The 60,093-nt window shown below is 46.4% G+C and overlaps 3 protein-coding genes across 3 annotated transcripts in view; all 3 read left to right on the top strand.

The window, feature by feature from the left end:
- Positions 1–6,704: 6,704 nt before the first annotated feature.
- On the top strand, positions 6,705–26,045 carry NECTIN4 (nectin cell adhesion molecule 4). The gene is made up of 9 exons (XM_044675487.1): positions 6,705–6,813; positions 18,724–19,083; positions 21,171–21,461; positions 21,916–22,036; positions 22,746–22,894; positions 23,393–23,546; positions 24,468–24,543; positions 25,301–25,375; positions 25,821–26,045. The coding sequence occupies exons 1-9, from the start codon at positions 6,705–6,707 to the stop codon at positions 26,043–26,045; spliced, it is 1,560 nt and encodes a 519-aa protein (XP_044531422.1).
- Positions 26,046–28,862: 2,817 nt separating this feature from the next.
- Positions 28,863–57,656, top strand: ARHGAP30 (Rho GTPase activating protein 30). Its single transcript, XM_044671955.1, has 15 exons — positions 28,863–28,959; positions 42,344–42,446; positions 42,948–43,092; positions 50,356–50,438; positions 50,652–50,759; positions 51,100–51,227; positions 52,091–52,262; positions 52,494–52,597; positions 52,677–52,754; positions 53,127–53,507; positions 54,688–54,962; positions 55,105–55,392; positions 55,540–55,577; positions 55,694–55,704; positions 56,174–57,656. The coding sequence occupies exons 1-15, from the start codon at positions 28,863–28,865 to the stop codon at positions 56,839–56,841; spliced, it is 2,679 nt and encodes an 892-aa protein (XP_044527890.1). The 3' UTR covers positions 56,842–57,656.
- Positions 57,657–59,777: 2,121 nt separating this feature from the next.
- USF1 (upstream transcription factor 1) overlaps positions 59,778–60,093 on the top strand; it is an 11,525-nt gene continuing 11,209 nt past the window's right edge. Inside the window, exon 1 of the mRNA XM_044675823.1 lies at positions 59,778–59,863. The gene's annotated coding sequence lies outside the window, so the exon portion shown is untranslated. The remainder of the gene's footprint in view (positions 59,864–60,093) is intronic.

Genomic DNA, 60,093 nt, shown 5'->3' with positions numbered 1-60,093 from the left:
CCCCCACCTTCCTCCCTTTGTACGTGTTGACCCCCACTCTCACTCCTCCTCCTCCTCTCGGCACTCCACCCATCCTCGTCCTTCCCTGACTCATGTAGCCGTCTCATTGACACAAACAGAAATGTCAGTACGATCCACTCCGACCGGTTTGGCTAAGGAAAAGGGCCTGTCTTGGGGACAGGGATGGATGCAAACACATGTGAAAGTTCAGACCTATGCAGAAACGTGCATACCTGGAGACTCCAACGAGCAGAGAGAGACACATCTAGAACTGACATGTATACGGCAGCTCGTGGGGGCCCGCAGAGACCCTGCACATGCCCGGATATACGTTTGTCCCCCCAGAACCGAGGCCACCGGCCCCCTCCAGGTTTTCTGTCCCATCTCCAGAGGATGTGGAGAAAGGAGAGTTCTAGGAATGGGGCTGAGATAGGGAAGGATGATGGAAGGATACTGTGAGAAGTAAAAGAGATTTGCCCAAGGGACAGGTCAGATAGTTCCTTGCTCCTCAAGAGCTCAGCCTTCTCCCACTTCCTCCCAATGCTACCCCTTCAGCTATCCCCTTCGTAGGGTATAAGAAGGGTTCAGAGAGTAGGCACAGTCAAATCTGGCCTCTGACACGTCTTAGTCGTGTGACCCTGGGTAAGTCACTTAACCCCATTTGCTGAGAGGGAGGGAGGGAGGAGGAAAAAGAGGTGGGGAGAGAAAGAGAGAGACAGAGACAGAGAGAAGCAGAGAGGGAAAGGGAGAGGGGAGAGAATAGGGATTGTCTCTTTCCAAGGTGTAGGTCCTCTAGGGGATAGCTCAGAGGATTCAGTTAGAGTTTGAAAAACCCTTAGATGTTTAGTCTAATGTCCTCGTTTCACAGGGGAAACTCAGGCAGAGAAAGGGTAAGTGACTTGTCCAAGATCACACAGTCACCAGGTAGTAGAGTAAGGATTTAAACTCGGGTCTTCTGACTCTAAATCTAATCTTTCTACTGTATCCCAGTGAAGGCAGACTTTTGCTGGAACAGATTGCAGAGAGAGGGAGAGAAATGAGAGGTTAGGTGGTCAGTCTCTGTTTGAAGAGAAACTATCAGAGAGTTCTGTAGGGGAATGAGAAGGAGAATTGCTCCCGCAAGTTGGTGTGAAAAAATAATCTAGGCTAAGTTCTATTCCCATCATGGATTTGCACCAGCCCTACAACGCTCCCAAAAGGCTTCAGCTGGACGCTTAGGAAAGGGGATCCCCTTTACCTCCACCCACCGGGGCCTTTTCCAACACCCCCTCACCTTCATTTCCCCTTCAAAGCTGCCCTTGATGTTCACTGTAGCCAGTAATATTTTCCCCCTATCTGGATCCTGCCCTCCCCCCCCCAGGTGTCCCAACTTCACAATGACTGCCCAGCCCTTCCCTTAAGGAGCCGAAGTGAGGGGCACTTTGAGCTGGTATGACTTTTCTGGGTGATCCAGAGATACTGTGGGGTGGAAAGGAAGTCGAGTTTCTACTTGGCACAGTGCCTGGCATATAGTAGGCACTTAAAACGTGCCAGTTGACTGCCTGTCTGCCTGCCTGGGGCTTCTAGGGGGAAGGGGAGAAAGTGGTAAGTGGACACAAGAGTTTTTGCTTATTCATCTGACTACCCACTTTCCCCAATGCCTCAGTTTACCTGTAGAGCTCCAGGCTGAGCAAAGGGAGTATCCCTGAGAAGAGAGGAAGCTCCACAGTGAGATAGGATCCACTGTGTAATAATTATAATCATTATAGAAGTTGTCCTCCCCCCCTCCCCCTGCCCCCTGGCCCAGCCCCACCCCAGGCTGCTTTGGATCTCAAAGTATCATCGGGGCGGGTCCTCTCCCTGTGGCACAGGTGGGATCTAAGACCTGAAGAGGGGAAGGGGCTCAGCCAAGGCGGAGGTGGAGAGAAACTGGGAGTCCTGGCACTCAGCCCAGCTCAGTCTAGCAGCTGCTCCCTGATCAGAGCAGAACTTGAGAAATAGGAAGCCTGAGAGATATGTGCATTCTTCTGCATTATCTTTGGGTCTGGCCATGATGGAACTAAGTCTTTCCTTGTGGATTTTCCCAAATTGGATCTCCCAGACCCCAAATGCTCTAATTCCAGTTTTCCATCCTGAACTTTTTCTTGGCTCCCTTCCCTCTCTCTAAATCTTTTCAATGGGACACCACTAAAGCTCTTTATGGCCTACTGGCCCACGCCACTAAAATGTCCAATCAAGAAAGTCCCTAAATGTTCAGTTCTTCACCAATCACTTGAAATTTTCCATCTTCCTGAATGCTTCACAAACCTCAGTGGACCTCGACAGACAACATCTCCTTCCCCAGCCCTGTCACGCTCTGGATCTGTCCAGTTGTGAAGTTGGAACACTTAAGCTGAAAATTTCTTCCTGGGGGTGAGGTGCAGAGTCAGGTACTCTGTCCACTTCCTTCTCTTCCTCTATCACCACCACTACTTGGAAAATGTTTACACAAGGAACAACGGAAATAACATTGAAGAAGAAAAAGAGAGGAGACTATCACAAGTACAACCTGAAAGGGGAGGTAGAGGAAGAGATTATGACAGCTACCAATTCTAGTAAGACTGGGGTTGAGTGGGGGTGAAGATGTTGGTCAAGGAATTACAGGAACCCCTTGAAAATTCTCCCCAAGCTCCCAGAAAACATGGATTATCAATCTTCAACATAGGAGGGACAGGTCAACGTTTAAGGTTTACTTCCTTAATAAATAAAACAATTTTTTTTTTCCAAGGGATCCATCTATCTGGCTTCAGACTCTTCCTAATTGAGAGACCTAGGGCAAGTCACTTAACCCCCATTGTCTAGCCCTTACCACTCTTCTGCCTTAGAACCAATACATAGTATTCTAAAACAGATGATAGTTCAAAAAAAGGGGGGATCCATCTTGGGCATAGATTACCCTAAAGGTCCCCATGAGGTATCATTGTAGGGTGATGTTCTCAGCAGCTCTCTGTACCCCAAGTCCTCTGCCTGACCCATGTCAAAGGTCCACTCCCAACTCTATAACCTGAATGTCAAAGGTAGATGAAGAGACCCCAGATGTCATAGCCTTCTTTGACCTCCCCAAAAGTGACAGGTCTTCTATTGATGTTCTTGATTAGGGATCTCAAAGCATTCATTGAGCAGAGATGATACAGTCTTTCTGGCCTCTTGAGATTATGTTAGGCTGGGGTTTTGATAAAAGAAATAGAGAGAGAAGGATGAAGAAGTTTAAAATTCCAGGGAAAAATTTATACCACTTCCAGATGGAGAAACGGAGGAACGAAGGAAGAGCATCTAGCTAGTCTCTGACTGGGGAGATGAAAACCCAGGAGCCATGACTCCATTGGGTAGGAGAAAGGGCATAGATGTGTGGAACTGAGGTAAGCATCAAAGTCTGGGACATAGTGTCTTAGGAAGCAGTACAACTGCTAGAACCCTCCCTTATTAGCCTTTCCCAGACTAACACACCTCACTGACCCTCCTTTACTGACCCCCTTCAGGACACTTGCTTTTTACTATAACCTTCCCCTCCACTGACTTTCATTCCTCATTGATCCTTCTTCCTTATCTTCCTTCATTGACTTTTAATTGACTTCATTAACATTAATTCCTTATCTTCTTCCTGGACAGACTCTTCCCTATCATCACCAACTCTTTGTGAATAACCTTCCTTTCTCCCTGGTCCTCCCGGATCATTTTTTCTTCTTATTGACTCTCCCTCACATACCCTCTTTTCTTACCCTTTATCTTCATTAATCCCCCTTTATGCTGACTCTTTCCTTCCTCACTGACCCCTTCAGTATATCTTGGCTCCTCACTAACTCACTTATCTATCTTTTCTTTCTCTCCTAGACAATAGAGTAGAAAAGTTTTCTTTTCCTTTTTTTTAAACTTTACCTTTCATTTTAGAATCAAAACTAGGTATTGGTTCCAAGGCAGAAGAGCAGTAAGGGCTAGGCAATGGGGGTTAAGTGACTTGCCCAGGGTCACACAGCTAGGAAGTGTCTGAGGTTAGATTTAAACCTAGGATCTTCCACCTCTAAGCCTGGCTCTCAACCCACTGAGCCATCCAGCTGTCCCCTTAAACGTTTTCTTTTTAAACGTTCTGATTCTCACTTCCCTGGTCTCTCTGTCTCTGCACCTTTCTTGGTATGTTTTACTATCAGAATTTTCTTTTTCTTTTTTTCCCTTTTTTCCCCTCCCTTTTCTCTTCCTTTCATGCTCTCTTAACAGATTCCTTCCATTTAAGGGATTTTCCAAGTCTTTCAGGGACATGTTATAGTTGGAACCACTGAGGCTGAGTGAGGAAGTGATCCTGAATTATTTGTGGCTCAACTGCTGAGTCTAAAGGGAGTACTTACTCTTTAGTACAGGTATCCCTTCCACATCACAATTTTCCCCATTGCAGTTTCGATATATTGAGGGTTGGCATAAGAAATTAAATGGGAATTCTGGGAGAGTTTTGAGGAAGCTGAAGCCAACATTCAAAGGCCAGCAGGTGACCCAGAAAAAAAAATAGGTTAGAAATTCAGAAATGCATGTTTAATCCAAAATTTACAATAAAGGTCTATAAATACCCCAAAAAAGAAAAAGTAAAACTTCAGACTTCTTTTCTGGTACAAAGGGAAGACCAAAAAATTTCACATGGATTTTCCAGATCACTGTTGCATGGTGACCCTAGCCCCAGCCATGTGGAAGGGATAATAACTGTTCTTTTCATGTGCTTGGACATCAGGGAAGAGGGGTGGTGGCTAAGGGATGGGAATGAAGAACATTTGTATTCCAGGGCCTCCTGGCCAGCTGGACTTGGCCCTTTCCTTCAGCCTGAGATGCTGCTATTGAATTGGGTGATTTTGATCAAATCACTTACCCTTTCTGACCTGTTTCCTCTTATGTAAATCAAGCAATACAACACTTTCTTCACAACCCCTCCCTTGAGTTGCAAGTATTATTATCACAACCATTTTATAAATAAAGAAAATGAGATTGAGAGAGAACCCTTGAATTAGAATTGGAAGTGACTTTGGAGATCATCTAGACCAACTCATTCATTTTACAGAGGAGAAAACTGAGACCCAAAGAGGGGGTAGTCACTTGTCCAAGTTCACACAGGTAGTAAATGGGCGGGTCTGGGATTTGAACCACTTCCTGTCTTAAATGACTTGCTCATGGTCATTTAGCTAGTAAATAAGTTTTTTTAATTGAAATTTTTTAATAACTTAATTTAGAACATTTTTCCATGGTTATATGATTCCTGTTCTTTCCCTCCACCGACCCCCCCTCCAGCTGAGGAGTAATTCCACTGGGTTTTACATATGTCGTAAAAAAGTTTTAGAATGGGATTTGAACTCATTTTTCCAAGCCAGTACCCTTTCCTCTCCATGATCTTCATCTCTAAGGTCCCTTTCAATTTAAAATCCTGTCATGCTTTAATCATTCTCTTTAATCCGTCACCTTTCCCTAAATCAGGCTTGGCTCAGCCTGAAGTGATAGAAAGAGCAATGGATTTGGAGTCCAAAATGTGGGTTTGAATTCAGGCTCTGTTACTATGTGTGACCTTGGGCAAGTCACCGCCTCTACGAGGCTCTTTCAAATGAGGGGATTGGACTAGATAATCTCTCCGGTCTCTTCCAGCTCTAAATCCTATGAGTCAAATAGTTCCCCAATGGGCGCTGCACCTATGAAGTCTGAGATTCCCACACCCCCCTTTTCCCCATGAGAGATGGGGAGCCCAGAGAGCCTGGGGATGTCTCCAGAAGCAGCAGGTCCCTGGCCTGCGGTGTGTAGCAATAGAGTTCCACTCAGCTCGTGTTCTCTCCACCCATCCCAGCCCTGCCTCTGGGCACCCTGGCTCTGTCCCCCTCCCTCTCCTTGGGGCCCATACCGCCGAGCACCCCCACGCTTCCCCACCACACACAGGGCTCAGGAAAGGCATCCCAGTCGTTCCTCCCCACCCCCCACCCCACCAACCCCACCCCAAATTGGCTCCCTATACCACTAGCTCCTATTAGCCAGCCCGGTCGTGGAGGCGGTGGCTTCAGTGGTTCCTGTGCCAGGCCCAGCCCCTCTAAGACGCACCTGTTCTGACCTGCTGAGCAGGTTCCCAAGTTTCTGCTGCCCGTCCGCCAGCCAGCCACGGCGTGGGAAGAGGCTCTGGGGGAGCTCCGAGCTCACAGTCACGGCTTCTGGGGGGGAGCTGCTGGGGACGGGGGAGGGTGTTGCCGGCCTGGGACAGGGGATCCCCTGGCAGGCCCCTCAGCTCCTAAAACAGCCCACCCAGTGGACACAGACCAGCAGCCGGGGGGCCTTCAGGTGGGGCTGGACAGCTGCCTTTGGGAGCCGCTGACTTTCTCTTTTCGGAAGCAGAGAGAGTGGGGTGGGGGAGTTCTCTTCCTTTGGCCCCCACCCCGGGGGGAGGCAGAGAACCCAGCTGACTCCCAAGGCCTGCCTACATGCCTGCTTTCAAGCCTACCCTCCTGTCCCAGGAAGTCAAGATGTGGCAGCAGAAGCCGTGGCCGGTGCTACTTCTTGTCGCCTCCTTCACAGGTAAGGCAGCCACCTGAATCGCCTTAGATCCTTGCCTCCCTGCCTCCTCTGCACCCCCAAACCGTTCTTTACCCTCAGTCTGTTCCTCCCTGGCCCAGAAAAGCCCGACCCTCCTTCCCTTCCCCACTCCCTGGATCCTATGTCAAGTCGCCGGTTCTGGCATGACGCAGAAAAGCCAAAAGCCGAGTCCTGTGGTCCGGCTTTCGGGTGGGTTGGGCTCCGCTATGGAGGATGGTGTTTTGTCTAAGGGAAGGCGGAGAAGGCAGGACAGTCAGTGGGTAGTGCCGACTCTGAGAGGCTCCCTTACCTCGCACTAGGATTCCTTTGCTCATCGAGGCTAGGCTGGCACAGGGCTAGGACTAGGGATTTCCAGTGGGACTGACTCAGGGGTGGGTAGAGTTCCTGGCATCCTGGAAGTAAATACAACTGCCTGGGCCTCTCTGCCCTGCGCAGAGGAACTGGGCCTGGGACGCCCCAGGGTATGGGTAGCAGGAGCCCAAGGGCAGGAGGATGCCAGGGAAGGGGGCTAGCCATAAGGAGCCCAGCAGCCTCCTTTGCCTCAGCCCCTCCCCTCATCAGGGCAGACTAACAGGTGCCTGAGTGGTTGTGGTGGGGGTTTAGGTGGGTGGGGCCCCCTCTGGGCAAGGTGTGGCGCTCCTGGGTTGGACCTGCAGGGGCTTTGGCTTCCTTGACCCACCTTCTCATCCAAGACCCTTTAATCCTGACTGTTGGAGGAGCAACCACTAAGGAGTTTGTCTATAGTTCTAAGGTTGGTGGTGGAGGGATGAAGGTAGGATGGGAGGGGTGGAGGGGAGGTAGAGGATCCGAGGATCCTAAATGAAACCTGGAAGAAACCTTAAAGATGTAGTCCAACCCCAGTGTCTTATAGTTGGGAAATGAGGTCCAGAGTAGGAGTGACTTGCCTAAGGCCACACCTGTATTGTTAGTGTCAGAATTCGAACCCAAGACTGTCCCAATCCAGTACAAGGACCCTCCTGAAAGTCCCCCCCCCCCACATCTGCTAACCACCCCACCTTGGCTTCAGTATTGTGGAGTTGCAAAGGGGATGGGGAGAGTAGATTCCCCAGGCTTAGGAAAGGTCATGGCAGGTCCAAATATTTACAAGTTTTCAATGGGATCTGAAGTGGGGGGAGACTCTCGGGCCTGGATCTCACTCTGGCCCAGAAAAGCCAGACCCTCCTTCCCTTCCCCACTCCCAGGATCCTATGTCAAGCCCTTGGTTCTGGTATGACAGAAAAGCCAAAAGCTGTGTCCTGCGGTCTGTTCATCCTCAGCTTCCAGGGCCCTGAGCTCCAGCTCCCAAAGCCTTCTCCGGCCAGACTCAGAGTTCCATCTCCCTGACAACGGCTTCTACTGGCCTCTCTAAGAGGTGGGGCCTAGGCCTTGGGGCTGGGGAGCCAGGCCGGCCCTTTCCTGTCCAGCCTATCCAACCCAGAAGTCTCAGAGAAGGAGCTTGAAGGGAATTTTAGAAATCGCTTTATAGACTGGGAAACCGAGGCGAAATGGAGGAAAAGTGAAATAATCTGAACAAGGCCTCAAAGCTAGTGAATGGCCAAGCTAACCCTGGAAGCCAAGAGAAGGAGAAGAGCCCAGGGAAGGGGAGATGGGCAAGGGTCTAACTCCTGGAGTTCCTGTCCAGAATCATTCAGGGAGGTTGTTCCGATGAACGAGGGCTCCCTTAGCATCACTCCTTCTAAACCAAGAGGCTCTCCATCTGGAGAAAGGAGTTCCATCCCCACAGTTAGATGACTGGACCTTCCTACAGCCATTGGGCTAGAGATCTGGACGGAGGGCAGGCTGTAACCCAGACCCTCTGGCCCTTTCCCTGAAGGAATGGTTTCCATTTCCCCTAAACTATCTGTCAGGTACCTAGTGCCAGCCTCCAAGGAAGGCTCCTTACAAAAGATGGCGGACTAGAAATTGGAAGTAAATCGGAATTCTTTTTCTAACTGGATGACCTCAAGCAGGTCACCTCACCCTTTGGCCTTGTTACTTCATCTGTGAAATGAGGGGGTTGGATGAGGTGCTCTCTGAGGTCCCTACCAGATCTAACATTGTGTGATTTTATAGTTCTCTCATCCTTTGTCTTCCTCTGACAGTCTGGAGGAGGTGAGCCAAGTGGGAGATTGGGGTATCTTAGGGAAGGACTATGGGGCTTTCCTTGGGTGGTTGGGTGGGCTCCTCAGGGAGCTTTTCCCATTTCCTTTTCAAGTGTGACTTTTGGGCTGGTACCCCTCTTCTTGGCTTGTCTGGTCCCCCTTCCCCACACTTGTGGCCCATTAGAGCATGGAGCCCCAGGGGCCTGGCCCCACCCACCTACTGGCAGGAGAGAAGCCCTGGGAGGAGAGGCGCCAGTAACACCACAGCCCTTTGTCTCTCCTTAATGGGATGAGTTTCCGGGTGAGGTCCCCTCCCAGCCTCCCCTCTCTCCACCCTGGGGCTGGGGGGGGGGGTGTAAGTGTATGTGTGTGTGGGGACAGATAGGGTTCTTTTTCCCTCATAGCATCCTGGCCCCTGACCCCACTGTTGACCATAGGGATATATGCTGAGGAGAGCAAGTAGAGGACTGTTGGATTGAGACCAAAGCTATGGGAGATTCAGCCTCCCCTGAGGCTTTGCTCAGTTTCCCTGACTGAAGCTAGTTTCCTAGAAAGGGGGGCCCACAACCCCTCTTTCTTTGCTTCTGTTCACATAAGTAAACAGGGGGTAAGGGGCCACTTTCTTTCCCACAGGGTTTACCCAAACCCAGAGAACAGAGATGGGAGGTTGATCTTCTGTTCAAGAAGGCAGGATCTTGGGGAGCTCTGGCACCCCCAATGTCTTCTGTAGAATTGAGCCCTTCCTGCCATAGTTGGTTTTTTTTTTTGAGGTCTCAGAGAGAGGGTGTACAGTAGTAGGAGGCAGAGTGTAATGGGAGGAGTACTGACTGGAATCTGAGATTGGGGTTCATCATTTACCAGTTGTTTAAACATGGGCAAGTCACCTCAATTCCCTTAATCTTCGTTTCCACATCTATCAGACAGGTGTGATCATCCTTCCACTACCCCCCCAGGGCTTTTATGGGGGAAAGTGCTTTGTAAGATGTTATTAGAGAGGCATTGGTCATTAAGGCTAAAGAAATAGGGGGGCTCACAAAAGGCTCATCCCAGTAATGGGCTTTCCAAGACATGGGAAGGTCCTTTTTGGGTCGGGGGTCCTGATTATCACACCCTACAGGCCCAAACCCCCTTCCTCCCCCCATAACTTGATATCACCATAGGTGAAGAGTGGAGCAAGGAACCCAGGCATCCTGACCTGGGGGAGCCACTCACTGTTCACCACAATACTGACTGAAGCCCAGGGAGAGGCAAAAGTGTTCCAAGCTGAGAGGATAACCCAGATCCAGACCTGGAACCCAGATTCTAGAATCCATTACCCAGAATCTCAAGCTGGAATTCCAAGGCCAGAATTGGCCTGTCATCCACCCTCAGGGTGGGGTGGCAGAGACTCTAGGGGTGGGGGCAGTATATGCTCTTTCCCTGAGAAGGGCTGGGCTAGATGATCTTTAAAGTCCCTTCCAAACCAGTAGCTGCTCCCTCTGGTCCCCTCCCTGGAATCGAGCTGGTTCTTGCGAGCTGGGAGCCGAGGGAAAAGGCAGAGGCAGAGTGGAGCAGGGCTGGCAGCTAGTAGGGCTGGCTTTGTGGGGAGTAGTGAGAGTGGGGAGGGAAGGGGAGGCTGTGACTGGCAGTTGTGGGGAGGGAGGAGGAAGATGGCTGAGGTTGGGAGCTTTGGAGTCCTGGGTCTCCCACCCACAGTGTGGCTGCTTGGGTGACTCAGCCAGGCTCAGACTCTGGCTCCGGGGGGTTTAGGGGACTTATCTACGCTGGGAGCTGTGTCTGGGCCAGAGTTGAGGCTGCCTTCAAACCCCCCAACGCCCCCCCCCAAGCACAGTCCATTGTTCTCCACTCCTTTTGTGCAGGCAAGCTCAGAGTGGCCCCCTCCTCATCATTAATCTGGCAATGGGCGTCATGCCCAGGCTGAGAGGTTCTCACTAAGCTGGGGGGCTTAGGGCAATCGGGATGGGAGTTGGATGGGAGTATGGGAAGGCAAAACAGGAGATGGGACTTTCCTGCTTCCCTCACTCAGCCGACAGCTTCTGGGACCCCATGTAATCTAGGTTATATTATGGGGGTGCATGGAGAATTGATAATAAGAGGCTTAACTGGGTTCTGTTCTTGACCTCGCTGAGTGACATCCCCCTCCTTCCCCCCTACACCTCACACACACACTCATTAACTGAGGAAGAAAGGATGTAAGCATTTATTAAGCTCTTACTATATGCCAAGCTCTGCACTAAGCACTTTTAAAAAGATTATCTCATTTGATCCTCACAAACAACCCTAGGAGGTAGGTGCTACTACTATGCCCACTTTAAAGTGGAGGAACATGAGGCAGAGAATAAGTTATTTGCCCAGGGTCATATAGCTAGAAAGTTTCATAGTCTAGATTTGAACTCGGGGCTTCTTAAGGCAGCTAGGCCGCCCAATGGATAGAGCACAGGACCTGGAGTCAGGAAGATCTGAGTTCAAATCTAGCCTCGGATACTTATTTATTAGTTGTGTAACCTCAGGCAAGTCACTTGTCTGCCTCAGTTTCCTCAACTATGAAATGGAGATAATAATAAGAGCACCTACCTCCCAAAATTGAGGATTGAATGAGATAAAATGATAATTTAGCACAATGCCTGACACAGCAGATAGTCAGCAAATGCTGGTTCCCTGGTCTCCTCCCCCCTTTCTAATTCTAGGCCCAACACTTTACCACTCTGCCTAGCTTAGACTAAGGAGGGAAAAGGGTTAACATCAGGGTATGAGCCCCTGGATGGAGTTGATCCCTCCCCCTCCCCCCAGACAGAATTCCCCCTTACTCACTGGAACCCGAGCTGGTTTTTCTAGTGATGGTGTCAGGGGCTGAGGCCCTAGCTTAGAATCCCCCTTGGAGGGGCCCACTTGTGAGACTTCAGGAATCTGGAGGACCTCCAGGGAGTAGCTAAGGAGGCCAGAAAATGGGATAGGCACCCCTACCAGAATGGGGGACCTCATGCTGTTGTGTGGGGATCTGGTGAAGATTCTTGCACCTGGAAGGAATTCCTGCACATTTCAGGGCTTCCCCGCCTCCCTCCACTCCCTCTAGGGCAAACCGTTCCTGGGGTTCACCTGGGAAGGGAAGGCTTGGACCTGAGTGGCCAGGGCATAGGAAAGGTGTCCTGGCAGCTCACTTTACCACCAGAGTTCAGAGTCAAAGCCAGTGATTTACAGAGACCAAGGAGACCAAGCCAGAGACATGCGGAAGCAAAGGGATAATAAAAATCAAAATATTTACTATGTGTGCAGTGTGTTCTGCAAGCCTGGCACAGCACTCAGACAGGCACACGAACACAGACGCAGACACTCGTGGAAACGTGGCCAGGAGCCCCCAGACTCTGAAAAAGACCCTTCTCCTTCCTCTAAACTGCAGGAGCTTAGCTAGAACCCAAGAGTCTGGGTAGGACCCCAGCCTGAAGATGTCATAAGAGAAAAGGTCTAGCATGAAAAGGATCCCCTAGTTCTGGAGGCCACCTGTCTTTCCTTCCCTGCCTCAGTTTCCCTCTGTGAGGCCATTGTTCAGAGATCTCACAAGGAGGAAAGCCCTGCCTTGGGGAGGGAGGGCCAAAAAGAAGATGAAGCAGAGACAGTGGATATGGGGGGGGGGTGCAGACTAGAAGTGGGTGGGGTGCTTGGAGGGCAGGGCCCTGAAGAGGCCCTTGGGGGCCAGGCTGAGCCCCGGGGGGAGGGGGACGGGGATCCCGTTTGGCCAGTTGGGCCTGTTCTATCCCTTGCGCAAGGTGGCTGCTGTGGTGGTGGCTGGCTTTAGGAGAGGCCTCTGAGTCACCCGTGGCTCCCCGGTCCTGACGACCTGGTGATCCCCATTCAGAGGAGGGGAGGGGAGGACCCAGGACCCACCAGTCAGAGTCTATCCAACCCAGAATGGAAACCCAGGAAGTGAGATGCCCGCAGCGCCCAGCATGTTCCTCCTGGCCGGTCCCCTCATGCCCTTGGGGTGACCTCTCAGACTGACTGCTAGTCTCCCTCTGGGTAATGATGTCATGGCCCTGATGCTGGCCGGAGCACTGAGTTGTGAGAGGTGGAGGAGGAGGAGAAGGAGGGAGATGGAGGAGATGGAGGAGACACCACACCCTTCTCAGGCTGGGAGCTAGGACTCCTGGTTTGTACTGCACCGCAGAAGGGAATTCTGAGGTTCTCTGGCCAGAACCCTGACTCCTAAGGCAGAGGCTGGGAAGCAGCTATGCCCCAGCCAAACTATACTACTTGCCCTTGAAATTCCGTCTTGATTTTTAGCTGCCTTTGCCCAGCCTGTGCCCATCTCCCTTCTCCACCCTCACCCCCCATTTGGAATTCTCTCCCTCCTCACTTTCATTTTTTGGGATTCGTAGAGCTTCCTTCAAAGCTCAACACAAATACCACCCCGCCTGGAGCCCTTTCTGGTGCCCCTCGGGCATTCGTGCCCCCTCAGCCCCCAAATAACATTAATTCTCCATGTCCATGTTTTTCCTCACCAGACTGTAAGCTCCTGGAGGCCAGGGATTGCTTCAGTTTTGTCCATCCTGCCTGGAGAGATGCTCGTGGAATGAAGGGATACCTGGGTGGAGGAGAGAGCTGACCAAGTTCAGATACTGAGGGTTCCTTGGGGTGAGGGGTCCAGTCCAAGAGAAGCCCAGACTCCTGACCCTCCTCCTCATTTGGGGATGGACAGCTTTGTCTTACAGAAGAGTCTTGAGCAGGGCCAGAGCAGGGGAGAAATCTTGGGGTAACCCATAGCCAACTGGTCAGTGCTGAGACAAGACCTGGAGACTGGGGGAGGGGGGGAGTATTGGACAGGAAGGGAGGGGTAGGAATAAGCATTTTCTCCTGACCAATGAGAATGGCTGGGGGATCCTCACTGTGGGGCTGGGATGGAGGGTCTCACAGCAGCAGAAATCTCATTGTCTTCAGGGCAGCTAAAACTCATGTCCACTTCTGAGCTTCCAGAGTGGGGCTCACACCCTTGTCTTCTTTGGCTCTTTTGGGGTGGGAGTAATTTCCCTCTCTTCAGAGTGTAACCCCAGTCCCAAAGCCCATTGGTACAGGACTCTCTCCACCAATAAGGTTACAAGAAAATTTTAGGTCTTGGTTTGAGGGCGCCCTGTGGAGGGAGGATTGGGGTTCCCTTTGTATCTGCATGAAATCCTGTGTTTTGAGAAGCTGAGGGAGAGGAAACCTCTGTTGGCCTAGGCAGTCCCCCCTTCCCAAGTTCTACCCCCCTGCCCATAGTGAGGCACTGAGGTAATTGGGTGGGAGTGGGAAGAAGCAGAGGGGGGAGGGTGGTTAGCTGGACTCCCAAGGTGAGCTGGGTGGGTCCAACTTAGGTGCAGGCGGCTCAGGGCCCTGGCATCTGGCCCTGCAGGTCTGTCCCGTCCTGTTCTGTCCCTCCCTGCTTTCAGCAGCATCCTCCCTGCCTTTGCTCCTCCCATCTGGGGCCAGAGGACCCCCTGGTTCTAATCCAGGCTCTGTCTAAGCAAGGTCCACCCTGGGGAGACTCTGTCAGGGGATAGGTACAGGGGCCAATTCTGACCTCTTCTTCCAGGTGACTGACCTATCTCCTTTCCTCTGGACCCTGGAGAGCTCCCTTTATGTGGGAATAAAAGGAAGGAGGGAGTGAGAATGAATGGATTGGCTGAGCCTGGTCTTCCTCATATCCCCTGATGTTACCATCCCAGGCTCCCTCCTTTCCCAATCCAATTTGTTTCTTGGCTTGTCTCTTTCTGCAGTCCTTCCCCTTCTTTCCTTATTTAATTCAAATATTAAAAAATAGATATTTCTACAAAGCTTTCTATAGGCAAAACATGTTTGCTAGTTGTTGGGGATTTTAAAAAATGACACAAGGAGTTTCAAATGTTCTCAAGGAGTTTGTAATCTAATAGTCCCCTTTGCCCCCTCTAATCCTTACTGATCTCTATCTCTATCATGGGCTCCCTTCTTCCCTCTTCCCTCTTAGTAATCATCTCTTAACTTTCCTCCTCTCTAGTGCCTCAGATTTTTCTTTCAAACTATTCTTCATCAGAAGCCTGTGGCCCTTCTTCCCCTTAACTCAGAGGATTTTGAAGTTGTCTCATACTCTTTCTTCTCCCTTATCCTCAGCATTTAATCAAGCCAATCCATTTCCCCTCTATGAAATGTCACACATCTATCCCATTCTTTCCATTCCCATTTCTACCACCTTAGTCCCAAGGGTCTTTTGCTTGGATTATTTTAACCACTGCCTCCAGGCCTCCTCACCCTCATCCCCGTCACTTAAACCCATTTTCTATCATGCTTTTGTCAAGTTAATCTTTCTAAAATCAAATGTTTTAAAGCAGTGATGGGCAAACTTTTTAAAGAGGAGGGCCAAAGGAAAAGAAATCGTCATCTGACAGTCTGTTTCTAAGGCAACTCTTTTAAAGTTTCATTGTATTGTATCCTGCTCATTGTATTTGTCAGATTAGGAATAATGTCCACGGCTGGATAGAACATTTCAGGGGGCCGTAGTTTGCCCATCACTGTTTTAAAGAATAGGCAGTATGGTATATTAGAAAAAGTGGAGTACCCATCAAAGGACCTGAATTTGAATCCTGCTTCAGATACTTATAAGCTGTGTACCCTGGAAAATGCACTTAACTATTGGTCTGCCTCAGTTTCCCCAATTTGTAAGCAAGCATAATAATAGCTAGCATTTACATATTACTTTAAAGTTTATAGAGTTTAACGAATAGTATCTCATTTGATCCTCACAACAACCTTGGGAGGTAGGTGCTATTACTATCCCAACTTTACTGATAAGGAAACTGGGGCAGGCAGAGGTTAAGGGACATGCCTAGGATCACACAACACAAGTAAGCATATAATGCAGAATTTGAACTCATGTCCTCCTGATTCTAGTATTCTATCAATTGTTAACACCTAGCACTTCCAACTTCACAGAGTGATTATGAGGAAAACATTTTGCAAATCTTAAAAGGCTACATAAATGTGAGTTATTGTTATAATTATTTACCTCATCAGGTAGTTGTTGAAAATGCTTTGCAAATACTGAAAGCAATAAATAAATGGTAGCTATTTATTATAGGTGTCCCAATGGATAGAGTGCTGCCCCTGAAGTCAGGAAGACTCATCTTCTTGAGTTTCAAATCTGACCTCAGACAATCACTAGCTGTGTGACCCTGGGCAAGTCAGTTAACCCTGTTTGCCTCATTTTCCTCATCTGTAAAATGAGTTGCAGAAGGAAATGGCAAACCACTCCAAAACCTTTCCCAAGAAAACCCCAAAAGTGATCGTAAAAAGTCGGACGTGACCAAAATGACTGGACAACAACAAAATAGTCATTTTATGGCTTATCTGATCAAAAGCCTACTGTGGCTCTTTTTCTTTCCATATCATGTGAACTGTTTTGTTTGGTTTCAGTACCTGCCTTCCACATATAATCTATCTCCACCCTCTCTATCAAACTATTTCCTACTACTCCCTATCACACGCCCTCAACTCTCGTCAAGCTGGTCTCATTGTCCCACGGATACACTATTCTTACTCAGGCGTCCTTCTCTCACTCTCCCTCTATTCCTGAGACAATGGCTTCCTCGGTCCTCACCCAGCCAAATTCTAGCCATCTCAACCCAAGTCTTGCCTATTTCGTGATTACTCTTGCCCAGAAGGATCTCCCCCTTTTATTGCCCCTCTAAGACTTAACATCTGTATGCCAGACACTATTCACTAATTACTTCATTGTGTCTGTGTCTTCTCTTCCCAATAAGATTTCAAGTGCCTTGAGGGCAAGGACTATGTCATATACATCTCTGGGCCTCAATATCCTCCTCTGTAAAATTAGGGGGTTGAACTAGATAATTGACTTCTCTATAATTCTATGATTCTGTCCTCCATAATGGCTACTCTGCACAGTGTCAAGGGACAGAGGTCACAACTTGGGACCCATTCATTGCTGCTTCTCTTTGGAATTCCACATGGAATGACCAGGTCCTCAGAAGCAGGTGGGGTACATCCCCGTCATGGCAGACCATTGGGTGAATTTCCAGGTCCCTCTTTCCCTTCCCATCCCAACCAGGCTCCATCTCACTCCTGTGTCTCTGATCCTGTTCTCATCTCCATCTTCAACCTTTGACCTCATTAACATCTCTGTTTTCTACCAGGACTTTTCCTGTCTGTGACAACTTGCTCATTCCTGCCTCTGTGACTTTGCCCAAGCCATCCTTCCTCCGTGGAACATCTGTTTCTCTCTACTAATCCACAGAATGGGATGATTTCTGAAGCCTTTTCCAGTTCTGATATTCTGTGATTCTGATCTGGATTCAAACTCCAGCTCAGCTAGGTACTACTTGTATGACCCAAAGACTGTGGAGTCAGAAGACCTGGGTTCAAATTCTACATTTAAGCAGTAGCTAGGTAGCATAGTGGATAGAGCACCAAACCTGGAGTCAGGAGGACCTGGGTTCAAATCTGACCTTAAACACTTCCTAGTTGAGTGACCCTGGCCATATAACTTAATATAAATTACCTAGCCCTTACTTCTACCTTAGAATCAATACTTAATATTGTTAAGGCAGAAGATAAGAGTTTTGTTTTTTTTAATCCCATCTCTGATGGTTACTACCAGTGTGATCTTGTGCAAGTCATTTAACAAGCCCAGGCCTCAGTTTCCCCATCTGTTAAATTAGGAGATTAGACCAGATAACCTCTCAGATCTCTTTCAGCTCTAGATTTATGATGTTTCTCCTAAATTTTGGACAAATCCCTGAACCTCTAAGATTCAGTTTCCCAGATGCACTAATTACTTCTTTCTAGATCTTGAAATTCAGCTTCTCCTAGAATTGAAGATTTAGAAATAGAAATTATTTCTAGATAATCTAATTCAATCACCTATTTTTATAGACTTGAGAGAGGTAAGGCCCAAAAGAGTTAAATGCCTTGTTGGAGGTAACAGGGGCAGTTAGAAGCAGAGCTAGGATTTGAATTCAGGTCCTATGACTCCAGATTTCATATATGCCATATTGCCATTCAACATCCATTTCTTTTTTTTTTTTTAAACCCTTAATTTCTGTGTATTAGTTCCTTGGTGGAAGAGTGGTAAGGGTAGGCAATGGGGGTCAAGTGACTTGCCCAAGGTCACACAGCTGGGCAGTGTCTGAGGCCAGACTTGAACCTAGGACCTCCCGTCTCTAGGCCTGGCTCTCAATCCACTGAGCTACCCAGCTGCCCCCATACATCCATTTCTTTTTTGTGGCCCCAGATAGGAACAGTCATCCCTTCAGAACACCAGAGAGCTAAACCTGGTATTACTCACCCATCTTTCTCCAGGAAGTTACCATTATTGACTCCCTCCCATGTCTCCATTTACTCATCTCCTGTGAGGTACAGAGAATTTAAGCAGGTTGTCCAAAGTCCTATAACTAAAAAGCACTTGAGGTAGGATTTGAACCCACATCTTCTTGACAAGTACAGACTAGGGCAGGGTAAGATCCAGAGCATTGATTCCCAAAGTGGGCGCCACCACCCCCTGGTGGGTGTGCTGCAGCAATCCAGGGGGGCGGTGATGGCCACAAGTGCATTTATCTTTCCTATTAATTGCTATTAAAATTTTTAAAAAAATAATTTCAAGGGGGCTAAGTAATATTTTTTCTGGAAAGGGGGTGGAAGGCCAAAAAAGTTTGGGAACCACTGATCCAGAGGAACTAAGTCATTTGCCAGTGATTACTCAGGGAGTAAATAGCAAGGCTAGGTCTTTGGACTCTCCGGTTCTTTGTATCATCTTCCCTTTCTTCCAGGGATACTTCAGTTATTAACTAGCTGTGTGTCAAGTCCCTTTATTTCTCTAAAATAAATCAGCTGTGAAATGGGCAATTATAAGATTTGAACTGTAGATCAGATGAAGTCAAGAAGAACCTCTGGATACAAATTATTGTGATTATTTTTGCAGGGCAGGTTTCTGTTTCTCCGCATGAGGCTACGCAGTTTTCATTCTTAGGAGAGTAGAGATCCCCTGACGGGCTTGTTAGCATCTCTCACCGTGGCTCTTCCTCCGTGTTTCTCCCTGCAGGTTTGTGCCAAGCTGGTAAGCTGGAGACATCACCTCTGGTTACCGTGGTCCTGGGTCAAGACGCAGAGCTGCCGTGTTTCTACAGGGGAGAGCCCGAAGAGCAGGTGAAGCAGGTGGCTTGGGCACGAGTGGAAGAAAAAAAGGGGCCGACAGAATTGGCATTGCTACATGACACGTATGGCCTGCACGTGGGCTCTTCCTACGAGGGACGGGTGGAGCGGCCGCCATCACCGCGAGATCCCAACGATGGTGCCATCCTCTTGCGGAATGCTGTGCAAGCTGATGAGGGTGACTATGAGTGCCGAGTCAGCACTTTCCCTTCTGGCAGTTTCCAGGCTGGGCTCCATCTCCGAGTGCTTGGTGAGTGGGTGGGTGCCAAAGTCTGGGAAAGGGAAAATGGAAGACGGGAGTCAGGGACCCGAGGATCGGGCAAAGGCTCCTAGAGAGAGATTAAAGCAGAATGTGAGATCAAAGGGACCTTAAAGATTTACTGGTTCAATTCCCTTGTTTAACAAAACAAAATGAATCTTAGAGAGATGAAGTGACTTATCCAAGAAGAACCATAACTAGAACTTCAGTCTGAATCCAAGTCTAGTGCTTCTAGAGAGAGAGCACAGAGTTATACTAGGAAAGGCAATGGATTGAGAATCAGAGGATAAGTCCCAGATTCAGCACTCATCTTTGTTCTTTAAGACCTATGTGATAATATCAGGCAAATCACTTCCTTTCTATGGATCTTGGTTTCCTCTACTGTAAAATGAGCTAACTAGGTTAGATAATGTCAAAATTTTCCTTTGGCTATCCTATAACTTAAGAAATTTAACTCCCTGAATCTCAGTTTCCTGACTTGTAAAATGGAGATAACATTAACATCAACGTGAGTTATTATTATTTTCCCAAGAAGAACTAAATTATGAAAGTCATAAAACAGCCAATTTGAGGGAATGGTTCAATTTCTTCCTTTTTTCTTTTTTAAAAAACCCTTACCTTTTGTCTCAGAATCAATATTGTGTATTGGTTCCAAGGAAGAAGAGTGATAAGAGCTAGGCAATGGGGGTTGTGAGTTGCCTAGAGTCAAACAACAAGGAAGTGTCTAAAGCGGTGATGGCAAACCTATGACATGCGTGTCAGCACTGACACCTGTATTTATTTTTGATGATATGTGGTCATACAAAGAAGAATGGGGCCACATGTCGAGGATGAAACATTTTCTGTAGTGTAGTGTAGATACTCTGTGCACTGTAGATGACAATTCTACCTATATTAATTTACCTATTTTGGTTTATTAAAGTTATATATTACAATTATACATTTTTGTTATTTAAACTATAAATATTGAGAAATTATGTTTTTTTTTTCTTGAAGTGACACACCACCCAAGTTACACTCAGTTTTTTTTTTTTAACATTTATTAATATTCATTTTTGACATGGTTACATGATTCATGCTCCACCTTTCCCCTTCAACCCCCCCCCCCGCGCCCCCCCCACCCTTGGCCGATGCGCGTTTCCACTAGTTTTGTCATGTGTCCTTGAACAAGACCAATTTCCAAATTGTTGGTAGTTGCTTTGGTGTGGTAGTTTCGAGTCTACACCCTCAGTCATGTCCACCCCGACCCATGCGTTCAAGCAGTTGTTTTTCTACACTCAGTTTTTTGGCAAATTTTGACACACCAAGCTCAAAAGGTTGCCCATCACTGGTCTAAAGTTAGATTTGAACCCAGGACCTCCCATCTTTAGGTCTGGCTCTCAATCCACTGAGACACCCAGCTGCCTAAGGGAGTGATATGTTTTCAAGCCAACAACTGAATGTAATTAATTTATAGCTTAAACAACCATTTACTCAGATGGTCCTGGGAAGGATACCCTAATAGACACCTTTCATTTGGTCTTGTCCAGTCACTCTCAGTCCTCTCCCATAAAGTACTATATTCTCTGCCTCCTCCCTACTTTATAGGGATGCTTCAGGAGTAGGTGAGATCATAAGTGTGCTGAGCTCTGGATTGCTTTGGAAAGAAGGTATTATATGTGTAGGAGAACCACACTGATCTGGAAGTCCCTTAGCTGGCAAGTAAAACCATCAGAAACATAGTCTGGCATCCAAAGGGAGGGTTAGAGAGCAAGACACAGATCGGGGAAGCAATGAAGAGGTGGGTAAGAGAAGATAAGAGGAGGAATTCAGAAACAGGTGGCAGACCGTTTCCCAGTAAAGACAAAATCAGAGCTGGGAATATATGGAACAACCAGGATGACTTGTTCCAAGGGAGCCTAGGATACATATCTGCTGGGCAGGGCAGAGCAGGGCAAGGCAGAGTCAAAGAATGTCAGGGACCAGGTGGGTTTTCTGTAGGGTGGAAGGTGGTGGGAGGGAGGCAGTGTATCAGAGACTGGCAACAGGGCCAAGTTTTTACTTAATAAGTTCTTTCCCTTTCCCTCCATCCCCCATAGTGCCCCCTCTGCCCACCCTGAACTTGGGCCCTGCCCTAGAAGAAGGCCAAGGTCGCACACTGGCAGCCTCCTGCACAGCTGAAGGCAGCCCTATGCCCAACGTGACCTGGGACACAGTGGTCAAGGGTTCGTCCACTAGACGCTTTTCTAGTCACCCAAGATCATCTTCAGTCACCTCAGAATTCTATCTAGTGCCAAGCCGGACTATGAATGGGCAGCCCATCACCTGTGTGGTGTCTCACCCTGGTCTGCCAGAGAGCAAAAGAATCACACACACCCTTCAGGTTGCCTGTGAGTCCCTCAGTACTGAGTGGGGTGAGGGATGAAGAGGCAGAAAAGGCACTGGGGGCACAAAGTGAATATGTCCAGGAGACCCTGAACCCGGTAAAGTTGAGGGGACCAGGGCCTGGGATAGACCCATCAGTCAGCATTTCCTGATGACTGGAAGAGGTAGGCTCTGTAGAACCCAAAAAAGTTTGAGACAAATCCCTGCCCTCAAGAAGTTTCCCATCCTGTTGGGAAAGCTGACCTGACCCAGAATGCAGGGCTTTACCAAATGTTCCCTCTGCAAATATCTCCCACTTAGAGTGGGCTGGAGGGTCAGGAGAGGCTTCGTGCCAAAGACGGGCCTTGAAGGATCCCCCAGCTTTGGAGAGGTGGGGAGGAGAGAGGTTAGGGGGGTGTCATGTGGGACAGAAGCTTCATTTTCTCACTTTCTCTCCTATGTTCTTCTCTGGCTCCATAGTTCTTGCTGAAGCCTCTGTATGGGGCCACGAAGACCCTGAGCTGTGGCATGTGGGTAGGGAAGGGGTGATGCTTAAGTGTTTGAGTGAGGGGCAGCCTCCACCCTCCTACAACTGGTCTCGGTGAGTGGAAACCCTGTCCTGGGCACAGTGGGAAAGGGATGAAAGGGGAGAGTCATGTCCCGGAGGGCGGGAGGCTCCTTCTCAGAGTTTCAGAGGCAGGCTGTAGGAGGGTTCCCCTGGCTCTTTTCCAGGGTCTGGTAGGGGAGGCAGCCCTCTCCCATGTGTTAGAGAAACCGTCCCTGGGCACACTGGGATAGGCATGTAAGCCTGTGCTCTCTGGGATGAGGTAGGCAGGCGCAGGAGTGGTTAAAGTGGCCTTGGGCCTGAGGATATGACCATCGAGCTTTCCATGCAGCATCATACATGTTGGAGCGTGTGCCCTTCCTATGTACAAATGAACGCAGGGGAGTGCGAGTTTTGCTTTGTGGGGCTTACTGACATGTGTGTGGCCCGCTGTGGGCTTGCCCTTTTGCAGGCTCCTGGGTGATGTGATGAGTGTGGGAGCGTGTGGGATGGCACGTGTGTAGCTCTCCCCTGGTGCAGGGTGGGGGTGCCCAGGTCAGGCTGGGCAGCAGGGGGGGAAGGGGCCTCTGCCCAGACCCGTGCCCAGACCTGCCCAGGGGAGGGAGGGGCACCGTGGGAACCGGCCGGCGGCTCTGGGTGACGTCACCGTGGGGGGGTGCAGGAGCTGCCTGGGCACGTCGGGCAGCAGCACTAGCAGCCTCGGCCTGGTCTGGCCGGCACCCATCAGCCTCCTCTGCCCTATCAGGCTGGATAGGCCTCTGCCCAGCGGGGTGCGAGTGGACGGAGGCACCCTGGGCTTCCCCCCACTGACTCCTGAGCACAGCGGCACCTACGTCTGCCACGTCAGCAATGAGGTCTCTTCTCGGAACAGCCAGGTCACCGTGGCTGTCACAGGTGAGTTGGGACTTGGGAAATTACAGGGCAGGGATGTGGGTAAAACCAGAGCAGGCGGGTGGCGCCATGGCAGAGGGAAGGTCGGAGACGGGTGAGGAAGCAGGATGGGGAATGACAAGAATCATCATCATCCATCCATGAGCATTTATTAAAGTCCTGGGAGCTCAGCCAGGGGCTCCATTCCCGCAGTATGTGCCCCCATTGGCCAGGCCTTCTTTATATATAAATGGCTGCTGTGTTCCAGCACTGTGCTGGGTGCTACCTTGGAATTTACATTCTAAGGACCTTAATTGGATTGTGGGGGAGTCATTCACCAGCCCCTCCCCAGCCCCTCCTTTCTTGTCCCCCCAAATTAGGCTGGAAGCCAGGCCAGAGGAGAGGTTCGGGACTTGGGGATGCAGCTGGGCTATGGGGATGGGGCAGCATTATTCATGGATGGGAGAGGCTGAGCTCCTCTGACCCCCCGTGATGGATAGTCCCCTCTCTGGCCCTCAGCAGACAACGAAGCCCCACCCGTCGATGTGGATGTGGTTTCGGCCTCCATGGTGGCCGTAGGAGTGATTGCTGCCCTGCTGCTTTGCCTTCTGGTCGTGGTGGTGGTGCTCATGTCCAGGTACCACCGACGCAAGGCCCAACAGATGACCCAGAAATAGTAAGTGCCGCAGGGAGAAGAGGGAAGAGGAGAATAAATGTCAGGGAAAGAGGCCAAACAGCAAGTGAGAGCAGAGAAGAAGATCCGAGGATCATAGACTCGGAGAGGAGAAAGCAAGGAGTTTGAGGGTTGAAGGACCTACAGGGGCAGAAGCTGGAATGGGAGAATGAGCATGCAGGAGGTTTGGGGAAATTAGAAGGAATGCCAGAAGGATAACAGCTGGGGATGGGAAGCCGAGGGGACCCTGTACAAAGAGCACAATCACACACAATTAATAGAAAGGCCTGAGACGTGTGCCAGCAGCTAGTCACCGATGGGCTTTCCCGTGAGCCTCAGAGCTTGCTGCAGCTTCCTCTACCTAGAAGGCTGCTCCTTCCTCCTCGCACCGCCCTCAACCACTGACCTCATTCTCTGTCTATTGAAATCCTCTGGCTCCACCACCTTCCTGATCCCCTTGGCTGGAAGGGCTCTTTCCCTCCTCTAAAATCTCAGGGTATTTTGTTTGTACCTGTCTCAGGCACTCCCTCTCCTATATGTATGCATGAGACCAAGACCTGGCTTATGTCCCCAGATCGTCTGCAAACTCCATGAGAATGAGACTCCTGGCCATTCCTCTGCACATAGCAGGCACTTAATAAATATTTGTGGAATGAATGAATGCATAACTGCTTGCATACTTCCAGACTGCTGAGCCTCTCCTTCCTACCCAGACACTGGAGTCATACAGAGTCACTCAAAGACCTACATTCTATCTCAGCCAGAAAGCCTCACCCACGGTGGCCAGGACTCCCACCTCCGCTGAGCCAGGCCAGGGTTCCCCTTGAATTCTGGGGGTTACCTCCCCTCCCCTCTCCTCCCGGGGAACCTCCTCCAGGGGTGAGTGTTCTGCCCCTAATGAAGGGTAATGTCTTCCTTGGCCAGTGAGGAGGAACTGACCTTGACCCGGGAGAATTCCATCCGCAGACTGCACTCCCACCACTCGGAACCACGGAACCAGGTGGGTGACAGGTGTCTTTGTATAGCTACACCTGGAACGTGCGTGTGCCTGAGTCAGCTTTGTGTGTGTGTGTGTGTTTGTCCTTCCCCAAGAGACAAGAGGTGAAAAGTCTTCCTCTCCTGGTTGTCTCATGAGGGGTTGGGGTATAAAGATGGAAGGAGCAAGGCTTAGGGGATCTGGTCTGGTGATGTGAGTTTTGCTGCTCCCTGTCGGCAGTGGTCCCAGGAAAGACTGAGATTCTATAACTTGGGACTTGGATTCTGATTATACAAGGGCTTTGGTATTCTTTGGAGGAGTGTGACCAAGGCAGATACCAGACCGATCCCTCTTGGGGGATGTGATCCTGTCTTCTCTGGACTGGGTGACTCTGGGCTGGTGAAGACTCTGAGAACTTAGTTAGCAAAGGATGGAGCTTCTTCTGGTGAGACTAGGCCAGAGCAAGAGCCACCCCATTCAGAGACTGAGACCCTGACGGCATTTTAAGTACAGCAGGAAGTTTCTGGCTGACTATCATCTTATTGGAAAGGGGGTGAAGTGGGGCAGAAAGGAAGGGGAAAGGGAAGGACAGGGTGGACTGGGGCGAAGGAGATCATATCAGAGAGGAGGCTGGTGGGAAGGATAATGGAGGGAAGAAGCCAGAAAGGGCAAAGACCTGAAGGGACAAGGTTGGAAGGGAGGAGGTAAGGGGGAAAGGTTGGGTTCAGAGAGGAGGCTGGAGCCCTTATTCTGACCCCTCCCCCTTGTCCGGGCCTTGCAGCCTGAGGAGAATGTAGGGCTTCGAGCTGAGGGCCACCCTGATAGTCTCAAGGACAACAGTAGCTGCTCTGTGATGGTGAGGCCCGGGCCCCACCTGTGTCCCTCTAACCTCTTCCCTGCCCCATCCCTCCTTAACTCTTCCCTCCTCCAGGTCAGCGTGGGTACCCTACAGCCTCCCTCCCTGCCCCACTGCATTCAGCCTCAGCCCCATCCTTGCCTCCAACTCAGACCCAAATATCTAGTTCCCCTTCAATCCCCTTGTCTTTCCCCCACTCCCAATCCACCAACATTAAATGAAAGGAGGTAGAGAAAGGGGTACTCCATGGCCTTAAACCCCAACTTAAGCCCCAGCTGCCTGACCTCTGAGCCCAACATTCCCTGGCCCTTCTCATCTCCCCAGGCCCTCACCCTTGACCTCTGACCCTCTCCTATCCTCCCTTCTGGCCCCATATCCTGACCCTTGACTTACCTACCATCCTATTGACCCCTGAGGTGACCTAGTTCTGGCACTGTGTCAACAGAGTGAAGAGCCCGAGGGCCGAAGTTACTCCACTCTGACCACAGTGAGGGAGATCGAGACCCAGACGGAGCTGCTGTCGCCAGGCTCCGGACGGACAGATGAGGAGGAAGATCCAGATGCTGGGATCAAGCAGGCCATGAACCACTTTGTTCAGGAGAACGGAACTCTTCGAGCCAAACCCACGGGCAATGGCATCTACATTAATGGACGGGGACACCTAGTCTGACCCTCTGCCAGGCTGCTGCCTCAACTATCCTGTGGCCCTCTGTGGACCCACGTTGGGAGACATTTGCCTGCCCTCACTCCCAGCACCCCTGAGACAAAGGCCTGTAGCCCTGGTGACTTCTGGCCTGTTCCCAGCCAACCCCCCTTCTGGCTTCTCTTTAGAGGTACCCCTCTGGGCTTGGCCTCTCCTGGTGCTAGTCAGTGTGTGTGTGTGTGTGGGAGATTGAGTGCACTTGAATGGCCGTGGTGTGGGTGACTGTGTCAGAGGGCAGGTAAGTGTGTGTGTGTGTAACCATACTCGTGAGACAATGTCAGGGGGGTTGTGTGTGTGAGTGTGAGTGTGTGTGAGTGTGAGGGAAAGAGATCACTTCTGACCACTGCCTGTGTACATTGGCTAGACTTTCAGACCCTAAACAGTATTATAAAAACAAAGGAGAGCTCAGACGTTGCTCCAAGAGGAGGAGATCCCAGAGGGGAGTCCCCGACAAGGGCTGGGAGAGCTGCAGGGACAGCCGGAGAAGGAAGCAGGACTTTCTCCTGCCTGGGGAGCGGGGCTCCCCTTGGCTGGCTCTGGTGAGGGGTACCACGCTTGGCTTGGATGGTTGGCAGTTTCTCGGTGTTCGCCGGCTGCTCCTAGCGCCTGCCCTCTTGTGGCAGAACGACTTTGTTACAGATAGACCAGCAAGGATGTTTCTGAATGATGGATCGCACATCTAGAGGCAAAGGGGACTTCCAGCTCCCCCTCCCGTTTCACAGAAAAGAAAACCAAAGCCCAGGACGGCTAAGTGATTCACTCACAGCCACAGAGGTGGAGGCAGCGGGGGGCCACAGTGGAGAGAGTGCCTGGCTTGGAGCCAGGAAGACTCATCTTCCCAAGTTCGAATCTGGCCCCGGACACTTTCTAGCTGTGTGACCCTGGACAAGTCATTTAATCCTGTTTGCCTCCATTTCTTCATCTGTAACATGAGCTGGAGAAGAAGATAATCATCTACTCCAGCATCTCTGCCAAGGAGAGACGGACACAACTGAAAAGACTAAAAAACATAGAGGCAGTAAATACGGCAGTGGGACTTCTAGCAGGAACAAGCGCTCTTCCCACTGTGCCACATTGCCTTTCTTGCTTGTAAATAGGACTTTTTGTAAGCTTAATTCCATATTAAATGCTTTAGGGAAGCTTGCTTTTTAAGGGATTCCTGCAGGGAATCCCTTTTCTAAGCAAAATGCTTCTCTGAAGCAAAGAATCCTAGGATGTTTGGTCCCATTCCTCCTCCTAGCCCCTTCTGTGTCTTCCTCTGTTTCTCTAGCTCTGATCGAAGGATCAGCTTGGGGGAGCATTGGAAAAAGGGTTCCTGGGTTATAATTTGCAGTGCTGGCAAGGAGGGAAGATAGAGCTGGAGGAGGGTCATAGTTTGGGTGAATGGGGGTGGTCTGGACAGGAACAGCCTTCTTTTCCTGGGGATTTCTGTCGCTGAACTTCTAACATCCAGACAGCAGTTTCCATGGGCAACTGGGGCTGGAGGGAGGTTGTGGTCCCCAAGGCTCAAACCTTTTCTTGGGTCCCTCCTGACACTCACACTGTGTCCTTAGTCACGGCTGTGCAGACCCAGGGGCTTCATGAAGTATGACAAACCCTGGCTTGGGGGAATGTGCCAAATGCCAACATCTGGAGGAAAAAGATACTTGTCCTTTGTTTCCTCACCCTACCTCAGAGGACTGGGGGAGATGGTGTGTGTATGTGTGTGTGAATAAAGACACAGATGCCAACTCACTGTCCTGGCCCTCTTGGACAGCCTGGAGTTTGTGAGAATGACCTGGTGGAACATCAGTCTGACCTGTAGATATCATGTAAATAGCGCCATATAAGTAGTGTAAATAGTTTACAGCCAAGCCCTCCCCACCTGTCCTTCCTAAATAAAACTCCCTCAAACTTGTGCTGCCTCTTTTTTGCTGTTCTTCTGAGGGACTGAGACTCCTCTGATCTTTGCTCGCCCGGCCTTCCCTTGGTCCTGCAGCATCACTTCCAAGGCCTCCGACCTCGTCTCGGGGGAAGAAAGCAAGGATAGCTTGGGGAAAAGGGAGCATCCAGACTTTGGTCTTTTCCCAGAGTTTCTCAGCTAAGGCAGAGGCCCAGAGACTCTCTGGTCATTGGTCCCAGGTCTGCTGGGGTCAAGCAGAGGTCTGGCATCCTCCAGTGGTAGCCTGAGGGCCTCCTCCTCTCCTTAGAGCCCTTGGTCAGTGTGCCACCAGAGACCAGGGTTCTCGCATCTTCCTCCTCGCCCAGCATCCCTCAGTGACTTTGGCCAAGTCTTTTCCCCTTCTGTAAAACGAGGGGGTTGGATGAGGTGATCCCTGGGATGCTTTCCAGCTCTAACACGCTTTGATTCTATGATTTGAGGATGTGCCCGTCGGTCCCTACCCCACCCCCTACCTCCGGCTGCCCCACCCCAGACCCTGTGGTTGCAAGTGATGCTCGAACAGGAAGCGGGTTTGGGGAGCTGCACAGCTTCCTGCTCCCCAGCCCCCACCCCCACCCAAGGGCTGAGTGGGGCGAGAAGGGTGAGCGCCAGGCCCGGCCACGAGACGACACTTCTCATTAGGGCCCCGTCAGCTTCCTCCTCCACAGCCACTTCCGCGAGGCCAGGGCCCCGAGAGGCAAGAGGAGCTCGGCCCAGGCCCGGCCCCCCTGCCCAGGCCAACCCCTGGAGCAGCTGGAGAGGGACCTGCGGGGCGGGGGTGGCTGGAACGGGGTGGGGGTCCCATGGGGGAGGCCTGAGGTGAGCATCTTGGGAGGGCAGTCGGGGAGCCCTCAGCTCCGGCCATGAAGTCTCGGCAGAGGGGGAAGAAGAAGGGCGGATCGAAGGAGCGGGTGTTTGGGTGTGACCTTCTGGAGCATCTGCAGCACTCAGGCCAGGAGGGTAAGGGCTTTGGGCACGGCAGGCATGGCGGGCATGGCGGGCAGGGAGCTCCAGGCAGAGGTGGCAAGACGGGGATGCCCGCGGCTCATCGGGAATCTGGAGCAGCTTCTGGGTCCTCTTGGGGCAAGGGCTGATAGTCCAGGAGGCCAGCAATCTTCACTGAGTGACCAGAGCAGGAAATTCGAGTGAGTCAGAGTATGGGACACACATTGTGCCACTCTCTCGTCTCCCACGTTAAGGATTCAAGGAGGCCCAGAGGACCAGGGAGGCTTTAGGAAGGGAGCTTGAAGAAGGAGGGAAGATGAGAGGTGTAGAGTAAAGCAGAAGAGAGAGACTAAGAGAAGCCAAGAAGGAAGAGGAGGTGTACCAGGATGGGAGACAGGGAAGGATGGGCGTTAGGGCTTAAGGGAGGAATTCCAAGGAAGGCTGAAAAGAGGCCAGGTTATGGTGGCTGGAGAAATGTGAGTCGTAATAGATCTGGGCTAAGAAGCCATAGAAATAGGAGGGTTGACCCCTTACACAGGGCTTACCTTGAGGGACCAGGGAGACAAAAGTCCTCCTTGCTAGGCCCTTCGGTTCTCAGTGTGTAAATGTTTTGGGGGCCCAAAGGGAAGATAAGAAGGAGCCCCAGTTATCATGATGTTCATCTTAAATTGAGGTGGTACTACAGAGAAGAATTGCAGATGGGCATTGGAGACGTAGATGGCTAGGACTAATATAAATTCTGCACCCATCTCCATCTACCCCTACCCCATCTCAGCTTCTTGGTAGGCTTAAAATGAGACCCAGCAGATAGCCCATCATCTAGAACGAGTCCAGGGCATCCTGGCTGCCCAGCTGACTTCTCTCCTGCCCAACAAACTTGGGGCTCCTCCCAGAAAGGGGCACAGTTGTATTCCTCCCCCCCCCCAATCTGTCATTTCCTCTTCTTCCCCTCAATCCCCTGTGACTGCTTGCAAAGGGGCGGTGGTTGGTGGCTGGAGTGGGGGGAGTTCCCAGCTCATTTCCGGGCCCCAGCTCTCCTACCTCTAGTTCCCAAACTACCTTGTTCCCCTTTTCTCCTCCCCTAGAGAGGAGCCTCCCATCCCGAGACTTAACTTAAGAGGAGGATAGACCTCCAAATTTTGAATCTCTAGCTAGATCTTCCTTCCTGAATTAGTTTGAGATGGCACTTTGACAACCCTATGCCAGAATCATCACTATTGAGAGAAAGATTTCATTTGTGTATTAATTATTTATGACCACAAGTAAAAAAAAATAGCCCCAGATTTGGGGTCTGCTTTCCCATTCTTGTTGTGGCCTCCTTCCTCAACTCTTTGATCTTCTCTCTATTTTCTGATGCTGGTACTTGCTTCTCCTCTCACTACAATGAACCCTTCTGTGGTTGCCAGAATGTCTGGAGTTTCCTTGGAGAGGAATGGGGAAGGGAAGTAGACACTGGGCAGGATCCAGGGAAGACTCTGAACTCCAAATCAGTTAGTAAACATTCATGTAAACAATCTGGGGGTCTTAGTGGACTACAAATTCAGTATTAAGTATTAAGCAGTATTAGGTAGCAGCCAAAAAAATGAAAGCCTTCTCAGGGTCTATTGGGAGAGGTCTAGTGTCCAGGCTGAAGGAGGTAAAGGCTATTGTGTACACCGACCTGGTCAGATCATACCTAGAGTATTATATTAACATTTTAGGAAAGACTCTGGCAAGCCAGAATGCTTTCAGAGAAGGGCAACCAGAACAAAAATGGGCCTGGAGATCATGCTGTTTGAACAATGTTGTAGAGAGAATGAAGGTCTCAGACTCAAGAAGATCCAGGTTCAAATCCAGTTCCCCACAGCCTCTGGTGATACTCACTGTGTGATATGGACAAGCCACGTCATCCTTCTAAGTCTCAGTTTCCTCATCTATAAAATGGGATGTTAATATTTATATTTTTTTAAAAGAAATATTGTGAGGATTGAGACAATATTTAAAAAGTGCTTTGCAAGCTTTAAAGAGATTTACATGTGACAGTTATTATTATCTGTTGAAAATATTGGAAATGTTGAGCCTGAAGGATACTTCTCAGTTACAACTGCTTGTTTGTGGGTTTGAAGGTCTATGTATAGAAGAGGGATTAGATTTGTTCTGCTTGGGCCCTGAAGGCTAAATGTTGCTAAGGAAGAGAAAGGAAACTTCCTAACAGAGTTATCAAAAACTAAAATGGGAGGTCAGGGGGGACAGCTTGCTCGTTGGATAGGGAGCCAGGCCTTGAGATGGGAGGTCATGGGTTCCAATCTAACCTCAGATACTTCCTAACTGTGTGACCCTGGGCAAGTCACTTAACTCCAATTGCCTAGCTTTTGCCACTACTCTTCTGCCTTGGGACAGATTTATTGTTTTATTATTGTTTCTTTATTATTAATTAATTATTATTGTTTCTAATATAGATTTTAATAAATATTATTGTTTTTATTTTTATATTTATATGTACATATTATATATATATAATAATTTTTATAAATATTATTGTTTCTAATATAGAAGCTAAGGTTTCAAAAAATTAAATGGGCCAGCAGTGAATTGGGAGGTAGTAAGTTTTCTGTTACAGGCAACCTTTAAGCAGAGATTAGATGGCCACTTATAAATTATGTTGCAGAGAGGATTTCCTTTTCTGGAATGTTTGGGTTAGAAAAGATGACTTCTGAAGTTACTCTCGAAGCTGAGATTCTGGGATTTAAGTATTCTGTGACCAAGGCTTAGTTCTTACAGCCCTTTTGGACTTTTTTTCTTTTCCTTTCTTGCCACCCCCCTACAAAAGAAAAAGCAGGAGAGGACAGTTAGGCCCTGGAAGAAAGGGGATTGTGACATAGAAAAATGTCTGGACATCAAGTTCTTGAGTTGTGTTCCCTGACCTTCCCCTCCATACCTTAATTTACCTTTTTCTCTTTGCTACTTTTCATGGGTGTCTTTGTTTCCTCTTGGCTCTTTCTTTCTAAGCCATAAATCTTTCAGGATCCCAGCTCTGCGCTCCCCACTCTGGAATCTCCAGCCTCACTCCCCATGTCTTTAAGCTCTCATCCCTATATCTGCGCGTCATCTTCAGGGCTGTATTTCACCAGTGCAGGGTCTTTATGATCTGTCTCTTTGATCTCCCATCTCTACAATATCTCTTGGCTAATTCTGGAAGACCTTGGCCAAGTTGCCCCAATTCTATCCACCAAACATTTATTAAGTACATATTATCCACGAGGGATTGTGCTAGGTGATGGGAATGCAAATTGCTTGAAGGAAATCGTGTTTTACTGGATTTGAGGGGGGCAAGGGGCAAGAATCCAACATATATTCAGAGAAGTATAACAGCAGGGAGGATAAGGGGCAAAGGAGACTTCAAGAAAATACACCATGGGAATATTTGAGACGGCAGATACCATTTCAATGGAGGGGAATCATGGAGAAAGTGTGACTCAAATAGATCATGGGAAGTGGGGTGAGGGTGGAGATTCCAGGCATGGGCACCTATATGAGTGACAGAGGTGACAGAATGTCAAGGTTGGGGAGCAGCTCACAGACCATTTTAGCTAGAATGTATAATCCATGAAGGGAAGAACCATGAAATAAAGGTAGAAGGAAGGCCTGGGGCTAAACTATCATTGTTGTTCAGTCATTTTTCATTTGTGTCCAACTCTTTGTGACCCCATTTCAGGTTTCCTTGGCAAAGCTACTGGAATTGTTTGACATTTTCTTTCTCAGCTTTTTTTTTTTTTTAAACAAAAGAGGAACTGAGGCAAACAGAGTTAAGTGTCTTGCCCAGGGTCACCCAGATAGTAAATGTATGAGGCCAGATTTGAACTCAGGAAGTTTGTCTGAACTTAACTTTTGACTTCAGGCCCAGAATTCTGTCCAATGTGCCACCTAAACTACAGAGGGCTTTGAATGCCAGACTGAGGAGTTCAACCTCTATCCTACAGAACCAATGCAGGTTTTTGAAAGGGTATGGAAATCAGTTAGGCATCATTACAAGAGAATAGTGAGGAGAACGATTTAGAGCAGTGGTTGTGTGACTAGAGAGCAGGGGACAGATGTGAGGTGGTGGCTGAATCAGTGGCACTTGTAGGTGTGAATCTGAACAAGAAGGAAGAGTCAAGGGTGACTGAGATTCCAACCTGCACACCCAGGAGGAAGGTGGTGTAGAAATAGGGAAAGGGTCAGGGAAATACAGGTGAAAGACAGGGGAAGAAGAGAAATGATGAGTTCTGTTTTGAACAGGTTGAGTATGTGATGCCTATTGGACGTCCAATTGGAGATGTTCATCAGGTGTGACCATGAAGAGGTGGAAGACAAGAGAGATGCATAATTAAGCTTTGATACATATAGATTTTAGTGTCATCAGCATAAAGGTGATCATTGAACCTATTGGAGTGGATGAGATCTAGAAGTGAGTATAGAGAATGATTCTATGAGATTTCAGGATTCAGAGCTGGAAAGGACCTTAGAGATTACCTAGTCCAAAACATTTCATTTTAAAGAGGAGGAACTGAGACTTGGAAATGTGAAGGAAATTTCCAAAGGTCATATAAGATATAAATAACAGAACCATGATTTCACCTACATGTATTTAAAGTGATAATTGAGGGGGCAGCTGGGTAGCTCAGTGGATAGAGAGCCAGATCTAGAGACTCTAGGAGGTCCTAGGTTCAAATTTGGCCTCAAACTTCCTGGTTGTGTGACCCTGGGCAAGTAACTTAACCCCCATTGCCCAGTTCTTACTGCTCTTCTGTCTTGGAACCAATACATAGCATTGATTCTAAGGTTGAAGGTAAGGGTTTAAAAAATTAAAATTGAAATTAAAAAAAAATAAAGTGATAATTGAAGCTGGGAAGTCAATATGTATAGAGAAAAGAGGGCCAAGGGTCAAACTTTGGGAGACACTTAAGGGGTATGAAATAGATGGAAGAGGTGGGAGGAAGAGCATGAATCAGCAGAGGAAACTAATTCAAAAGAAGCAATCAGGAAGGAAGTATATAGGCATGTATTAAGGGCCCCATATGTGCCTGGCACTGTGCTGAGAGGGGTAGCACAGACACTAAGGGAGGAGGAAGTGGGTAGTTAGCAAGTCAAAAGCTACATAAAAGTCAAGGAAGGAGGGCAGCTGGGTAGCTCAGTGGATTAAAAGCCAGGCCTAGAGACTAGGAGGTCCTAGGTTAAAATCTGACCTCAGACACTTCCCAGCTGTGTGACCCTGGGCAAGTCACTTAACCCCTATTCCCTACCCTTGCCACTCTTCTGCCTTGGAGCCACAGTATTGATTGGAATACACAGTATTGATTCCAAGACCAAAGATAAAAAAGTCAAGGAAGATGAGCACTATGAAAAGTCTAATGGACTTGGCAATAAAAAGATCATTGGTAACTTTTGAGAGCAATAGAAGTGTGATGTTGGAAGCCAGATTTTAAGGCGTTGAAGAGTGGAGTCCCTTTGCATAATATTTCCCTTACCGGTGGAAAGAATGAGTGGCAGAAAGAATGCTCCCTCACCCCGATGGATGTGGTAAGAACTTGAGAGAGGAGAGCTCCTAACTCTTCTGGCTTCCAGTTTTGAGAGACAATAAACCAGCTCCCAGACTTCTCTGCAAGGAAAGGGCCCCTGGTAGGGGAGAAAGACTGCAGGAAGAAACCAAAACATAGAGGAACCAGAAGCACCTTGTACCCAGCCCAGCCATTGGAGACTTCAGGGAATTTCCAGAGAAGAGAGTTCTGGGACTCTCAGTGGCAGCTAGAAACCAGAAGAAGCAGGAGGTCTCTCCCAAGCTCTTGCCAAATCTGCCCCTTGCAGGAGGCAGAGCCCTCAGTAATGATTTTCCCCAAATAAAGATAGGATTCAGGGGGCAGCTGGGTAGCTCAGTGGATTGAGAGCCAGGCCTAGAGACGGGAGGTCCTAGGTTCAAATCTGACCTCAGACACTTCCCAGCTTTGTGACCCTGGGCAAGTCACTTGACCCCCATTGACCACCCTTACCACTCTTCTGCAATGGAGCCAATACACAGTATTGACTCCAAGACCAAAGGTAAGGGTTTAAAAAAAAAAAAAAAAGATAGGCTTCTGCAAAAGAACTTGAGCTCCAGGTTACAGGAGTAATTAGGTGTGTGAGGAAAAGAGCATAATGCCTATTCATTGAAAAATTAATCCAAATGTTAAAAGTGTAATTGAGTGGTGAGGAAGTAGAGCTATCAAACTTTTACTACTCTTCCTGAGCTTTTATCAGTAGAATGAAAGAGCTATAGGGGATAGCCTGAAGGGACCAAATAATTAACTAACAAACATTTATTAATCACCTACTGTGTGCTAAGCACTAGGGATACAAAGACTAAAAAGAAAAAGAAACAATCTTTGCCTTTAAGGAACTTTCATTCTATAAGGAGAAATAATACATACACCTATAAGTAACTATAAAGTAGATACAAAATAAATTAGGGAATGGCACTAGAAGCTGGAGGGGATCAGGGAAGGCCTCCTGTGACAATTGAAGATGACAACTGAACTAGACTTTGAAGGGAGCTAGGGGTGCTAAGAGGTTATTAAAGGAAGGAAGGAGAGCAGCTAGGTGGCTCAGTGGATGGAGAGCCAGGCCTAAAGGCAAGAAGTTCTGGGTTCAAAAGTGACCTCAGACACTTCCTAGCTGTGTGACTCTGGGCAAATCCCCATTACCTAGCTCCGAATGATCTTCTGCCTTAGAACAAATACCAAGTATTGATGGAAGATAAGGGTTTTTATTTAAAAAAAAGAAAAAGAAAAAGAAAAAAGGAAGGAATGTATTCTGGGTATGGGTTTCATTCTCTATAAAGGCAGAGAGATGAGAAATGGAATCTTTTCTACATGGAATAGCAAGCAGGGCAATTTGGCTGAAACATAGAGCAAGTGAGTGTAAGGTAGTTAGCCTGGGAGGGTATCTTAGTGTTGTAGGGTGCAGAGGTGAACCCCTAGGGTTCTGGAAGGATACTTTTTTCAAGAATGCAAGACTCCAAAACTTGGCTTAAAAAAAATAAAAAGAGAGATTTATTAGTGGTGTTGAATTTTTGGCCAGCAAGACAGCATGAGTGGAACAACCTGGAGGGTTGCTCCCAGAATCCATCAGTTCTGGGGATTATATACTTTTTTTTTTTTTAAACCCTTGTACTTCGGTGTATTGTCTCATAGGTGGAAGATTGGTAAGGGTGGGCAATGGGGGTCAAGTGACTTGCCCAGGGTCACACAGCTGGGAAGTGGCTGAGGCTGGGTTTGAACCTAGGACCTCCTGTCTCTAGGCCTGACTCTCACTCCACTGAGCTACCCAGCTGCCCCTGGATTATATACTTTTGACCACTGTGGGGACGTGATGTTGTGTCCTGGGGTGGACGTGATTCAAGAGTGGTAAACACTACGGCATTCGGTGGGGATTTGGTCATCTGACTGGAGTTTGCCTGAAGACCCTCATAGTTTAGGAGACAGATGGATGCCTGAGATACAACCGATGGTATCGAAGTGTAGCCTGGAGGTGCATCTCTATATCCATCTCAATCTAAATGGTCCAAAGATGATAATCATCTCAGGGTTTTATAGATGTTATCAGATGTTCTTGGGTTAGGAATCACAAGGACAGAAGGGAGCAAGGGAATTTCCCTGCTTACAGTTTGCCTGGGTTTTGGGGGGTACAGTATGATGCCCATGCCATGAGGAACATTCTATCATATGCTGAGAATTGGAAGGTACCTCAGAAAGTCATTTAGTCCAACTCTGTCATTTTAAAGATGAGGAAACTGAGGCCCAATGAGGTTAATTGACTTTCCCAAGGACACAGAGAGAGTGTCAGAGAAAAGAGTCAGATTGTGAAAAGCTTTGAATGTCAGACAGGGGCTTATACTTTGTTCTAGGTCAGAAAACTATATCCTGCCACCTGTTTTGCAAGCTAAGAATTGTTCTTAAATTTGTCAATTGTACATATTTGTGATCCTGCATTTGCAAATGTAAAAACCATTCTTTTATTCATAGGTTATAGACTTTACAAAAAAAAAGGCAAGAGTCCTGGGTATGGCCCTAGTTTGCTGACCTTTGTCCCAGAGGCAAGAGGAAGCCACTGGAGCATGGCCAAGGGAAAAGATCTTGCCATGTCCATACTTATTCTTTTTTTTTTAAACCCTTACCTTCCATCTTAGAATCAATACTGGGTATGGGTTCTAAGGCAGAAGAGTGATAAGGGATAGGCAATGGGGGTTAAGTGACTTGCCCAGGGTCACACAGCTGGGAAGTGTCTGAGGCCAAATTTGAACTCAGGACCTCCCATCTCTGGACCTGACTCTCAATCCACTGAGCCACCCAGCTGCCCCCAGTCATACTTATTCTTTAGAAATATCACTTTGCTAGTTATGTGGGGGAAAGATGTGAAGGGGGAGACCTGTTCAGGAGGTTACCCCAATAGTCTAGGTGAGAGGTGATGACCCTCTGGACTAGATAGTAACCATGTTGGTGAAGCAAAGAAGATGGGTATGAGATTTTGAATAGAGCAAAATGGATCAGAATTGGCAATTGATTGGAATGGTGGGGTGAGGGACAGAGAAAAGGAAAAGATAGCCCCAATGTTAGGAAATGGGGTAAATGAAAAAATGATGGTACTCTTAATAGAAAAAGAGAGATTGGGGGCAGCTGGGTGGCTCAGTGGATTGAGAGCCAGGCCTAGAGATGGGAGGTCCTAGGTTCAAATCTGGCCTCAGATATTCCCTAGCTGTGTAACCCTGGACAAGTCACTTAACTCCCAATTGCCTAGCCGGTACCAATACACAGTATTAACTCCAAGACAGAAGGTAAGGGTTTTAATTATTTAAAAGAGAGAGAGAGAGAGAGAGAGAGAGAGAGAGAGAGAGAGAGAGAGATTAGACAGAGAGGTGAAATTTGTAGGAAAATTAATGAGTCTATTTTGAACTTGCTAAATTTGAGATGCCTATGGGATGCCCAGTGGAAAATGTCTCGGAGGAAGTTCAAGATTCAAAGCTAGGGCCTAAGACTAAGGCTGGGGCAGGATATATAAATATATAGATCTGAGAGTCATCAGAGTAGAGATATTAATTGAATTCCTGGGAGCTAATGAGATCAACTCAAAGAGGATATAAGGAGATAAAAGGGGAGAACCAACAGAAAGGCCTAGGGGTAGATCTAAGGTTAGGAGGTGGGGCTGGATGAGATAAGACAAAGGAGACTGAGAAGGAGCAGCTAAATAGAAAAATCATCTGAGGCTTGTTATAAAAACCCAGATAGGATGAAGGTTTTTTTGTTTTTGCTTTTGTTTGTTTGTGTTTAAGATTAGGGGAGAACTGAGCCTGTGTGTAAGTTGTAATAAAAGAAACAAAGATTGGGAGAAACTGAAAATGAAAGAATGTGAGGGAATGAAAGTGCAAATTACCTAAGAGAATAGGAAGGAAAAAGATGGAATCAAGGCCAGAAATAGAGGCTTCAACCTTGGAAAATAAAAGGATCATCTATCTCCTGAGGCCGAAGTAAAGGAGAAAGAATAAAGCTAAAATAGGTTGTGAGATATGGTATAGAACAGATGAAGGAGTTTATAATGAATGGCTACAACTTTCACAGCAAAGTAGTAAACAATGTCCTCTGACAGTGTTGAGGATTGGGTTGGTGTTGGGGGCTTAAGAGGAAAGAGAAATACAGGGTGATGTTTGTGGGGAGCATGAAAGTCAAATAAAAATAAACAGAAGGATTGTCACTTAGCTGTGAGGATCCAGTTAACATTAAACAGCATAAAGGAGCAGCTGGGTAGCTCAGTGGATTGAGAGCCAGGTCTAGAGATGGGAGGTCCTGGGTTCAAATTTGACCAGAGACACTTCCTAGCTGTGTGACCCTGGGCAAGTCACTTAACCCCCTATTGCCGAGCCCTTACCACTCTTCTGCCTTGGAACCAATACCCCGTATTGATTCCAAGATGGAAGATAAGGGTTTAAAAAAAAAACAGCATGAGATTTGTAATGGATCTCATTGGTATAGTTTCAAGACTTGCTACAGCACCATTCAGCAACTAAGAGAAGAGTCAATGAGTCCACAAACATTTATTAAGCACATATTATGTGCCAGGCACTGTGATAAGAGCTAAGGATGCAAAGGTCAAAACAAGAAACAAACCAGTCTTTGTTCTCTTGGTCTCCCAAGTCTAATGGGGAAGACAACATGTACAAGAAGAATAGACATGAAGGGAGGAAAGGACAAGGGTTGGGGAATTGGCTGACCATAGGCTATGAATTGGAAAAAGTGATGCCTAGAACAGGCAGAAACAGAGTCATTCGTGATTAGAACTGAAGACAGGTTTCAAGGGAATGAGGCAATAGGCGATGTGGAAGGATAGGAGACTGTAACAAGACAGATGAATGTCACAGTTCAAAATCATGGAGATAGAGCAGTTTGGGATGATGCTGAATTAATTCTAAGGAGTGATATCCCTGTGGATGACAGGAGTAATGGGAATCACTTAATCTCTCTCTGCCTTAGTTAACTAGTCCATAAAATGGGGGGATTGATTTCGAAGTCTTTTCCAGTTCTGGCTCCTATGACCTTAGGCACCTTTATTGCCTTGGCTCTAACTCTATTTCCCTGATCCACCTCTCCGACGCTGACCCTTCACTTGCCTGATTCCTTGTTTCTCTTATCTTCCCCTTTTTTGAGTCTCCAGATCCATCTCTCTGTTTTTCTTTCCTGTAAAAATGAATTTTTTTTTTCTATTTCCCTCCAGCAGAATGTAAGTTTCTTTAAGGAAGGCTCTGTTTCCCTTTTGTCTTGGTATCTCAGGCATCCAGTAAAGTGCCTAAAACAAAGTAGGTACTTAATTGAATTGGCTTTCAACATTTAATTTTATTCTGAATTTAACAAACATCAAATAAAATGGGTGTTTTCATATGTAAGGTAGACCAGAAAAAGAGAATTGTACATGAAACTGCAGGTTATTCACTATTTGTTTTTCAAGTATATAATAAATTCAACCTATAGCTTTCAAAGTTGTCCTATTTATGCTTCTTTCTAAACTTCCTTCTATTTTCTTCTATGCATTTTTTTAAAAAGATGCCTCAATGATACTCTTCTTTTGTTGAATTAAAAGGAACTGACTATATCTCTGAACTTCTGTCTCCTTGATCCTTCATCACTCATCAGCAGGAATAGGGAAGCAGCATAATGTAGGAAAGAGAGGACTAAATTACAGTCAGAAAACTTGGGTTTGAATTCTACCCTATCTATGTGACTTTGGGCAAGTGTTATAAACTCTCTAAACCTTTTGTGTAAAGTATCCAGTATAGACCAGGTGATCTTAAAGGTATTTTCTAGCCCAAATCTTTTTTTTTTAATTTAAACATTTATTAATATTCATTTTTAACATGGTTACATGATTCATGCTCCTACTTTCCCCTTCACCCCTCCCCCCCCATGGATGCACATTTCCACTGGTTTTATCATGTGTCATTGATCAAGACCTATTTCCAAATTGTTGATAGTTGCATTGGTGTCGTAGTTTCGAGTCCACACCCTCAATCATGTCCACCCCAACCCATGTGTTCAAGCAGTTGTTTTTCTTATATGTTTCCTCTCCTGCAGTCCTTCCTCTGAATGTGGGTAGCATCTTTACCATAAATCCCTCAGAATTGTCCTGGGTCATTGCATTGCTGCTGGTACAGAAGTCCATTACATTCAATTTTACCACAGTATATCAGTCTCTGTGTACAATGTTCTTCTGGCTCTGCTCCTTTCGCTCTGCATCAGTTCCTGGAGGTCTTTCCAGTTCACCTGGAACTCTTCCAGTTTATTATTCCTTTGAGCACAATAGTATTCCATCACCAGCATATACCATAATTTGTTCAGCCATTCCCCAATTGAAGGGCATACCCTCCTTTTCCAGTTTTTGCCACCACAAAAAGCGCAGCTATAAATATTTTCGTACAATTCTGTTTATTTATGATCTCTTTGGGGTAAAAACCCAACAATGGTATGGCTGGATCAAAGGGCAGACATTTTTTTTATAGCCCTTTAAGCATGGTTCCAAATTGCCAGCCAGAATGGCTGGATCAGTTCACAACTCCACCAGCAATGCATTGATGTCCCAATTTCTAGCCCAAATCTTAATGGACTTGAAGAGGTGTAAAGAATCAAGGCACATGATAGTTGATTTCAAGGACTTAAATGAGCCATCATTTATTTATTTTTTAAAACCCTTACCTTCCATCTTAGAATCAATACTGTGGGCTGGGCAGTAGGGGTTAAGTGACTTGCCCAGGGTCACATAGCTGTGAAGTATCTGAGGTCAGATTTGAACCTAGGACCTCCCATCTCTAGGCCTGGCTTTTAACCCACTAAGCCACCCAGCTAGAGTCATCATTTAAGAGATATCACACATCATACATTGTTTCCTCTGTATGGTTCCTGAAGATAGAGCCAGGTAAAAGTTATAGGAGGCAGATTTAAGATTTTTCAGCAACTAGAGCTATTTAAAGAATAGAATGGACTATATCTGAAATACTGAGCTTCTCATCACTGAAAAGGGTCAGATGGCAACTTTATGTCTATTTCTTGACTATATAGTAAAAGAGAATATACCACATTGGGTGGAATGTAAGACCAGATGACTGTTAAAGTCCCTTTCAACACTAAGGAATTTATTTATATTTTATTTCTAATTTTCAGCATCCCTCATTCATCATACTGATGGGAATTCTCCAGTCTTCCTGCTCCCTAGTATTTCTTGACAACCATCTCCCTGACCTCTATCTATCTTGTCTTTTCTCTGTGACTCCCTTCAATCTTTCTGGCCCTAAATTGTCTCATTGCTCTTAATCCTTGTCTTTTTGTCCCCTTTTCCCCACATTTGAACCCCACATTTCCAACCATGTTTTCTCTCTGACTCATCTCCATGATCAAGATCTCTAATGCCTGTCTCTTTGATGCTCCAACTTTCTTATCCTTTTGACCCTTAACCTCTGATTTGTGCCCAGTTCATATCTAATTTTCTTTCACTCATGGTCTCTTTGATCACTATACCTCCTATTTCTAACTTTTCTCTCTAACCCCTCATCTCTCCAAGATTCTATGTCTTAGTCCCTTCCTCTGAACCTCCCAGTCTGTCTGACATCCTGTTTCTCTGACCATCTTTATGACTCTCACCTCTCTTACCTGATCTATATCCTCTATTTTTATTTTTTAAACCCTTACCTTCCGTCTTGGAGTCAATACTGTGTATTGGCTCCAAGGCAGAAGAGTGGTAAGGGTAGGCAATGGGGGTCACACAAATTCCATATCCTCTATTGATCTACCTAAATCCTGTTTCTCTGACGTACACCTCCCTCCTGCATTTTCTGCTTGCCTCAGTTGATCTGACTCTCCTGTGTTCCCAGTACCCCAGGTTCTACGGAGCTGTGCGGAATTTGTGGAGGAGCACGGAGTGGTGGATGGGATCTATCGACTCTCAGGGGTCTCTTCCAACATTCAGAAACTTCGGTGAGTCAAGCAGAAAGGAGTCAAGACTATAAGTAAGAGAAGAAAGGGAGGTTAAGGAGAGGACCAACATAGGAAGGTACTGAGCACATAATGCTATGGGCTCAAAAAGAGAGGGTCTGAGATTTCCCAGAAAATGCTAAGACCAATGCACAGAAACACAAAAAATATGGCAGTTATTACTACCACTAAGTCTTTACACCTGCTAATAAAGTATTTTCACATATACAATTTCATCTGATCCTCAAAATAATCCTGTGACACAGTAGGGTTTATCATCCCTACTTAACAGATAAGGAAACTGAGGCTCAGAGAATTTAAGTACTTTGGTCAAGGTCAGACAGTTAAGTGGTCAGCTAAGTTGTGACTTCTGACAACTCATCCATGACATACTTCTACACTGCCTCCTCAACACTGTGTCACCTCCTAGATCACCCCCATTTACATTCCCTGATCTCCCTGGATCTCTGCCCACTCTGCTTATTTATCACCCCATATATATAGGCAGGAGTTTGAGGCAGAGCGTCGGCCAGATCTTCGGAAGGACATCTACCTGCAGGACATTCACTGTGTCTCCTCCCTCTGCAAAGCCTATTTTCGAGAACTGCCAGACCCTCTGCTCACCTACCGGCTCTACGACAAGTTTGCAGTAAGTGGCTGAGAGAGGCCAGGTTGAAGAGAAATTGGAAATTTTTTTTTCTTTTTTAATTTCACAATTCTTATTTCTCTCTCTCTCTCTCTCTCTCCCCTTACCTATGTATTGGAGTTAATACTATGTATTGGTTCCAAGGCAGAAGAGCAGTAAGGGCTAAGCAATGGGGGTTAAGTGACTTGCCCAGGGTCACACAGCTAGAATTTAGGGTTAGAAATGAATTTAAGGTTAGGGTTAGAAACGAATTTAGGTTTAGAGCTTAGGCTGGGCATCTATGCTTTCTAAAGCCACCAACTTTAGAGGAATCTTTCTCCAAAAGCCAACATCAGAGATATGTGGTTACCCATCAGCCTGAGCCCAGGGGACTTGAGGAGGGACTTTTAACCTGGAATATAAGGAGTCCATGGATAGATTTTAGGAGTTAACCTAAACTAGAGTAATACCTTTTCATTACAGTATCACAAGGGAAACATAAGGGACAGTTAGATGACTCAGTGGATAGAATACCAAATCTAGGGTTGGAAGGACCTGGGTTCAAATTTGACCTTAGGCACTTAATGACCCATGACAAATCACTTAATGCTATTTACCTCAGTTTCCCCATCTATAAAGCTAGAGACTGAATTGGCAAACCACTCCAGTATCTTGGCCAAGAAAGCCTTAAATGGCTCACAAAGAGATAGACACAATTGAAAAACAACTGAACCACAAGAATGGAAACAAATGCTGAACATGTATCCAATTTGTTCTGCCTCTCTGCTTGTCCCCAACATACTTTTTTCCCTTTCTTCTTTGCATAAGACTGGGAACGTGTATTTAAAAAAAAACAACAAAAACTTACCTTTTCTCTTAGAATCAATACTGTGTATCAGTTCCAAAGCAGAAGAACAGTAAGGGCTGGGCAATGGAGGTTCAGTGACAAGCAAAGACATTTAACTAAATAACATAACGAATTAAGAAAAGATACCCCCACACCCACAGAGGTACACTTTCCCACTGGCTACCACACCACCAATGGACGATGGCACACACACGTAATATGTATGACCATATGTATGGAAGACACATATATGGTGGCATGTGTGGACAACATACATGCTTAGTTGAGCAATTTACCACTTTGATTCTGCAGAGCCTCCATTGTTTTCTAGTGACATCATGTCGCTTTCTGTTAAATTCTGTGGACATAACATTTTTCTCCACTGTTTCTACTGGTCTCTAGCAATGATGTTTGCTTAGTTTCTCTCTGCTGGGGTGCTGCAGCTCATATGAGTGTTTTCCAGATCTGAAAGGGATAAAGTTCTCACAGCCTCTCTAGCCTAAGGCCATAACAGCAGTTGGCAGTTAGCAAAAACTTATGGAAGTTTCTCTCCTTCTGGATGACTTTCTGCTGTTCTCAACATAGATCTCTGGTCCATTCATCTGTCTAATTCAGGGATAGAAAAGGTTTTATTTCTTCAGATGAATTCTAAATTGTCACTCTAAGTCTCCTTGACCCGTTTCTTTTTTTCTTCTTGTTTTCTTCTTCTTTCTCTTCCTTCTCCTTCTCTTCCTCCTTCTCTTCCTCCTCCTCCTCCTCCTCCTTCTCCTTCTCCTTCTCCATATTTAAAACTTAATCATGTCATTTCTGAGGCAGAAGAATGGTAAGGGCTAGACACCATTGTGGTTAAGCGACTTGCCCAGGGACTCCCACAGCTAGGAAGTATCTAAGGCTGGGTTTGACCTCCTCCTTCTGGCTTTCAATCCACTGAACCAGCTAGCTGCCCCACCCCACCTCAACCCATTTCAATGATTCTATCTAACAAAACCACCAAAGAGTTTTGTGTGACTTCCAATTCATCATTCAACTGAAACTACTTTCTCCAAAGCTGCTAATTATCTCTTAATTATCAAATCTAATGAGCTTTTCTCAATCCTGATCCTTCTTGACCTCTCCACAGCCTTTCCAGAGGTCAGTCTCCCTATTCTTTTTAATATCTTCTTTTATCTGGGTTTTCATGACACTTCTCTCTCCTGGTCCTCCTTCTACTTGTCTGACCATTTTCTTTCTGTCTCCTTTATAGGATCTTTATCCACAAAGCACCTGCTAACTATAGGAGTCCCCTAAAACTGTTTTTGGCCCACTTTTCTTCTCCCTAGATACTATTTCACTTGGTCAGCTTCATTCCTCCATTCCCATGGATTTAATGATCATTTCTATGCCAACAATTCTCAAATCTATCCAATCTGCCTTGATCTCTCTGCTTTTCAGACATCTGAAACTAGATTTCCCATAGACATCTGAAATTTAAAATAGCCAGAACAGAATTCATTATGTTTCTCCCCAACCTCTCCCTCTTAACTTCCCTATTTCTGTTGGTACTGTCATCTTCCAAGTTTCTCAGGCTCACAACCTAGCAGTCAATCGGGAAATACGCATTTTATTAAGCACTTAGCATGTGCCAGGCTTTCTGCTAAATTCCATGGATACTAAGAAAAGCAAAGAACAGTCCCTGCCCTCAGGGAGCTTCTAGTCTAATAGGGGAGACAACATGCAAACAACCATATACAAACAAAATATGAGATAAATCAGAAATAATCAACAGAGAGGAAGCTCTAGAATTCAGAGGGATTGAGGGAGCAGCTGGGTGGATTGAGAGCCAGGCCTAGAGACAGGAGGTCTTGGGTTCAAATTTGCCCTCAAACATTTCCTAGCTATGTGACTGTAGGCAAGTCACTTAATTCCCATTGCCTAGCCTTTATAACAATACTCTTCTGCCTTGGAATGTCTACTTAGTATCCATTCTAAGACAGAAGATAACAGTTTTGCCACAAAAAGAAAAAGAAAAAGAGATTGGGAAAGATGTCATCCTTGAAGCCTCCCTCTCACCTTCCACCCCCATAACCAAATCAGTTGTCAAGTCTTATGATTTCTACCTTCCTAACATCTCTTCTGACACTATAATAATCCTTGTATAAGCCGTCATCACTTAATACCTGGACTATTTCAATAGCCTCTTGATTGGTCTTCCTGCCTCCCTTCTTGGATCTTTCTAAAATACAGGTCTGACTACACTACCTTCCTGTTCAATAATCTTCAATGGCTCCCTATGGGATCAAAAATGTTTTAAAACCCTTCATAACTGGATCCCTTCCTACATTTCCAGTTAACTTCCTTGTACTCTGTGATTCAGTGACACGGGCCTCCTTGCTGTTCCTCAAACAGGACATTCTCTTGTGAGTCCTGACATTCTGACATTTTCTCCGGCTGTTCTCCCCGTCTAGAAAGCTCTCCTTTCTCATCTCTTCCTGTTAGCTTCTTTCCTTTCCTTCAAGACTCAACAGAAGTTCTACCTTCTCTAAAAGAGCCTCTGAGACAATTCTTAATTTATCTTGTATGGATCTTGTTTGTACATGATTGTTTGCTTGTTGTCTCCCCCATTACAATTTAAGGACTGTGAGCTCCTTGGGAACAGAGACTGTGTTTTTGTTTTTGTTTTTTCCTTTCCCAGTGCCTAGTACAGTGCCTGGTACATAGTTAAGTTCTTAATAAGTGCTAGTTGTCTGACTGACTGGAACTGGAGGGATGAGGCTCCTCCTTAATGTTCCTGGTTGGCGAGTAAATGAATCCAGGGCAAGCATCCAAAAAGCTAGATGAAACCTAAGGGAGTATGTTTTGAATTCCATTCTTTTGTAGTCTTATCTGCCAGCAAATAAATTTACTCTTTAGCATTATGGCCAACCAGATGAAAAAATTCTTGGTTCTCCTTATAATGTTTGCAAAGGATCAGCCAAGCCAAATATAAAGAGATTGGTGACAAACTCTGGAGAAAAACACAGAATGATCCTTCGCCTTGTGTAGCTTCCTCCCACCTCTGTAGTGGCAAAGTAGCTGGTAGAAAAGAGGTCAGAAGGTACTCAGACTCACATAGTTTTTAGGCTGTCTATGAATATTTACTTAGATGCTTGAACTATAAATATGTGATCATTTTCCATTGACCAATCAATGGACACTTAGTAAGTATGGATCAGAAGCATATCAGTGATCAAGGAGGAGCTAAATCATATGGCAGCCTAGGATGATGAAGAGAATTCTGACTAGAGAACCAGAGAATCTGAATTCAGTTCTTGATTCCTGTCCCTTAATGTCCCTGGATGATCTTGGTGAAATGATTTCATCTCTCTAGGCCTCAGCTTCCTCATTTATAAAATGAGAAAGTTGGACTAGATGACAGGTTAGGGTTCCTCTCAGTTATAAATCTGTGATCTATGATCAAAATATCATGTTCTTGATTACAGAGGAATAGAAATATCATTTCTGGGTTCTCCTTGAAGAGAAAAAGGAGTTGGTAGAGTAGGCCTACCAGGCGCCTCATTACTCCTGCTAAACATCCAAAATCAATAAGGAATATTTGGGGGTATTAGGCTATCTCTCATTATAGTGCACATTATTGGCATTTGAGAAAACATCAGCAGGCAAATAATTGTAGCTTATTAGTCAGCATCAGTTGGAGAGTGTGAAGAGGTAGAGAAAATCCTACAAAAACTGTCTGAAACTCTCCAAATTAAATCAACATGTACTTTAATATTTGTGGACCAGTACAAAAATGGGCATAAAGGGTAACAGCAAAAAAAAAAAATATTGTAAAACATGGCTTAAGTGTAAAATAAACAAGAGAGATGAAAGTTTATTGGCTGTACAAAAACATTACAACTTTGGGACATTAATTTTTTTTTTTTTGAGAAGAGAATCTAAAACACTAGACATAGTGAACATCAAATAATACCACAAAAATTTGATTATATTCTGAGGTAAAACTGGTTATTGATATGAGAGCTGTTTCCTAATTAGTTGTTTGTGTAGTCAGATCACCCACTTATTACAGCAAAGGTTGAAACAGTATCAAAAGGGGGAAAAAATGAACTGAAGATATTTCAAACAATTGAGACAGCTCCAACCTTACCAATTTAAATTAAACAAGTTAGGAAAGTGATAAAAAGAACAGCCCGAGATAGTCATCATTTCCTAAGGAAGTTTAATTGATGTAAATCAGTCACCACTAAAAAGAGACCAAAAGAACCTAGAAATTGCCTGAGCTAGCAAACACTCCATCTCGATATCAAACAGGTTTAGCTACCAAGGTCAACACTGCCTAAAAAGATAAACTCATTTGTAAGATCTTATGGAGAATAGTGGGACATTCTGAGTAGTATAGACTTATACAATGTTGAGAAGCCAGAGAGATTAAAAGCCAGTTTAAAAAAAAAGTTTGGTGAGAGACCAAACTAAGCAAAGTCATCCTGAGGGAATTTAAGGATGAGACTGGCAAGAAGACAACAAACAGATAAAAAATGGAAAAGCTCTTATAAATATTTTTATAGCAAACCCTTTTCACCATTAATTTCAATGGAGCCATATTTGGAGTCCAGAATATACTTTATGAGGAAGTAGAAACGGCACCAAAGAAAACAAAAAGAGGAGGTTTGTCCTGGAAAGAATACAATTTAGTGGGTGCCGAGGATTCAGTTCTCAAGTTTTCTGGAAGAGGAGATGATTCTTAATGTTTATTGCTTCCAAGAGAAGGCAAATGGGAGAATATGAACAATTACTTTTCCATCTCTATAAATTTTTTATGAGAATAATAATAGCTAGCATTCATATAGTGCTTTAAAGTTTCCAGAGCACTTTTCATATGTTTTTTCATTTGGATCCTCACAACAAGCCAGGGATGTAGATGCTGTTATCATCCCCATTTTACGGATGAGAGGTTAAGTTACTTGCCCAGGGTCACACAGCTTCTGAATTCTGAAGCAGAATTTTAACTCAGGCCTTCCAAACTTTAAGTCCAGTATTCTGCGGAATAGAATTCTATTATTCTATGGAATAATCCATTCTTACATTGAATATAGGCTTTTTCAAATAATAGTTCACAACAGAACATATTTTTATAGTCACACAGCTGACTGAAGGATCCCATCCTGATCATTTGTTGACTATAAAATCTGTAAATGCCATTTTGTTGATTGAATGAAGCCTTGGGATGCTGCAGTTTCCCAAAGACTCATAATCCCTCAAAAGAGGTTAGCCTGGGTCAGTGAAGTAGCACTGCCTTGGATAGAGAGCCAGGCCAGGAGTCAGGAGGATCTGGGTTCAAATTTGACCTCAGATACTTCTTAGATGTGTAACCCTGAACAAGTTACTTAATTCCAATTGTCTGGCTCTTATTCCTCTTCTATCTTAGAATTAATGCTAAAAGGTTAAAAAAGAAGAAGAAGAAAAAGTTAACCTAACTATACACACTAGAAAAACCAAGCGGCTAGAGAACGTCTATTGTCCAGACTATGACATACAGTTGGATGGACAATTTGAAGAGCTAGCTCATTAGTACATATATTTTAGGCAGATTCTACAGATAGACAAAAAGTTGGGACCAGATTTAGAAAGGAGAAAATGGTTAAGTAGATTGGAAACTGTTAAGTAGATTGGAAAATTGTATAGTTCTGTAAATGACTCCAAGCTTCTTGCTGAAATAAAAAAAATAAAAATAAAAAAAATCTTCCAATGATGCTATATAATTATGAGTTATGAAATGCTGCTTGTCTCCAAAGAAATTAAAGTTGTAGGTCATCTACATAGCAACAGAGAAGCAGATGGTGGGCATGAATATATTATAACCCATCACCAACAATTTTGCAATTGATGCTGCATAAAAGATATCATTAGAGAGCTAGAAAAAAGCTACCCTCATGGTGAGAGTGGACATGTAACTCACTGACAGCCTAGATCTTCCATCGGTAACCATGCAGCACGAAGAGGATTAGAAGAAGACCTTCAGCATGTTAGAGGGACGTCTGGCGGAAGGGTCACAGGACAGAGACAAGAAGGGTTGCAATCCCTATTACTAGAAGGAGTAATCACATTCACAAAATCTCAGAACTGCTTGAATTCAAAGCCTTCATTTGACAGATGTTGAAACTGTCATCCAAAGAGGAGGGGTGAATTCCCCAAGGTTACATAATAAGAAGAGTAATAATAGCTGGGACTAGAAGTTGGGTTTTTTGGATTTCATAATCACCACATGATAAATGTCTATTAAATTGTTTTGTTGAATTGCAGTACAGAGCTATTTATAGTTATATACAGAGGGCTGATGTTGTTGATCAGGGGTTGAGGATGGCAATTTCCAAAAACCTCAGTCCTGAGCTGAGGCAGGGAAGAGGGGGCAGAACTGTAGATTTTTTGCAGACTTTGATGTCACCCTCCCTCCTTAACCTCCCCAGGAAGCTGTAGCTGTGCAGTTAGAGCCTCAGCGCCTGGTCAAGATCCGAGACGTCCTTGGGGAGCTGCCTGGCCCACACTACAGGTATACAGATATATATTCCATTGGTATCTATGCAATGTGAAGAGAATTCCCCCTACTTTGCACAGTCTAGAGGGTGTCCTGAAATCTGAATCTCTCTCCTGACCCCCACAAGCCATATAAAAGGCAATGCTCACAAATCCTGGACCTTCCTGAATTTCTATGATGCATTACTCATTCCCTTCCTACTCCTTTGTTTCACCCTTTGGTTTCCAGGACCCTGGAATACCTCATGCGTCATTTGGTGCATATGGCCTCATTTAGTGCTCAGACCAACATGCATGCTAGAAACTTGGCCATTGTGTGGGCTCCCAATCTGCTAAGGTAAGTTGGGGTGGGGAAGGCTTGGATCCAGGAGATGCTAGATCACACACCAACCAGGGTTGTCTTCTCTGGAATAGGATATTGGGTGTGTGTGTGTGTGTGTGTGTGTGTGTGTGTGTGTGTATTTAGGTAATAGAGGCAAGAGGGAGGGTTTTGGAGGTACAGGCTTAGATATGGGGTAGCAGGACTCAACTAGCCAAAATATTGTAGTCATCCTTTTTTTGAGGTGGGGCTACCTCCCACAGGAGAGTAGGTAAGAAGAAGAAATAAGAATCTATTAAGTGAAAGAAGGAAGGAAGAGGAGTGGGTACAAACTCTGTCCTGCCTTTCAACCCTCCAGGTCTAAGGACATAGAAGCCTCTGGATTCAATGGGACAGCAGCCTTCATGGAGGTGAGAGTACAGTCAATTGTGGTGGAATTCATCCTCACACATGTTGACCAGCTCTTTGGAGGTGCCACTCTCACGGGTAAGCTCCTTCCAAATAGAATAAGCAATCACTTAGTCTATTCCTCTTGCTTAATAAATGGGGAAATTGAGGTCTAGATAAGAAAAATAGCATCTTCTAAAAAATATTTTATTTTCTCAACTATCTGCAATAACAATTTTCAACATATGCTTTCTGAAATTATAAGATCCAGATTGTCTCCTTCATGCCCAAAGATGGTAAGCAATTTGATCTGGGTTGTACAGGTGCAAAACGTATTTCCATATTGGTCATTATTGTAACAGAATATTCATACAAAACCAAAACTCCCAAATAAACTAAAGTGAAAAATAATATGCTTTGATCAGCATTCTACTCCAATAATTCTTTCTCTGGTGGTGGATACCGTTCTTTGTCATAAGTCATTCAGAATTGTTCTGTATCATCGTATGGCTGAGAATAGTTGTCTATCACAGTTGATCATCATACAATATTGCTGTTATTGTATACAATGTTATCTTGGTTTTGCTTAGGAAATATCCTTTCTAATATCATACCCATAGTTAGGTCAGAGTCAGATTAAAAATCCATATCTCCTGATTTCCAATTCAGTACATTTTAACTCCCAATGATACTTTTCCTTTTCTCTTTCTGTCTCTATCTCTTTCTTTGTCTTTCTCTGTCTCTCTGTCTCTCTCTTTCTCTTTCAGTCAATAATCATACAGTTTCTAATTTGAATCATGTTCTGGTAGGCCCACTGTCTCTTCATTCTCACTACCCCTGGATAAAGCCCTGGGATCTTTATCTTGAATCCGGTGGTCCCTGGGTATATGCCCACCCTGAACTGACTGAGAGGCACAGATAGATTTCTACTCTTGTTCAAGCTGATCCCTATTCTTCCTTAGGTGCAGAGGCAGAGACTAGGTGGTGTACACTGCCAACATCACGGGGAATGGCCAGTCCTGAGGATTCCTTTCCCAGAACCTTGAACTATCACCTTCCCAGTGTTCTGCAGGCTGGGGATGGACCCCCACAGATGCGGCCTTATCACACTATCATCGAGATTGGGGATCACAAGTAATCCTTCCTCATCTACCTACGCTACTCCTTCTGTTTTCCTCCTTTCCTGCTCGTTCTGAACCTTATTCCTAAAATTTCATGAATTTAGTTCTCTACCCTACATGCCTACTCTCTCTGCTTCTGGCTTTTAATTTCTAAAACCCTCTGTTAGGCTCTGGTTGTTGCCTCCTCACCTCTGACATCAATCTTGTCTTTTCTTCCCTCTTCTCCACTCTTCTCCTCACAAAGGAGAAAGGGGTCTCTTAAGGTCAGGAAGTGGAGATCCATCTTCAATCTGGGTCGTTCTGGTCATGATACCAAGCGTAAGCCATCCAGGATGGGTGAGGACAGGGGTAAGTATGTGTTTGAGGGGAGAGGCTCTCTGTGCATCCCTCTTGAAGCCCTGCTCCTTCTCACAGCCTTGTTTTACAGAGGAAAAATCTGACAAAGTGTCACTGCGGTCAGCCAAGAGCATGGATTCATTGAGTGCCGCAGCAGGAGCTAGTGATGGTGGGTATGGATGAAGACGAGAGTCTCAGTAACTGTGTCTACAAGTGTATGCCATGAGTTCAGTGGGAAAGCAGCTGTAGGTTTGTCTGCCTGGGTGCATGTGTGTGAGTATGTGTATAGCCACAGTCTATAGAGAGGCTCTGGAATACAGATGACCAGGGACTGACTGATTCTGTGTAAGTGTGTGTGGGCACTCCTGCCTTCTGATGCCAATGGGAGAAGAATCATGATGCTGCTGGTTAGGTAGTTTGGGTGACATCTTGGACTCAGATCTCCCAGGAAGCATTGGTGTGTCATCTTCAAGGCATTCAGGGCACTGATCGGGGAGATACCCAAAGAAATATCTAGCCACATTCTTTTCTCTTACCCCAGAACCAGAGGGGCTGGGGAAGCCCAGTAATTCTCGACCAAGTCCCCTTCAGTTGGAGAGTATGGAAGATGTCTCCATGGCTGCAGATGGAGAGAGGGAAGCAGAAGTGGAACCACAGAGTGGGACAAGCTCTGAGCCAGGCACCCCTAGAACGGGTCGAGCAGGAGCTCGGGCAGCAGGTTGTAATCGGGCAGAGCGTTGTGCTGGAGTCCATATCTCTGACCCCTACAATGTCAACCTGCCCCTGCACATTACATCTATCCTCAATGTACCCCCCAACATCATCTCTAATATGACAGTGGCACGACTTACTCGAGGACTTGAATGCCCTGCCTTGCAAGCCCGACCTATCTCTGGCCCTAGCCTTGCCTCAGGACCCCTAGGTAAACAATTCTAGGCCTGGGAGAAAAAAAGTTCAAAAGGAACTAGAGTTTGAGGGACTGAGAGATCAGACCCTGGGTTCAAACTGGAGAAGTTTAGAAGCCATTGGATTGGAGGGTTGGACACCTTGACCATTTCCCCAAGTGTTGAGGTGGAAAAGAATTGGGAATAGGGTAAACCAAGGAACCTGATAATTCATCTTTGACATTTGTGGAAGAAAGACTCCTTAATAACCTCTTCTTTTTATCATGAAAATGCCTTTTTCAATTACACATAGAAATATTATTTTTTGCCTAGAGATGGGAGGTCCTAGGTTCAAGTCTGGCCTCAGATACTTCTCAGCTGTGTGACCCTGGGCAAGTCACTTGACCCCCATTGCCTACTCTTACCACTCTTCTGCCTTGGAGTCAATACATAGTATTGACTCCAAGACAGAAGATAAGGGGTTTTTTTTTGTTTTTTTTGTTTTTTTTTATTTTATTTTTTTTTTGTTTGTTTTTGTTTGTTTTTAAGGGTTTTTTAAAAAAATATATTTTTTTTTTGGGCAATGGGGGTCAAGTGACTTGCCCAGGGTCACACAGCTGGGAAGTGTCTGAGTCCAGATTTGAACCTAGGACCTCCTGTCTCTAGGCCTGGCTCTCAACCCACTGAGCTACCCAGCTGCTCCCTAGAAATAATTTTTGACAATTGTTTTCTGACATTTTGTGATTCAGATTCTCTTTTCCTTCCTCCTCTTTCTACCTCCCTCACTCTCCAAAGTGGCAAATAGTCATATAGTTACTGCCATCAACAGCATGTTGCCCACACCTCTATCTCCCTATTTTCTCTATGTTGATAATTCTTCTTTTCCTTCCTTCCTTCCTTCCTTCCTTCCTTCCTTCCTTCCTTCCTTCCTTTCTTCCTTCCTTCCTTCCTTCCTTCCTTTCTTCTTTCCCTTTTCCCACATTCCTGGAACTGTGAATAAGAAGAGAAAATGGGCAGAGAGTGCTGGGAAATTCTAAAGGAGTAAGAAAGAGGGTTTGTGGCTGACAGATGCAGGGAGTATTGTTGATGGAAGTATCAGTGTTGCAGGGTTAGAATTAATAATGGGTATTGATGGTAAGAATTGACTAGCACAGAGTACAAGTAAGGATCAAAGAGTTTTGTTCTTCTGGTTACAAGTGAATACTTCTTCCCCTACAGATGAGAAGATGGAGATAACCTCAGTCCCAACACCTCTGGTCCCTAACCTTGAATCCCCTAAGCCAGGCCCCTCTTTGCCCCCAGCTCAGGAAGACTCCTTGTCCCAAGAGGTGCAGGACTCCTTCTCCTTTTTGGAAGATTCTGGAAGCAGTTCAGAACCAGAGTGTGCTAGTGGGGAAACTAGGGAGGCAGTCCTGGCAGAAGGAACCTGCTCCCCTGGAGAAGATGACCCTAATATTTGTTATCTAGAAGAGCTCCTGGGTGCTGGACCTCAGGTAAAGAGGAGGCAATAAAAGAGGCATAGGGCTGGGAGGTGGCAAAGGATACTAGAGGGATTGGAGTCTGTAGTTCACTGAAGAAGCCCTCAAGGGGCCTGATTGCAGAGACTTTCTGAGCAGTATCTGCTCTTGCTTACAGGTGGAAGAATTCTCAGTGGAACCACCCCTGGATGACTTGTCTTTGGATGATGCACTGTTTGTTCTGGCTCCTAGTTGTTGCTCCCCAGACCCTGGAACCTCTGAGCTGGAAGAAGACTTGGGAGAGGATGTTTTTCTCAGTGCCTATGATGATCTAAGCCCCCTATTGGTTCCCGGACCCCAAGGAGAGGAGGCTCTAGAGATTAGGGAAAATGAAGTTGATGGAAGTCAACTTCAATTTTCAGAGGATAGAGGGGAAAGAGTTTGTGAGGAAGTTGGAGAGAATAAGGTGAAGGAATCTGAGATGGGCTTTGAAACTAATAAAGAAGATGAGAGCAGTCAGGAACCTGAGGATAGAGTAGATACAGGAAAGGAAAGGGAGGCTATAAGAAATGAAAAAAAGGAGATTGAAGGAGTAAAGCCCAAAAGGCAAAAGGAAGCTGAAAGTGGGGAGGAAGTGGAGGTTGAGGAAGAGTTTAGGAGAGAGAGGGCCGGAGAAGAAAAGACTGAGGGTGAGGAGAAACCTGGAGGAGTGGTAGAAGTTGAGCCTGAAGAAAATATAGAGGGAGAAGAGAAGACAAAGGGTCAAGACAAGATGGAAGTGGAGACAAAAGTTGAGGATGAGAAGATCGGGGGAGAGCTGAAAGTTGATGGAGAGAATACTGAGGAACAAGAGCAAGCAAGCAGGAAAGAGAAGGCTTGGGGAGAAGAGGACCAGGTAGAAGTTGGGAACCATACGGTATATGGGGAGTCCCAAAACCAGAGCCATCAGGGCACTGAGGGGAGCTGGGAAGCTCTAGAAAACCATAAAGTTGATGAAAACAGAGAGACTGATACTGGAGAGGAAATTGGGTGCAGGAACAAAGAATCTGGAGAAAGCCAGGATGATAAGGAAGAAAGAGGAAGCATTGAGGGTGAGGGCATCATCGGGGACAGGGAATGTGGGGATGGGGAGGCAGAAGATCAGGAGACTAGAGTGGACAATCCCTCAGGGAATATAGATCCAGAAGTAGAGACTTTGAGGTTTAGCAATACTAAGTGTCATGATGCCAACCCTCCTGGGGTAGTAGTCCCACAATCCTCCAGGCCAGAAGACAGGGAACCTGAAGAACAGACAACTCTTGAGAACTGGGTCCTGTACCCTTGCACCCCATCTGCTCCTGTGCTGCAACCTGGGCCAGCAAGTGGTGTGGGTATGCGCCTGGCCTCTACGTTGGTCCAAGTTCAACAAGTCAAATCTGTACCTGTAGTACCCCCCAAACCACAGTTTGCCAAGATGCCTAGCACAATGAGTAGCAAGATCCATGTAGCACCAGCAACTCCATGCCCACGGCCTGGCAGGCTTGATGGAACACCTGGAGAGGGAACCCAAGGGACCCGTGCCTCCCGTTCCTCCTGGAGGAATGGAGGTAGCCTTTCCTTTGATGCTGCTGTTGCATTAGCACGAGAGAGGCAGAGGACGGAGGCTCAAGTCGTCAGGAGGACCCAGACCTGTATTGGGGGTGGGGATGGAAGCTTCCTCCCCAGAACCTCTTCTTCTATCCTTCCCCCAGCCTGTTCTGCTCGGCCTCTCAGCTGCCTGGAGTCCCCACTCCCAGGTCAGGAAGGGGCAGGACCCCGAAGCAGACATAGTCTGCCACCTGGACAATCCCAGGCTCCTGACCCTGTCATTTCCCCACAACGCAGAACCTATGCATTTGAGGCACATGCTGGCCTTGGGGAGGGGGAAGGGCTCTGAGTAGGAATAGAGGTTTTTGGAGTCAATAGACTCCATCTTCTATCCTGCTGTCTCCCTAGCAGTCCTCTAATCAATGGAGAGATACCAATTTCTTGGGATCTGACCCCCCAGCTTCTGTTTTCAGACTATGGAAAGCCAGAACCTTGGATCATCTGAAGCTTAGTTCAGACAAAAAGTTTCTAGCCCTTGGGATACTTCTAGCATCAGGGTCCTGTCCCAGAGTACAGTCCATTAGGAGAGGCAAGCAAAATTAAGGAAAAAGACAGGCAGATGGGCAGACAGGACACTGAGATGGTTTTAATAGAAAAAATGGATGAAAATTCAACCCAAATGCCCAAGCTCCTTTAAAGCTGGATATCTGTCTTCTTAGAACCCATCATAGCCCACATACACTAGGATGTTTTTATGAGCTGTCCATCTCCATCCTGTTTTTGGTCTCTTGAGTATTGCTTTAAATTTGAGACTTAGTTTGGGATGTTAATGTTCAAGAAGCACTTTGAAGAATTAGCATCAAGTGGTCCTGTGCCCCTTCCATAAAGAAGGTTGTCATAGTTCTCTAACCCATCCCTATCCCTAACCTCTAGGGACTTGGGAGAATAATGGTATCCTCTGTTGACCTCTCAGATCTCCAGTCTTTGGAAATACTCCTTTCTTTACAGACCCAGCCCTATTATAGGAGAGGAAAGAATGGAGGTATCCTAACCACAGGCCTATTGTTTCCTAACATGGAGAAAAAGCCATATGACCCAGTTTGGAGAGACTAGATTTGTGGTTGTAGGGAGTAATTTGAAATAAAAGGTGTATTTTTTCATGTACATGTGACTGGAAATTATTTCTGTTTTAAGGACCTTGGGTAAGAGGTAACATTTAACAATAAACACAAATATTTAAATACACAATTAAAAAAAAAAAGTAATGTAAATGACCATACAGAAGACTGTAAACTTCCCATTCAGTTTGTTGGGAAAAGAACATAAAGCTGAATTTAACAAAGTAGTAACAAGTATCTTCTCTGTCCACATTAATATTTTCTGAATATCAGGGTTTTATAGCTATTACATAGTTGTATTCAACATTCATTTTGTTCTTTTGCCTTTTTTTCACCCAGCATCTCTTGGGTTCATGGACTTAAGAGCTGAAAGAGCACTAGGACATCATTTTGATTAACTTCATTTTACAAACTGGGAAACTTTAGGCCCAGAAAATTCTAGTCCCTTGCCCAAAGGCACATAGATAACTGACCTGACTTGAAAATCAGTCCTATTTCATAGAAATTGTCCTCTATTTCTTTGTATTCCTCACATTTATAATTTCTTTCAGTACAGTAATATCTATTGCCTTCAAGCATCACAAATTCCCAAAGATAGGATATTGGGGTAGTTATAGATTTTTATTGTTAGGATTAATGCTGGTAAGAATATTTGGTAGATAGATATGGTAAATAGACACCAAGACAGTTTTAAATTTCAAAAAAGATAGAACTCAATCCAAATTCCAATGTTTCTTTGAGGCTAGATAAACCTCTTACACTAGGACAGTGATAGTGAACCTTTTAGAGATGTAGTGCCACTCCCCCTCCCCCCCAAGTGCCCTCACCTCTTACCCCATTCAGGGTAGGGAAGAAGTACTCCCATTGGGCTGCTGGGCAGAGGGGCAGGGATGTGAAAAAAATGTCATTGGCACAATGGAGAGGGGGAGGGGAGTAGCTCCATCCAAGTCCCTTTGCCTTTCTAGTAATGAACTGGTTGGGATGGGGGGAGGGAACCATGTGCCCACAGAGAGCCTGCATGTCATCTTTGGCACCTGTGCCATAAGTTCACCATCATTGCACTAGGATATTTTTAAGAGCTAGTTGAGGGAAGGGGCTATAGGAAATACAGTATGGCGATGAACAGAGTGCCAGTCTAGGAATTGACCTTTTTAGATTCCAGGCAATTCTTTAAGTACTTGGGCAGGTATTGGCTTGGATTAGTAGTAATTTCTTCACTAAGAGCTCCTCCCAAAATTAATGGGATCAAAGGTCATCTGCAGTTTTAAAATAAAAAATCTCTAGGGCAAGATGACCAATTAAAGGCATTTTTGAGGCATTGTGCAACAAACATTGCTTATGTCTCTGGGGTTATTTAGAGACCAGTAACATGAATAAGTGTGTTTATGAGGGGGCCCAGAAGGGATTTTAAAAAAATTTTTTAAACCCTAATATATCTTTTATATATATCCTTCTATATTAATTTTATTTGTTACAGGGCTAGGCAATGGGGGTTAAGTGACTTGCCCAGGTCACACAGCTAGGAAGTGTCTGAGGCCAGATTTGAACCTAGGACCTCCCATCTCTAGGTCTGACTCTCAATCCACTGAGCCACCCGGCTGCCCCCCCCCCCCCAGAAGGGATTTTAAGGAGACTCAGGACTCAGAAATCCAAATTCCCCAAGGAGCTGAGGTCATTACGGCTCCGCCACATTGTAAAACCCGGAACCCGAAAGGTGATGCACGAGCGCTAATCCAGGTTCTTTCATCATTCTGGATATTTTTTCACGAGGGTGCCCAGACCCAAGATGGCGCCCAAAGCAGCCCTCGTCAAAGATGGCGGCCATATCCAACATCCCTCCCAGACTTAAGATGGTCTCCATCAAGCTTTCGACCCATTGTGGACGGCCAGGGTTGTCAGCTGTCCGGAACCATAATGACGCGATGAGCCAATCGCCTCCCCTCGATGCTAGACGGCAGCAAGCCCATCCCCAATCGAGCGGCGTGTAGCCAGCTCAACTGTGCTTCTGCGCATCCCGTAAAAATGGGGGCAGTTCTCCGCCGCGCCCCTCACCAAGATGGCGGAAACCGGAAGTGGGCGGTGTAATCCGCCGCTCCTGGCGAAATAGGCGGATCTGAGAGAAACACTTCCGCCCCGCACCGACATGGCGATGGCTAATCAGTGCGCATGAGCGGCTGCCCATGGAGAGACCTGGGGCCGAAGGGGGAGAACGCGGTCGAGGGAAGTCGGCGGCTATTGGGGTTCCCTGTGCTGGTGAGTGCGGGGCGAAGGGGCGGAGCGGGGGGTCAGGCGGCGAAGGAGAGGAAGGGGAGCTGCTTTGAGTCGTTCGTTCCCTCTTGGCCGGGGGAAGCTTGCGGAGGGGCGAGGGTGCGAGCGAGCCTTTGTTTTTTGGGAGGTGGGGGAGGGGCCGCGTCCTGGTCTTCCCTAGCCTGTCCTCTTCTCTCTTCGCCCACTCTCCAGTCTTCCCTAGGTCCTGCTCCGAC

This window comes from Gracilinanus agilis, chromosome 4 (assembly GCF_016433145.1).
Source record: "Gracilinanus agilis isolate LMUSP501 chromosome 4, AgileGrace, whole genome shotgun sequence".
Classification (NCBI taxonomy): Eukaryota; Metazoa; Chordata; class Mammalia; order Didelphimorphia; family Didelphidae; genus Gracilinanus; species Gracilinanus agilis.
The sequence above is the reverse complement of the archived record's forward strand: the minus strand, read 5'-3'. Positions and strand labels throughout refer to the sequence as shown.

Bases quoted from the DNA above. Each gene is read 5' to 3' on its own strand.
- NECTIN4 (XM_044675487.1), top strand. From the start codon at position 6,705: ATGACGCAGAAAAGCCAAAAGCCGAGTCCTGTGGTCCGGCTTTCGGGT. The intron at 6,814-18,723 runs GTCAGTGGGTAG...TTCTCCCTGCAG, and splicing joins AAGGCGGAGAAGGCAGGACA to GTTTGTGCCAAGCTGGTAAG. The intron at 24,544-25,300 runs GTGGGTGACAGG...CGGGCCTTGCAG, and splicing joins ACTCGGAACCACGGAACCAG to CCTGAGGAGAATGTAGGGCT.
- ARHGAP30 (XM_044671955.1), top strand. From the start codon at position 28,863: ATGAAGTCTCGGCAGAGGGGGAAGAAGAAGGGCGGATCGAAGGAGCGG. The intron at 50,439-50,651 runs GTATACAGATAT...TTTGGTTTCCAG, and splicing joins CTGCCTGGCCCACACTACAG to GACCCTGGAATACCTCATGC. The intron at 52,755-53,126 runs GTGGGTATGGAT...CTCTTACCCCAG, and splicing joins CGCAGCAGGAGCTAGTGATG to AACCAGAGGGGCTGGGGAAG.